Source organism: Capricornis sumatraensis, chromosome 14 (assembly GCF_032405125.1).
Source record: "Capricornis sumatraensis isolate serow.1 chromosome 14, serow.2, whole genome shotgun sequence".
In the NCBI taxonomy this organism is placed as follows: Eukaryota; Metazoa; Chordata; class Mammalia; order Artiodactyla; family Bovidae; genus Capricornis; species Capricornis sumatraensis.
This window is the reverse complement of record NC_091082.1, coordinates 45,457,871-45,529,959: the sequence shown is the minus strand read 5'-3', so window position 1 is coordinate 45,529,959 and position 72,089 is coordinate 45,457,871. Positions and strand designations below refer to the sequence as shown.

At 39.1% G+C, this 72,089-nt stretch overlaps 1 protein-coding gene across 1 annotated transcript; it reads right to left on the bottom strand.

Annotated features, from left to right (window-relative positions):
• Nucleotides 1-22,159: 22,159 nt before the first annotated feature.
• On the bottom strand, nucleotides 22,160-45,023 carry GORAB (golgin, RAB6 interacting). Its single transcript, XM_068986302.1, has 5 exons — nucleotides 44,888-45,023; nucleotides 36,606-36,954; nucleotides 34,324-34,425; nucleotides 31,624-31,764; nucleotides 22,160-24,029 (listed from the first exon to the last, which is right to left on the bottom strand). Exons 1-5 carry the CDS (start codon nucleotides 45,021-45,023, stop codon nucleotides 23,570-23,572), a joined length of 1,188 nt encoding a protein of 395 aa, XP_068842403.1. The 3' UTR covers nucleotides 22,160-23,569.
• Nucleotides 45,024-72,089: the final 27,066 nt, after the last annotated feature.

Below are 72,089 nucleotides of genomic sequence, written 5' to 3'. Positions count from 1 at the left end.
ATAATAGGTACTATAAAAACATTTTAATTTAGTCAGATTAAAAATTTAATATTACCTTGGCTTCATGTTTTGTAGTGACATCTTACATTCAGCATTAGGCCCTCATCTGCCAAAGAGCTGGGTGACCATAACCAAGCCAGTTACTTTTTCAAAGCCTCATTTATCAATACTTTTTAAAATCGTAAAATCAAAGTGGTTGGGAGTAGGATAGGGGAGGACATCTCTTTGACATTCATTTGGTTTCTGAAAAGAGTAAGATCCTATGATTTATAACATTTTTCTTGGAATAAGAGTGTTATTTCCAGAAATCCATGTATAGAATCCTAGGGCCACTCTACTGAAACAATGAGGCGGGGTATGATTTGTTTCTCTTTCTGGTTTTTTCTATGTTCCGGCATTTAAAAAGTTTATATTTTTGTTTTTTCATTTTTAACATGCATTCCAGAAGGCTGTCACAGATCAGCCTTACCAGAAAATAGAATCTGGGATGGAGATGTGTGTGCCAGAGTTTATTGGCGAGTGTGTGATGAGGACTGTAAGTGGTCAAGGGAGCAGGACTGGGCAGGGAGAAAGGCCGGGTATGGTACACGCACAACAAAGACTAGAGCTGATCCTGTGGAGAGTTCTGGCCCCACTTCTTCCCAGCTGAGGCATAGGGACCAGTTGTACCCCCATAACTCCTGGTCTTTGCTTGCAGGCTGTCTCCCAGAAAGGGGGCACAAATACAGGCGAGGCCACTCTCTTTCACCTCTGGCAACCCCTGGAGAGAGATTCTCCAGTGAGGTGAGCCATTAGCAACTAATGCTCCCACAGCTTGGGGGAGGGCTGCCTCAGTCCTGAAGGGGTCATCTGGGCAGTGCACCACCATGACCATTACAAAGACAAATAGAGGATCTCTTCTCTTGCTTCTTACCGTAGTTCCTCTCCGACTAGATATATGACCTTAGACAAGATGCTTAATTTTTGTGCTGCTTAACCCGTACTTTGCATGCACTCTCAGTCAACTCAGTCGCGTCTGACTCTTTGCGACCGCGTGGACTGTAGCCTGCCAGGCTTCTCTGTCCGTGAGATTATCCAGGCAAGAATACTGGAGTGGGTTGCCAATTCCTCCTCCAGGGGATCTTTCCCATCCAGGGATCAAACCCACATCTCCTGGGGCTCCTGCATTGGCAGATGGGTTCTTTACCGTTGAGCCAGCCGGGAAGCCCAACCTATACTTCGCTTACTCCCAAACTGTGGATAATAACAGAAATGGATAAAGTTATTATGAAGACTAAAAGAAATAAACATTTCAAGCATCTAGCCAAGTGAAAGTGAGTTTCACCTTCCTCTTTTATCAAATGATAATCCTTCATTTCTAAGGATAATTTCACAAAACAAGGAGGGTCTAACAAACAGCAGCTTGTTCTCGAGGTTAATCAAGGGACGAAAATGTCATCCTCATAACCTGCCTTGTTTCATGAGGAGTGCTGATATTTGGTTGTGCTCTCTGCCCCTGGAGGATGTCACTCTTATCAGAAAAAGGCAATAAAATGATGCAATCCCCTTACCCCACCACCACCTCCTCCCATCTCAACATCATCATAACCTGAGATTAGCACTCAGTTCAGTTCAGTTCAGTTCAGTCGCTCAGTCGTGTCTGACTCTTTGCGACCCCATGAATCGCAGCACGCCAGGCCTCCCTGTCCATCACCAACTCCCAGAGTTCACTCAGACTCACGTCCATCGAGTGGGTGATGCCATCCAGCCATCTCATCCTCGGTCGTCCCCTTCTCCTCCTGCCCCCAATCCCTCCCAGCATCAGAGCCTTTTCCAATGAGTCAGCTCTTCGCATGAGGTGGCCAAAGTATTAGAGTTTCAGCTTCAGCATCATTCCCTCCAAAGAAATCCCAGGGCTGATCTCCTTCAGAATGGACTGGTTGGATCTCCCTGCAGTCCAAGGGACTCTCAAGAGTCTTCTCCAACACTACAGTTCAAAAGCATCAATTCTTCAGCACTCAGCTATCTTCACAGTCCAACTCTCATATCCATACATGACCACTGGAAAAACCATAGCCTTGACTAGATGGACCTTTGTTGGCAAAGTAATGTCTCTGCTTTTGGATATACTATCTAGGTTGGTCATAACTTTTCTTCCAAGGAGTAAGCATCTTTTAATTTCATGGCTGCAGTCACCATCTGCAGTGATTTTGGAGATTAGCATTACTCAGCATTAACTGTTAATACATTTGTTGTTTTTGTTGTTTAGTCACTAAGTCATGTCTGACTCTTTTGTGACCCTGTGCCAGTCTCCTTTGTCCATGGGATTCTCCAAGCAAGCATACTGGAGTGGGTTGCCATTTCCTTCTCCAGGGGAACTTCCCAACCCAGGAATTGAACCTGTGTCTTCTGCGTTGCAGGCGAATTCTTTACCGCTGAGCCACCAGTTAATACATTAGGGATTGAGATAAGAAGTGTCCTCCAGAACGACTATTTATGCCCTACTTATACTTTCATTTGAGGGGCTATCACGAAGGACCCTGCCAAATTCCTCCGACATCAGTTTATCAAGCTCCATAGGGTTTGGGTAGGATAGAAGGGAGGTAGACAGAAGCACTTGGTTATTTTGCCAAATCCCCTTTAAAATATGAAACCAAGCCAAGAGCAGATAGCATGCACAGTTCCCAACACTGTTTTCCTATTGGGAAATGTTAACATTCTTGTTATTGTTTTATCCTTATTGATTGGCAAGGACAAGTTCCTTTCTGTAATGAGAGTAGAGGAGAAAGCATTTTTGCCAAAAAGAGCTACATTCTAAGAAAGATCAAAGTGTGGGTGTTTCATCTGATAGACGTTTCCTCTCTGTTTGGATGCTTGGCCTTGTGGCCTGTGTTGAAATTCCTGTGTGCGTGTCAAATAGTCAGAACATGTTTCTCTTTCTTGTTCACTCTCTCCTTCCCTTCTTCTCTGACCACAGGTTTCCTCCTGGTTTTTCCACTGCTCCTCACCACCACCCAGTCTGATGTAGCTACCCTAGCAGGCCAAAGAAGGAGATGCAATGCCATAAAATCAACCCCCCGTTGGTAAACATTTTCATTTCGGAAAAGCCAAAACGCAATTATTAATTCGGAAGTTGAAGTGCCAAGTCCAGCAAGGAAATTCCTGAAAAGGGACCTGGCCCTGGCATTGACAATCTCTTTAGCTGGGAGATATTTTTACCTTTGAATATGGAACAGGAAGATCATTTTCTCTAAACATTAGAATGAGACCAAATCGTGACCAGCTTGCCAGCGACTTATAATAAAAAAGAAGAAAATTACTTGAGTCCTAACCATGGGGAAGTTAAAACCATAACAATAAAACAAACTAAACAGACCCAAACAAACAAAAACCACTTTTCATTCCACTGTGTGAGCTAAACAATCCCATCCCTCAGGGTGTATTGGTTTTTATTTTAGTTTATTTACATTTGGGCATCCATTTTGCCGCTCTTCAAAGGAAGCTGAAGTGTCTTAGGAATGGAAATTAGGTTTCCTAGGTTATTTATATTAGCAGTTTTTGTTGCGCTATGTTGATGATTGTATAAGACATCATATACTTCTTTTCTTCATCTTTAAAGAAAGTATGTAACAAGTCCCAGAGAAATAGTATTCAATTAAAACTCTATTCATATTAGCCCTTAGAAGTGACCAGACAACACCATAACATCAAGCTTTCTTGTCTCACTCTTTAAAATTATATACTCAAAGCTAAATGCTCCTCAGAATATATCTCTGGGCAAAACGAGATAGAGAACTTGGCCCTTGGAAACATACTAGGTTCTAAGTGTAGAGCTCCTTATTATTAGTCCTCTACTTATAATGAAAGGCAGCTTCCAGATACTCTCAAATTATCCTTGGAAAATTATTAGTAATTATTAAGCTTAAGAAAAAAGTGACTACAGGAAAGAAAAAAATCAATAAGTGAGACATAGGGCAGAACCAATGACTATTTTCCTTAAAACTTTAATTATCTACATCACAATTTCTACGTCTGGGAACAACTGAAGGGCCTGCCCAGTTGATTAGCATAAATGACACCAGAAAGGGCACTATAACTATAATTGTCATTATAAACATATTCCCTATAACTTAGTTAAAAGAGCTCAAAAGTCCATACCAGCTATACTCATCCAATTTCTGTTTTGGGATATTATGATTTTTTTCCCCTTTAATTCTTTCTTTGAGTAGATAGAGTAAGGATGATTATTTTAAGATAAAAATAATGAATAATAACACAATTTCAGAATATCCACATTACACGAGGTTTACGGTTCAACATGTATGTTGTCAGTAGAGCAATTACTACTTCTTTATTCTAGTTGATAATCAACTGTGAAAGGTATTTGTATATATATTATTATGGATATGCAAAAGTAAAAGTTGGATATTGTGCATTTATTGTCCCTTCTTTCACCCATCACTTCCCCACCTATGAGTACCCTTTTATTCAATCTGGAGATCAAATTTTGTTGATTTTCACTGATATATCTCCAGTATCACAGCCCTTGTTATATGATAGGTATTCATGAATTATATTTTCAAAGAATGAAATCTCTCAAAGGAGATCACTCTAGTGGATTAAATCTCTTAATTTAAATCTTGACTAAACCTCTTGAAATCATCTCCTCTTCTGAGAAAGAAGGCTTTAGTCTTCCACCACACCTTAAACTATATGAAGCACATGATTTTGAGACCTAGCATTTATTCATCTTTGTTCATTTACCCTGAAGAGTACATCTGTTAATCAGGCAAAAATAGAAACCAGATATAATCATAAGGTGGGGGCAATTATATAACTTTCCATAGGAAAAAAAAAAAAAACATGCACAGCTTCTGTGAGTGTGTAGCAGGGCATTATCCCCATCTTCATCATCCACTGTGGGCTCACAAACACTGCACAGAGAAGTAGGGACAGAGGCAAAGGGAACGCCCAGAAGAAAACTTCAGGAGACAGTAGCATGTCCTTAAAAAAGCCCCAGAGTTGGAATTAGGAGACTGGGGTCTTTGATAAATTCCATAACCTCTTGATCCTCCATTTCCTCAGCTATAAAACAGAAATCACATTTGATTTGTCAGTCTTAACTGATTGTTAGGATTATCCAAGGAAATCAGTATCTGAGACCTCTGAAATTCTATATGGCTATCAGTTCAGTTCAGTTCAGTCACTCAATCGTGTCCGACTCTTTGCGACCCCATGAATCGCAGCACGCCAGGCCTCCCTGTCCATCACCAACTCCCGGAGTTCACTCAAAGAGCTATAATTTTTCATGTAACAATCTATTTAAGAGATAGCAGGGCATTAGAATTAGACAGACATAAGTTTAAATCCTGAGTCCTTTATACCAGAATGATATGATTTTGTATGGGTTACTTCATTTTTCTGAACTTCTTTTCATTTTTTTCTATGTGGATATTAGAATGGACATAACAATAAATTAACTGCCATGTTGCTAGACATAGCACTTGGGTACCTTGTTCATATAAGCTTGATTTTTAAATGTGATCATTTTAAATGAACATATATATGTGGAGAATTTCACGAGTTTGACAAATTAGATCTTGTCATTTATTTAGTAAATAAATGGAAACTTGGTGCACTATATAAAATATATCATGCAAAATGCTGAGCAGGATGAAGCACAAGCTGGAATCAAGATTGCCAGGAGAAATATCAATAACCTCAGATACACAGATAACGCCACCCTTATGGTAGAAAGTGAAGAGGAACTGAAGAACCTCTTGATGAAAGTAAAAGAGGAGAGTGAAAAAGTTGGCTTAAAGCTCAACATTCAGAAAACTAAGATCATGGCATCCAATTCCATCACTTCATGGCAAATAGATGGGGAAACAACAGAAATAGTGACAGACTTCGTTTTCTTGGGCTCCAAAATCACTGCAGATGATGACTGCAGCCATGAAATTAAAAGACACTTGCTCCTTGGAAGAAAAGCTATGATCAAATTGGACAGCATATTAAAAAGCAAAGACATTACTTTGCCAACAAAGATCCATCTAGTCAAAGCTGTGGTTTTTCCAGTAGTCATGTATGGATGTGAGAGTTGGACCTTAAAGAAAGCTGAGCTCTGAAGAATCAATGCTTTTGAACTGTGGTGTTGGTGAAGACTCTTGAGAGTTCTTGGACTGCAAGGAGATGAAACCAGTCAATCATAAAGGAAATCAGTCCTGAATATTCACTGGAATCTGAAACTCCAATACTTTGGCCACCAGATGTGAAGAACTGACTTACTAGAAAAGACCCTGTTGCTGGGAAGGATTGAAGGTGGGAGAAGGGGACGACAGAGGATGAGATGGTTGGATGGCATCACTGACTCAATAGACATGAGTTTGAGTAAGCTCCGGGAGTTGGTGCTGGACAGGGAAGCCTGGTGTGCTGCAGTCCAAGAGGTTGCAGAGTGGAACATGACTGAGCAACTGAACTGAACTGAACTGAACTGATGCTGAAGCTCCAATACTTTGGCCACCTGATGCAAAGAACTGACTCATTGGAAAAGACCCTGATTCTGGGAAAGATTGAAGGCAGGAGGAGAAGGGGACGACAGAGAATGAGATGGTTGAATGGCATCACGGACTCGATGGACATGAGTTTGAGCAAGCTCCAGGAGCTGGTGATGGACAGGGAAGCCTAGTGTACTGCAGTCCATGGGGTCGCAAAGAGTCGGACATGATTGAGCGACTGAACTGACTGATATAAAATATATAGTGTAGACTAAATAAATTTCCTGAAGATGAAGCCATAATCTGTTTTCCTACTGGTGATGTGACTCAGGAGAACTCAAGAAATTTCAACCAATTAACTACCTTGATCATATGATGCTCACAAACAAAATAATTGTTTTCCATCATATCTCAGAACTCAGTCACTAACTTGAGCAGGAGTTGCTATGGAATACTAAAATAACATCAGTCAATTGGAAAAATGAATTACCTGTGATGATTTACAAACAATACAAGTAAGAAGATTTTACTTATAAAAATGTTTATGAATGGCATATAACATATGGGGAGATAATTTAAATCAAATTTTAAAAATAGATGAAAGACTGGAAGTAGACACACATACTCCCAAGATCACTGGATTTGGTGAACAAAAACTTTCAAACCTATTTCACCAGTTTACCATGTAGGAAAGAGGACAAAATAACCCTGTTGTCTTTCTTTCAGTGTTATTGTTCTGTTCCTGATGCAGCTTGAAGAAGAAAGTCATTCGCTAATGGAAATAAAGCATTCATTCAATGATGAGACCATTGTTAATCAGATAGCAATAAAAAATATCATGGGAAAATATACTAAGGTCAAAACTCATGATTTAATAGGAAAACAAATATAAGGATCCATGGATAAACAAAAGTCACATGAAAGGATGGGCAGCTAGAATCTCCTGGACCAAAAGACTAGCGGTGAGAAGAAGAGAAAGATGAGGCTTGTGTGTCCCATCTTGGAAGCCCCCCCAGAACAGCAATGTGGGGCACCAGCTGCCAGGTGACAGCTGATGTCAGCTCTTGGACACGATGCTGAAATATAGGACTTCCATGTCCCGCTGTCTGAAGAAAACCCTTCCTGTATCCTGTTCTTGCCTGGTCCTGGCCCCCTTGTTAAGACACGTGCAGTCACCTGTGACCCGTACTCTGGACTTGAGTCATTCTAGACTCTTCTATTCTCTTTTGAGGCTGAGTACAGCCTGTTTTTTTTCTTTCTTTCCACTTTCCTGATTTGGAAAAAAAAAAAAAAAAGTGAATTGAAGAGAAATAAGAATGGGTGGGTAATGTGGAAGGGCATTAGACCTACTTGTAATCACAGGTGCCTTGTTAGGACTGATTTATGTTTAGGCAACTTAGAAAATGTTTTTACCAACACAATTCAGTCCTAATTCATAGGGCTATGTAGTCCTTCACCCTCAATTGGACTTAAACTACTAACATGATTTAAACTCTGAAATGCACACATTGCCTGAGGCAAGGATTTAAAGTGAAAGTCAAGTTTGCAGTCTTCTATAAAGTATACTTTCTCACCCCCTGTCACTTCTCTAGTTACCAGATCTTTTCCAACCTGTCTGGACCTTCTGGGGCTCAGGCATAAATCAGGAGAAATGTAGTTGGAAATGGCTTCCTTTTCTTCAAAGCAATGTGTACCCACCTCAATGGCGCATTAGAAATCCATAATAGCGCATGTGGTTTCCATTATGCCAAGGGGAAGCCTGTCTTAACTGCTCTAAACTGTCTCTCCAGTGTATGACTTCAGAGCCCAGGATGATTTAAAAAACTGTGGAGAAGTCCTTGGGTTAAAATCAGGAAGGGATCTTCTAGGATCATAGATCGAGATTCTTATTCTGAGAGACGCAGGGAGTGTCTCTGATGTATGTATGGTGGCTTGGCATGCTCTCTGAAGAAGAGAGTGTACTATGAGATTTCTGGACTCTAAATACACTAGCCTTTTGGGACTTTAAAACTCTTCTGAGGCTGTTCCCAGCCTGAGCCAGAATGATCACGAGAGGTCTGGGAACAAACTTAAGACACGCAGCCTTGAGACAACAGCAAAATGCTCATGGCATTTCCCCCAACACACACACTTTTTTTTCTCTCTTTCTTTATCTTCCTCCCTCTCTACCTTCCTCTTTCCTTCTCTCCTTCCCTTCCTTCCTTCCTCCTACAATACTTTCATTATTGTTTGTTTGACTTCCATGGTATATTTCTTGGCATGCTGGGCAGGTGGAAAAGGTTAATACATGGTACATATTTGTCAAATGTCTTCTTCTGGCTCTCATGATTTTTTCCAAGATGGTTATTATTTTTAATCTGTTACTGCTTCCTTCAGTGGGGAGTAGCACTGAAGTCCATATACAAATGGGTTAACCACAATTACAAATGGATCACTATGGGCCATTGAGAGTCATCTAATAAATAGGGAGACCAAGGACTGAGAAGCAAGCACTCAGTAGAGCTCCTTCAGTGAGTATACCAACAGATACATTCACAAGCCTTGTCCTCTAGGCTAGTGGAATAGAGAACCAATTCCACTTTTTCCAATTCTCAAAAATAGTTGAGAACCAAGGCTTATTGCACACTGATTATTCATCACATTATTTGAGCACTGTCTCTGTGCTTGGAAGTCTTCTGGGTGCTAAAGACAAAGCAAGGAACAAAAGAGACAATGTTCTGACTTACTTTGTAGTATAAGGGACCAGTTGGGCTTCCCTGGTGGCTCAGACGGTAAAGAATATATCTGTTCAATGCAAGAAACCCAGGTTTGATCCCTGGGTCAGGGAAGGGATCGGCTGGAGAAGGGAATGGCTACCCATTCAGTATTCTTGCCTGGAGAATTCCATGGACAGAGGAGTCTGGCAGGCTACAGTCCATGGCATTGCAAAAAGTCAGACATGTCTGAGTGACTTTCACTTTCACTCCGTATATGTGACTCTATAGGATGTTCCTAAGAACTCTATAAGACAGATTATTTCCAGATTACACATGAGTACACAAAACTTCAGAGAGGTCAGATTACCGGTTTATTAGGGAAAGATCCCAAATCTCCAACTAAGACTATTTGATTCCAAAGCCTGTGCACTTTGTTTGTTCCCTCCTGGCCTTCAGAGGCTAATGAAATCATATGAGACATAACAGGGTTAGTACCAACTAGGCTAAGCACCAACTGAGAATAATCTAGATGAGAGAGACCTGGGAAAGCCTGGAGCAGCCCATGAGTGTTTCATAGAAGCATCCAGTCTGAAGGATGGGAAGACAGAGCTTAGATGAGAGAAAAAAGGGGAAACAGAGGACGTGAAGGTCCAGAGGCACATGTGTGCATGACCTGGTTTTAGAAGAGGAGAAACGGCCTAAATGAAATGAAAGAGTCTCACAGGAAAAAGTTTGGAAACAAAGCTAAAGAGACAGAGCCACAGTATATGTCCTCTAGCTCCATTATTGCTAAAAGATTTTTTTACCTTTTCAAAGTTATCATTTCCTTGTCAGTGAGATAGGGGGAAATCATAAACAGTTTTTTTAGGTGACTTCAACAATGACCAACTAATAGGAACATTGGTTAATTGCTGGAGAAAGGGTAAGCCCATGATTAGACTCTTATCCAGGACATATTTTTTAATACCCACTCAGATTCTTCCTTGAGAGGGCTTGGTGTTCATATAACTGGATACACGAGTATTTAGCCAATAAAACTGGTTGAAGAATGTGAGAAATTTATCTACTACATGAAGTCATTGTTTCATATTTGTCTGAAGCTCCCAGCGGACTCTGAACACCAGATTTTTGTTCCCCTCTGCTTTCCACATTGCTCTTTCCCATGAGGAGATTCTTTTGATATCAGCATGGGGTATATGGAATTCTTTGGGGGTGAAAGGTGTTCTTTCTATTATAGTAACTTTTTATTTAACCAGTTCGTTTCCATGTAAAAGCTGCTATGGATACAATAAAATTAGAAGAGGCATATCAGATTTGTTTTTTAATTTTCTTCTGGTGGGGCAAAGTTGCTGAGCAAATTTGTTGAGCAGCTGGAATGGCTAAGGTCACACTAACTTTGAAAAAAGAAGGTCCTGACATCAACATACCCAAAGATCTGAATAATCCTGGGCTGCCTCCAATTCTGAAATCCTTTTCTTCAGGCTGTTCATTTCTCCCTTTTTTCTCCCACACTGGTTTCTGGCTTTTCCCCTTTTCCTAATGAACCCAATACCATGTGGATGTTTTAATTTTACCTGCTCTAATGCAAACAGTTCCTATGGTATAAACTTTAGGTCAATTTTATCAAGTTATTATGTGCTTGGTCAGCTCAGGGAAAAAAAAATCACTTTCCTCTGCCCAGATTTCACATAATTGCATGAATTCTCTGATTTAGTTATTTAGTTGGCTCTGCAAATCTATCCCAAGGTGCACTGACTGCAGAGATGGAAGGGAATTCATTATATACTCCCTGCTGAAATGGTGACCTGCAAATAATGATGCGGAAATCAACCTTGATCGCCGTGCTTTCCCTTTCGTCTAATTTCTTCTGAACTTTAGACTGTAACTTGTTTTTGGCTGGATAGCCCCAGGACATACTGGAGTCTGACCAAGGGGGTGCCGAGACCTGGATTTTCACACCATGAAGCTGGTAACAGTTTTGACTTCAATGCCTTGAAAAGTAGGTGATTTCAATTGCCCTGTTTCCTTTCAGGGGAAAATGCTTTCTTTGCACCTAAACAATCTTCCGGTGCTTTTGACTGACAGGCATATTGTTATGATTATGACTGGACTTCTTGACTCCTGCAGGGATAGCATTTAAAACTGCCTGAGACTGGCACAAATCAAAATATTCATCAACTTAAACTATGTCAGCTAAAATGGAAAAGCCAAAATTGTAGTGTTTTATATCATGTCAGAAGTCCATGAACACGGTGCAAAACCGCTTAACTCTTTCCCTGCCCGAAGAAAATTGTAGAAGGTATCTGGATTTTTTTAAAAAATTATGCCTATCGTGTAAATGCCTTATATTTCTCCTCCTGTAATATCCATTGATTTGGGAAGGAGGGGGCTTATTGATTCAATTAACTCTTTCCTTTGTTCCCATTCATTGATTCATTTGATTCTTCAGTGGATGCTTTGGAATCCTATATTCTATAGGACATGGTGTTTGCCTTTGTTGGGAAGAGAAACCAAATTCTTGCCCACAGATGCTGGTCCCAATAGAAGAGAGGAGATAGAGACCGTGTGTGTGTGTGTGTGTGTGTGTGTGTGTGTGTGTGTGTGTGTGTGTTCAGTTGTGTTCAACTCTTCAAGAGCTCATGGACTATAACCTGCCAGGCTCCTCTATCCATGGGATTTTCCAGACAAGAATACTAGAGTGGGTTGCTGTTTCCTACTGCAGCGGATCTTCCCAACCCAGACATCGAACCCAAATCTCTAACATCTCTTGCATTGGCAGGTGGATTCTTTACCACTGCATCGCCTGGGAAGCCCCCAAACAGAAGCTAGACATATCCCTAAATGACTATGAAATAAGCAGTCTGGTAGGTACTACATGATAGATACAGATAAGCTGCCAAGATAGAAGTGAAGTCACTTCCACCCAGGGAGCAGTAAACTAGACATCTGAAGAGTTACCTGTCCAACCTCCTCTTTTTCAAGAGTTTTCCTTTCTTCCATTGGAAGTGGGCACTTTGGCCGTCTTTTCGTAAAATGAGATTTTGTTCTTCCCTACAAGCACTCTCTCAGCTATTGTTGCTTGATCAGTGACCACACTGATCAGTCAGTTCCCTTAGAATTCATATACTAGAACAAGAAGATTTCAGTCTCAGCACAGTAGCAGGGAAGAATCCAGATTTGGGGCCAGAGAAAGCCATGGAGTAAACAGAGGCAATGTGAAAACAGAGAAAGATGGCTTATAACAGAAATCTAGGTCCTTGGTGCATTTGTAGAGCATGATTACATTTCTATCTCAGTCTTCAGCCCTTTTCCATTCCTCCCAGCACCTGCTTTTCATTTTCAGGGAGGCAAGAATGGGTTGATCTGTATTACTTACATCCCAAAGAATCCTCTCTAATGCAGAAGACTAAGAAAGGAGAAAGACGAAAGACGGGTTCGTCATTTAACAAAGAATGAGAGAGAGAATAGGAATCTTGGTGTAGTGGGATAATATTTTTATGTATTAACAAATGTGTTTTTCCCCATGATTTCCTGTTACCCTTGACCCTCCCCCACTGGGGCAGCTAGACTGTGAGTCATTCCTTGCCTCAAGGGAGGGTTGTCACAGCAGAACCAGAGAACAAAAGAGCCAAATGCTTGGCTTTTGAGTTTAAAAAGCTGAGCTTCAGGCTTCAGACAAAAAAGATTTGGAAGAATATTTGATCAACTTGAGCCAATTTTTTTCTGCCCACGTAAAATAAAAATTCCCCTGGCTGGGAGACAAGCTTTTCTAAAGCTTTTCTAAAGGGTGAGATGCTGGTGAGTCCCGGAAAGGGAATCTTGCACTCTATTCTTACATCCTCCACAGTCAGGCTGAACCCTGACTTGAGCATGACGTTCTGAGAACAAAGAGGCTTATGCCTTATCTCCATGTTGCAAGCCAACTGATGGCAAACTTCCAAGATACCCTCTACACAGCATTGTACTAGAGACACTACCTGGAACATCTACAGCAAAAGAGTATGGGTCGCCTCAGAATTTTCCATGGCCCTACAGTGGCAAAGACACTGTGAGCCTAACATTTTCTTAGGTCCTGAGAAAGGTATAGAAGCAGTCAAGAGGGAGCCAGACAGGGAAGAATTCCACAGTCTGGTCCAAGGGATATTGAAGATGTAATCCACATGGATAGAGTCTGAATGACAAGTCGTACCATATACAACTTAGAGGATGCCAACCTGGACATGTAAAAACCAGACCCTTAAACATGTAAAGTCAACTCTGGAAAAGTAGCTCAGCTTCCCTTCAGATAACAATCTGAACTTGACCCACAATTCTTTCTTTGCACTCTGCACTGCATGCTTTCCCAAACGAAGGAAATGATCAAGTGGTTTAGGCGTCATTTAGATATGGCATACTAATTGCCCTAAGGGATGCTGACCTTCCTCATAGCCAACTTGTATTTTGTTGCCTCATATAAAAGCAAGGCTTCCCTGGTGGCTCAGTGATAAAGAAGCTGCTTGCAATGCAGGAGACCTGGGTTGGTAAAGGTAATAATTGGGTTGGGAAGATCCCCTGGAGAAGGAAATGGCAACTCACTCCAGTATTCTTGCCTGGGAAATTGCACGGACATAAGATCCTGGTGGACTACAGTCCATGGGTTCACAAGAGCCAGACACAACCTAGCAACTAAGTCACCATATAAAAGCAAGAGTTTCTGATTCAATCCACTATTGCACCATATCAATTACTTATTTATTTATAAAAATATTTATTTATTTGGCTGTGCTGGGTCTTCATTGAGGCACATGGGATCTTTGATCTTCGTTCTGGCATATGGGATCTTTGTTTAGTTGCAGCATAAAAACTTAGTCGCAGCATGTAGGATCTAGTTCCCTAACCAGGGATCAAACCCAGGCCTCCTGCATTGGGAGCTCAGAATCTTAGCCTCTGGACCACTGGGGAGTTCCTAAATTGTTTACTGTTCCATAAAGAACCATCCCTAAAAGTTAATCCATTTTAAACAATAATAATTTTATTTGCTTCTGATTCTGTGTATAGAACATAAGGACTAGCCCTCTGATCCTCATCCAAATTGACGAACCACAGAATGGGGTCAAAACAAATAACACAATTGTTTTAAGTCACTATTTTTCCTCAAAGTCTTGTTTATTGAGTCATGTTTATATAGAATGAAATTCATCCTTTTTAAATGCTTAGTTTTAAAAGCCATACCTGATTTAGATGATATTTAGATAAAACTGGATTTAGACTTTAGATGCTGGAATGAGTTAAGAGTTTTGGAGCTATTGGAATGGAATTTGTTATAACGCATCCCACTTCTTGCTGTCAAAATGTGTATTAGTCAGCTTGGGTTGCCATAACAAAATACCACAGGCTAGATGGTTCAAACATTAAAAATGTATTTCTCATAGCCCTGGAGGCAGGAATACCAAGATCAAGGTACCAGCTGATATGATTTCTAGTGAGCATTCTCTTCCTGGCTTGCAGATGGCCATCTTCCTGCTGTGTCCTCATATGGAGGAGAGGACACAAGGGAGAGAGAAAGCGAGAATATGAGGGCTTTCTACTGTCTCTGATCAGATCAGGATCCCATCCTTATGACCTCATTTAACCTTAGCTACCACCTAATAAGCCCTGTCTCCAAATACAGTTACATTGGAGGTTAGAGTTTCAACATAACATTTCAGAAGGACACAGTTCAGTTCTCAGTGGAGGCACTGGGTCATATGAGGCATTGGGAGGCTTATATTGGCTCCCTAACATATATAAGAGGTTTTATAAACCTCAAAAGAGGTTTTCATAAAAAATAATTGTAAATGTGACTATGGAGTTATAAGTGATCACCACTAAGATTCGAAGAAACCTACAAAGGTTTAAGAGAATTGAATTGACAAAATCACCACCAGGTTGAACGAAAAGAGACTAAGACTTTCTGAAATGAAAAGAGACTAAGACTTTCTGAAATGAAAAGAGACCTCCGGACGCTTAAGTTTCTATGAACAGGAAGCAGGCTGAGAAAGCTACTCATCTGCAAATATGGGTCATTTCTTATGGAAAAGGTAAGAGATCTTAGAGTGTGGAGCTGAGAATGTGAACTAGGGAGCCACTCCCAGAGAGTAGAACTAGGCTCTCATTACATTCCCTGGTCCCAGAAGAGAGACCTGACAACATATCCTAGGCTTCTGTTTGCCTTCTGTTTCAGAATGCCTTCTATTTGCCTCATGTCCTTTTTTTTTTTTAATTTATGTATTTTAATTGGAGGCTAATTACTTTATAATATTGTAGTGGTTTTGCCATACATTGACATGAATCAGCCATGGGTGTACATGTGTTCCCCATCCTGAACCCCCCTCCCACCTCCCTCCCCATCACATCCCTCTGGGTCATCCCAGTGCATCAGCCCCAAGCACCCTATCTCATGTATCGAACCTGGACTGGAGATCTGTTTCACATATGATAATATACGTGTTGCAATGCTAGCCTCTCAAATCATCCCACCCTCACCTTCTCCTGAAGCTATCCTTCCTGTTTCCCCATTGTACGTTGATATGTAGTCAGGACAGGTAACTTTTCATTTTAGTTTATAGGTCTTTAGATTGTGAGGAGCCACGCTGGGGGGATACACCTGAGGAGCCTCACCTGCGTGGCTGAACCGCACTAACTCCATGTTGTCAGCTCCATCTTAGACCTGCAGTCCTGCCCTCTCCTCTTTCTGCATGACTGAGCTTTAGCCAACTCAAAAGGAATGCACCCAAGTTAGATAAGTTCTCTATCAACTTTTACTCTTGCCTTCATCTAATACAAAAACTGGAAGAATGCATTTTGTTAACACAGATGGTTAGTGGTCATGAGACCCCCCAGGGGTTGGGGAGAAGGAAAACCTCCTGGTTCCTGCCAACACAGACATACTTCTCCCTACTAATCAGATTCTATTTGGGGCTTTAACCCCTTTAAATAATTCCCCTGTATCCTTTTTGCTGGTGGGGAGGACAGCTGTGAATGTCTCTGGATCACCATCCTCCTGATTCTGCTTGTGTGGAGGATACCACAATAAACTTCATCCTTGCACTTAATGGAGTCACCTGCTTCATGTCTCGATCTCACAGTTTCTTAGTTTGGAGGATATTCAATGTATCAGCTTTCCCATATTCATTCATATCTGCATTTGATCAAATGATAAGATCCTGAACTCCATGCCTGAAACCAGAATGGAAAAGGATGTCTGGGGGAGGAGGTGAGTACATTTTGCATGTGGAATGATTGAAAATTATAGTAATGGGGGGTGAGGGGAGACTGTGTTACATTGTTTGCAAAGATGGTCACAACAGTTCCTCCCATTCCTATCTGGTTGACCCTGTGCAACATGCCTTTTCTGTTCCTCTCTTCAAGATGTAGAGTCAGTTTTGCCACCACTTGAATCTGGGCTAATTTAGTGACTTTGATCAGTGGAATGCCGCAGGTACGATGAATGTGACTACTAAGTGTAGGTCTCAAGAAGTATCGCAGCTTCCGCTCTTGCTATCATGGAACCCTGGGACCTTCATGAACATAATTTCAAGCTATCCCTCTTGAGGGCAGGAGGCTAAATGGAGACAAAAAAGCCCAGGTTTTAGGCATCACCAATAGCTGGAATGTGAGTGAGGCATTCTTAGACTATCTAGCCCCAGGAAAGCCATCAAAATGCTACAACCAGATGAGTGTTCCCCAGCAATAGCTGTAAACTTCTCCGCACAGCCTAAACCAAAGTACTGACACACAGAATTCCATGAGCAAAGAGAAGCAACTGCTGTTTTAATACACTAAGTTTTGGCTGATATATGTAGATAACTGATATATGTGGCCTGAATGACAGCCTTGGTTTCTCTTGAATAGAATGTTGCATTAGCAACAGGAAGTTGGGGGAGGACAGGTTGGGGTAATTTTCCTCATCTAAGGATTATTCCAGCATGGGCAATAAAGGCTTTGGGGACTCATTCCTCAGCTCATACAGTAGGGTTTGATTTCAGAATTTCCTCAAGTCCTCTCCAGGCAGCAGCACTATTCTCACACCTGTTCTTTGCTGCTTGACATTCCTTTAGCTGGGGGTTAAGACTTCCACTACACAAATTAAAGTACATTATTTTAAAATATTCCATTCATTAAAATCCAGACACCCTGGGGAAAACTAACCTACCAACTTAAAGTTTTCCCAAGATGTAAGTAATTTTGTCCTAATCTGTTAGGGCTTCTATAACAGAAAATTACAGGACATTTGGTCCTGTCCAGAATGCCCATAAGATACTTGGTTCATAAGACATTTGGTTCATGCCAAAAGGTCCTTGATATTTGGTTCCATCCAAAACCATTTGGCATGGACCAAATAATGCTCATAGAAGCTTTGGACAGGACCAAATGTCTGAAAACCTAATAGAATAGTATATAGATGGGGTAACTTATAAACAATAGAAATTTACTTTTCAAATTCCAAAGGCTGGGGAGTCCAAGATCAAGGTGTTGGCAGATTTGCGGTCTAGTGAGGACCTGCTTCCTGGTTCAAAGATGATTTCCTGTGTCCACACAGTGCAAGCAATTAGAGACGTTTCTGCTGTCTCTTTAGTTCAGTTCAGTTGCTTAGTTGTGTCCAACTCTTTGCGACCGCACAGACTACAGCACACCAGGCTTCCCTGTCTATCACCAACTCCCAGAGCTTGCGCAAACTCATGTCTGTCGAGTTGGTGATGCCATCCAACCCTCTCATCCTCTGTGGTCCCCTTCTCCCCTTTCTCTGCCATCTTTTACAAGGGCTCAAATACCATTCATGAGGACTCTACCCTCATCACCTAACACCTCCCGAAGGCCTTACCTCCTAATACTATCACACTGGGGTTTAGATTTCAACATAAGAATCTTGGAGGAACTGTATTCAGATTTTTCCTCAAGAATAGATTTTGAGAGAAAGAGTGAGAGTACTGGTCACCAGAAAGAGGGCCTAAGATATCTAAGATAAATGATTGCTTGGCTAGAATTTTGTCCAGGGTGTAGCCTGAGACAAAATTTACTGGTATTGGGAGATGCTGAGGTTCATACATACAAAAACTCTTAATCCTCTGACTTTGGTTCAGATTTGTAGCTATCTTCTGAAGTGATAAAGAATCACAGAAACATGGAGAGACATCTGGCAATAAGATACCTACCTTTGTCTGCTGGGCTTTTCAGGACATGCCAGCTTAGAAACTGTTTACCCTACCTTATGGCTACTGAAGATGGAATACTTCTCATCCTGGGGAGAGGCCTGCCTCCATCATATTGTGAGGTCCAGTTGGTCACTAGCTCTCCCTCTCTCCCATTAGCACAGCAGTAGGGAAGGGAAAGCTCAGATTAGAAGGCTGGACATATTTCTGGATCTATGTGACACCTGGGGCCATGGCTATTGGTAGTTTCTGAGGGAAATGTACATGAGATAAATGAGCCAAGATAATAAAAATAACTTGTGGTTGCTTCAATTTGTTTCAGTTATAAAAGCCAGGTCTAAGCAACTGTAAGTCCTACCAGATTGGGATTCCTTACATATGGCTATGAACTTTCAAGTCTGTGACTTAACTGCTTGTTTCTACTTGGCCAAGAATATGAGAAATGGACAATTCTGCAGGGTTTTAAATTAGATGAGGGCTCTGGTGTAAATACAGTTTCAGGATGGTGGGTACAGCTAATGGCTACATGTAACGTATACATGGCAGTATTACCCAACAACTGAAATCACAGCTCATGAAATGACTCCTCTAACGCCCCTTATTCATTTCCTTCTCCTTTTCCCTCTATGAGCTTGATACTATACATTGCAAGGTTATTATTTCACTCCTCATACAAACCTTTGGCCTAGTGACTTATCCCTTGAGGCATGCTATAATCACTGAGAAATGTGCTCCCTGTCACGTCTTATTGCTTAATTATGGCTCTATTTTAGACGCCCAGGGTCATTTGGCTTGAAAAGACTTCTCGTATGTGTAATCTTTGAAGGTACATCCATGCTGTTATCCTTGAGTTTATACGATCATTCCATTTTCATCTTGTTCTGGCTTGGGCAATAATTATTGCCCCCTGGTTCAGCAACACCTTGAATTATTGTAATGAGCTATTATAATTATGCTCTTCTCCATATAAGATACTACCAACTCTTTGTCAGAAAGATACACGTGTAAATTTCATTTTTCCAATTTTTTTTCTTAACTGATAAATCTCAGTGGGCCCCTGTTTTAAATCATGTCATGCAAAAACTTCCCCTTTTTCCAATTTACTTTTGCTCTAGTGACTACAATTTTTTAACTCAAAATCTGGACATGTTGTCTAGCAGAGGGTTTTTGTTGTTTTTTCTGTTGTATATATGTTGTTCCTCGGTGCTAAAGACAAACTAAGATATGATAGGTTCTAAATATATTCAGAGATTGCAGAACTGGATATATTTAAAATTAGTCGTACTCAAAAAACTGGGGACTTCTGGAGGATGCATCACTGGTCATTTATTTTGCTTCCCCCAAATTATACATTATGTTTTGCTACCAGTGTTTGTTTTATGCAAGTATATCTTAGTCCTTCAGACTATAAGCTTCTTAAGGACAAAAGGCACAGAATGTATACCATACCATTTATATAGTTCTACATATATCTTGGAGAAGGCAATGGCACCCCACTCCAGTACTCTTGCCTGGAAAATCCCATGGACGGAGGAGCCTGGTAGGGTGCAGTCCATGGGATCGCGAGGAGTCGCACACGACTGAGCGACTTCACTTTGGCTTTTCACTTTCATGCATTGGAGAAGGAAATGGCAACCCACTCCATTGTTCTTGCCTGGAGAATCCCAGGGATGGGGGAGCCTGGTGGGCTGCCGTCTATGGGGTCGCACAGAGTCGGACACAATTGAAGTGACTTAGCAGCAGCAGCAACAGCACATATATCTTACACAGTTGTTTTTTGATCAGCTGCATGAAGAGATGATGTTTTATTTTCAAGAAAAACTGTTTGGGATTAGGAGCTTGAAAAAGTGGCCTCACATTAAGGTAAAGGCAGACTGGAAAATACTGTCCTGCTTCATCCCTCCAGAGAGTAGTTCAAGTCTGGCCTGGGATAGATCTATGTGGAGAAGGGGTATAATTACCCTGGTCCAGAGTGGCCCCAGGTCTTGTCTGGCAGACTGAGTTATATCTATCAAGGCCTTTGTAAATGCTGACTTAGCTCCTTAGAAATACAAAACCCATAACATCATTTATAAAGGTCACGGGGAATGGCCTGGGTCAGAATAACTTGAGTTCGTTTTGTGCCAGTGCCTCAAAAGAGGAAGTTGCTGAATACTTAAGCTCCTTGAGAGTGCTGTTGCCAAATCCAAACAAAGAATGAGAGAAGTTTACAGCTGAGTTTTTCACTCTGTAATTCAAATGGCAATCCAGCAATGAAATACGTTCTAGGAATTCCAATCAGAGATTTTTAACATCTGACTTGGAAACCAGCTGTGTTCTCAGTGAGTACAAAGATTTACCACCTGCAATTGCTATAATACAGGAGAATTATGCAGATGTGAAACACTTGAAAAAACTCTTCATTTTTAAATGCAATTTTAAAAACCATGCTTTAGGGAAGCTGGATTCTCAGAAACCTATAAAAATGGCTCATATATAAAGAAAGTAGGGCCTCAAGTTGCAAGAACCTTTAAATTCAGGAATTCAAGTTTACTACTCTTCAAAGTATGCTTTTTAAAGATAATGAGTGAAAATCACTACAATTTTCTAAACACTATCTTTTAAATAGAACAAGCGAGATAACAAAGCAGTTAACTCTGAAATTACATAGCACATTATTAAGAGCCTTGATAACAGCTGGAGCAGTGGAAGGAAAAGGAGTTCACCACCAGAGGAACAGTTCTATGAAGCACCCCAGTAAACTCATGGCAGGAATTCTGAGCCAATAGTTTCATTCGTAGAAATAACAATTATTGTGGATTTCTGAATTCATATATCAAAAGCCTTTCAAATGTATTTTATGATTTTAAAAGATACCAGGGCTATCCTGGAAAAGCCAATGCATGTGGTCCTCATACCAATAAGCCCCCATTCTCATTCATTTGCTCTGTTCCTCTCACACATGGGAGACAGCTGCCTTGTACTAAACTGAGGCAATATAACTTTGTCACTTATATCATCACCTGAGCACTTGGATACCACCCTGGGAAAGTCAAGCAAGGTAAAATAATGGTTTCAGGGACTTTTATAGACATATTTGAAAGCATTTCACATGTACAAACACAAATCCTGAATATGTTAGAGAGCAAAATTTTCAAGTGGAAGAATGCAGTGAGCTTCATGGCCTTACATATATCACGAGTTTAAAACTGCAACTTTACCAGCACATTAATATGAGCAAGTTGGCCAGCATGCTGTAAGCAAAATCTCTGACTCTCTAATTCCTCAACTGTAAAGTAAGACGATTAAACTGGGTCACCTCTGAGGTCCCATCCAATTCATTTACTTCACAGTTCTCCTTCCTCCTTGTACTTTTAAGTAAAAGTATAAACTGAGAACCAGACTGTGTGTGCTCAGCTGCTCAGTCGTGTCCAACTCTTTGCAATCCCATGGACTGTAGCCCGCCAGGCTCCTCTGTCCAAGGAATTCTCCAGGGAAGAATACTGGAGTGGGGTTGTCATCTCCTCCTCCAGGGGATCTTCCCAACCCAGGGTCTGAACCCACATCTCTTGCGTCCCTTGCCTGGGCAGGTGGATTCTTTACCACTGAGCCACCTGGGAAGTCCCTACCACATGAACAAACAGGATGCATTATTGCCACAAAGTGCTTAAGAATACACACTCAACTGTTTAAACTTGTCACATTATAAATGCATTAGAATCATTTATTCATTAGAAAAATAATTGTTTTGAAAAATGAACCTTTCAGTTTTTATGTACGTAATTCATAAATAAAAGAACAACTATCTAAGTGTTTCTGTTCAGAGAGGTCAGTAATGGAAAGCTATAAATTCAACTCAAATTATATAACATAAAAAGCTCACCTGCATTACTAGAAGATAATATCTTTAAACAAACTCATTTTAAAATAGGATGCCCCCAACTTTTTCAGAATTTATAATGGATACAATATTACATTTGTCCTTATCTTCTTTTTTAATAGTTCTTTAAGCCTTAAAATGTAACATTTGTACTTTCAGAATTTCTGATAAATAGATCATAATTTCATATGATAGTTACACATTCACATAGAGTACAATGTAGTGGTCAAGTATTAGTGATGGTAGTTAACAAATTTTAACAATTTTAATGTTCCATGACAGGATAATTTATATCCAACATATAAAACACATACACGTAACTTTAAGGAAAAAAATATATCACCTTTAAATAATCAAAAGTAGCAATCAGATTTTCTGTATTATTTTCAGCCTGTAGAAGGGTTTTCACTGCCTAAATTTAAGCAATGTGCTGATTAGAAAAGAGATAATATATTAATAGTACAATTATATATACTGTGGTATATTTATACATATCTATGTTTGTATGTGGGTGCATGTATATCAACAGCCAACTTAAGGTGTCTGGTTCTTTTTGTAAACTATAACTTCCAAGTTGTATTTTACACGAGTAAGATCTGAATAGATAATTCAACCTCGTACTTTTGTTAGTTTTGTCTCTCATTCTCTTTTCCACATGTTCGCTTTTGTGTCTCTTTATTGATTACATGTGGAGAAGGCGATGGCACCCCACTCCAGTACTCTTGCCTGGCAAATCCCATGGCAGAGGAGCCTGGTGGGCTGCAGTCCATGGGGTCGCGAAGAGTCAGAGACAACTGACCGACTTCACTTTTACTTTTCACTTTCATGCACTGGAGAGTGTTCTCCACTCCAGTGTTCTTGCCTGGAGAATCCCAGGGATGGGGGAGCCTGGTGGGCTGCCGGCTATGGGGTCATACAGAGTCAGACATGACTGAAGTGACTTAGCAGCAGCAGCAGCATTGATTACATGAAATAGAACTCTCATTTCCAACATTTCTCCTAGGAGAAGTTAAATAAGTTCCATTAAGTACTGATTATCATTTTTTACTTTACATTTCTATATTCACCTGGTCTGAAAAAAACAATTAACCATGTAGTTTTTCTTCTATCCTTCAAAATCACTTGTTTTCACCCAGTAATAAGGATACAACGGAAGACCTGGATTAAAATCAAGGTAAACTATGCCCACATATAAAAAACTATCATAATCTGAAATTTTTCTACAACCTCCAAACATGTTATACTAAAACTAATGGATTTAAAAAATAATATTGTTTTGAAGGGGCATCTATCAGAGGTCATGGCAGAATCTACAACAGAAAGTCTACTGAATACCCCATTTAATTGTAAAGAACAAACATGGACACGTCATGTGATGAGAGAAGCTGAAATGTCTTTTACGGCAGTTTCAACCTCTTGGTTTGGCCGTTCTGGATCAAGAAGGGCAATGCTATTGGAGTTTTCCCCCTGTTTGTCTACCTTTGGGGAAGCAGCCTGGTCTTGAGGCTGTTTGTTCTCTTTAGCCAACTCTAAGGTCGCGCTCTCCCCAGAAGGCTGACAGGACCTCTCTAAATGAACCACTTGTTTCCTTGCTTCTGCTTCTTGCTCACACAGCAGTCTCTCCACCTCCACCTCGAGCTCCAAAGTCTCCTCGTCGGCGTGCACATCCAGCTGTTGCATCAACTCCTCCAGCTTCTTGGCCTTGCGGAGCTCGTTCTGCTGGATGATCGTACAGAGGTGTTCAGTGAGCTGCTCTTTAAGCTCAGTCTTGCGCTGCAGCTCTAGCTTTGCTGTCACGTACTCCGCTTCAGCCCTGTCAAACCGCTTCCTGCAGGAGCAGATAGAAACACTGGTCTATTAGCTAGCTATTGAAGGAGACAGTCAGAGGGCTAGACACAGTAACTCCAACACCAGAAAAAATGATGTATGCAGAAAATATGGCTATTAATACTTTACAAACACCTGTCTACATGTTAGACCAAGTAGGGTACTGCTGCAGAAACTTCCACGACATGCACGTCTGGACTCTCTAAACCTAACCACATTTTCCTGTACCCATTTTCTCTTTCCAAGGCTATGCGTGAATGAAACCAGGCTGAAAAGTTAATTCAGTGGCGTGCTAGCTCCAGTGGGGGAAAGCCCTAATATGCAGTGTTTGTCAATTTCTGTAGTAAAACTATGATTACCATGGCCAATTTCAAGCTACTGATGTGATATCCCTGAATGCAGAATTGGGAAGAGATACACAAACTCTCTCATGAACCAGGGCAAGCCAGGTCTAGCATGCTGCTGCTACTGCTAAATGGCGTCAGTTATGTCCGACTTTGTGCGACCCCATAGACGGAAGCCCACCAGGCTCCTCTGTCCCTGGGATTCTCCAGGCAAGAACACTGGAGAGGGCTGCCATTTCCTTCTCCAATGTATGAAAGTGAAAAATGAAAGTGAAGTTGCTCAGTTGTGTCCGGCCCCTAGCAACCCCATGGACTGTAGCCCACCAGGCCCCTTCATCCATGGGATTTCCCAGGCAAGAGTACTGGAGTGGGGTGCCATTGCCCTCTCCAGCTCTAGCATATATAGTCAGTTAAATTTATGAGAGGTATAACAATGGATGGAGAAAGCAGAAATATCTGTATCTCTTGACTAAATGGATTAGAAAAGGGAGAAAACTTTTGGTGGAGAAAGACATGGACAGTAGCACCTATTGCTTGTGAGAACCAAAAATGTCTCCAGATATTACCAAATGTCTCCTATGGGGCAAAACTGCCCCCAGTTGAGAAGCCCCAGGTTGTTTTCACCCTGTCCACTCTGCAACAGACTACTGTGAGACTTTTACTAAGAAAAGTCAATTATTTTTACATATATAGAAACTCCATAGGTAGATAATGCCAGTCTTATTTGATGCAGGGTAATTCTACTGAGGATGTCAATTTATGATCTCCCTTTTGTTTTTTTCATTTGCCTTTCCATATAATGTGTCGCTTTTCTTTTTGTCTAGAAGAGGTTGATTCCTACCTACCAACTAATTATTCTATTTAGTTACTACTAACAGTTGTGAAGGCTATGCTGCCTCACCCGTTATGATTGCCTTACCTTGAGTGCGTGCATGCTCAGTCGCTTCAGTTGTGTCCACCTCTTTGCGATCCTATGGACCGTAGCCTGCCAGGCTCCTCAGTCCATGAGATTCTCCAGGCAAGAGTACTGAAGTGGATTGCCATGCCCTCTTCCAGGGGATCTTTCTGACTCAGGGATCGAACCTGAGTCCCCTGCATTACAGGCGGATTCTTTACTGCAGAGCCACCAGGGAAGCCCTGCCTTACCTTACTCAATGTAATAGTAATTTCCAGTAATAGAGTTATGGCAAAAAGAGAAATAGGTATGATCTCTTTATGCAAGTCTCAGAAGGAAATACAGTGAAAAATAAATAAATAAAAGGCCTTGCTTTTAGAGACCCAGGGTTCAAAACCTACCTTTGCCATTTACAATGTGTGTATGTCTTTTGGCAAAAGCCTTTTCTGGATGTGATGAACAGATATTGAGTCATACTAGCTCAAGTACAGAGGGGGTTTTATTGCAGGATATAAGAGGCAATCTCACAGGCATGTCATCAGAATAAAGGGCTCTTCTCTTCAATGGTCAAAAACCAGAGTTTCTTTCTTTTAGGCTTTCCTATCATATTCACAGCCCAATATGGCCACCAGCTGTGTGATATCAAATTCTCTTCAATCAAACCCTCCATGTTCCAAAATTCCTTCTGGCTGGGTTGGCTTGGCTTGACTTACATCAATTTAAACAGAACCCTTAGTGCCAGGTCATGCCAGGCCCCTCAGTTCAGTTTATGGATTAAATGTTCTGGGGTTTCCATTTTTGTTATCAAGTGTGCCCCAGGCACATGCTGACACCATGAAAACAAAACACAGCCACGTTCCGGTGGAAGAGGCTGAAAAAAAGGCAGGCTGTGACTAAATATTCCAGTATGGTGAGCAGGGGTAGTTTCGTGAACTAAGTCTTGGTTTGTCTATAAAATGGTGATGATAATAATACCTCATAGGAGTGTTAACTAAGCATTAAATAGAAAAAACAGGGCAAGTGTCTAGCCCAGTGCCTGGTAGGCATTCAAGAAATAGAACTTCCTCTTCAGAGCACCAGAATTGAAAAGTACTGTTAGTATATCACTAAACATGTATCTGGGCTTTCCTGGTGGCTCAGATGGTAAAGGATTTGCCTACAATACAGGAAACCTGGGTTTGATCCATGGGTGGGGAAGATTCCCTAGAGAAGGGCATGGCAACCCACTCCAGTATTCTTGCTTGGAGAATCCCATGGACAAAGGAGCCTGGTGGGCTATAGTCCATGGGATCATGACTGAGCAACTAAGCACACAAATATTTACAATTAAACTTATTAAACAATTTAAGGACTTAGGGTTTATATTTGAAAACTTTTACATAATGTTTACTTCTCATATCTAATTATTTTACTGTCATCTAGTAAATATCAGAATAAGAACAAGCTGTTTTTCAACTACCCCTATGTTAAAAGAATTGTTACAAAGGAGGGTATGTGGGGTATATGGATCCCTTATTCCCATATTTTATAATATCCTACCTATGAATGTTCTTCCATCAAGCTTGAGAGCTCTGACAACATTCTCTAGAGGTATATGTATCTTGTCCCTCCCCTTGACTCAAGCCCCACTTCTCTGCAAGTCTGTGGTCAGCCTCAGTCAGTCAAAGTCAGTTAGTAAAGATTTATCGACTAGGCTCATGAATGCTGAATTGAAATAAAATTTGCAAATCGGTCCCTAGGTTTCCACTGATCTTTCACTCTGAATAAATCATTGAAGATTCTGCATTTTGTTTATTTATTTAAAGTCCTCTGGCCAGAAACATGCATATATATATATATATTACAGTGATTTATGTTAAAAAAATATTGATTAGTTTCACAAACTGCACTACAAGTCTGGGGGTCAGGTGGATAATGCCAAATCAGACTATGAAGACATACTTTGGAACAGAATAATAAGAGCATTATACATAATACAGTAAGACAAATTGAACTGGAAATGTAATTATAGAATCATTTTGTTATTTTAAAGGAATCTTGAATGATTTAATGAATGTTATTTAAAGGATTCTAGAAACTATCTCTTGGTTTCGGTATCCCTGAAAATTTTTTAAAACACCATTAACCCTTGGCATGCATTAGGTCCCACTGAAATTAAAAGTTTTCTTAGACTTTTTAGTTCTTTAGTTTCTTTTTTGAACAGTTCTAACTATTTGTAAGTATCAATATATCATAATTTTTATTCTTTCTTAGAAGTTTTCCAGAGAACAAAGAGAAAATTTACTTATAATATTTTGAAAAAACAGACTAATTATATTTTACAGTTACTTTATCAGTCCACTGGGCCCTTTTAGAATCTAAGCTATATTATGGGATTGTTGAAATACACTTTTTCCTATTTATTGAAACATTTGTCATTTCCTCACCCTAGGAAATTACTTCCTCATTACTCATCTATTATTCCCATGTATGCTGAAAAATTAAAATAATAAGATAACAGAGAATGATGGAATGACCTAAAAGGATGATACAATAATGAACTGCTTAGTTTCCTTACTGTTTTGCCAAAGTATTGCATCACCTTTTAATAAAGTATAAAATTAGACTGGAAACATCATACTTATAATCTGCTCTTAGCTTTCACTAAACACAAGTGAGGATTATTTTTCATTTTCTACCCAGAAGAGCAAAGAAAATTTACAGAGGAAGACATCTGCAGTTATTGAACGTGAAAGTGTTAGTCACTTGGCTATATCCCAGTTTGCAACCCCATGGGCTGTAACCCTCTAGGCTCCTCCTCTGTCCATGGACTTCTCCAGGCAGGAATACTGGAGTGGGTAGCCATTCCCTTCTCCAGGGGATCGTCCTAATCCAGGGTTTGAACCCGGGTCTCCTGGATTAGAGGCAGATTCTTAACCATCTGAGCCACCAGGGAGGCCAATTTTGCAGTTATTAGACAAATCAAAAGATGCATGTTGTGGCAGGCTAAAAAATGACCCCCCAAAGATATTCGCTTCCTATTCCCAAGAATCTGTGAACATTACCTCAAATGGCAAAAGATGTGACAGAGTTTAAGATTTTAAGAGGAATTTATTTTGGATTATCCAGCTGGGCTCTAAATGCAACCGCATGTTTCCTTTTGAGAAAGAGGCAGAGAAAGTTTTGAGAGAAAACAGGAGGGAGCAGTGTGACCTTGGAGGCACAGAACTGAGCAGCGCCGCCACAAGCCAAGGTATGCCTTCAGCCACCAGACACCGGAAGAGACAAGGAATATACTCTTCCCCAGAGTCTCTGACAGAATGGCAACCCTGCTAACATCTGATTTCAGACTTCTGGTTTCTAGAAGCACAAGAGAATACATTTCTATTGTTTTAAGCCACTGACTTTTCCATATTTGTTATGGCAGTCCTGCCAAATCAACATGGATTCCCTGGTAGCTCAGAATTCACCTGCAGTGTGGGATACCTGGGTTTGATCCCTGGGTCAGGAAGATCCCCTGGAGAAGGGAATGGCAACCCACTCCAGTATTCTTGCCTGGAGAATTCCATAGACAGAGGAACCTGGTGGGCTGCAGTCCCTGGGGTTGCCGAACAGTCAGACACCACTGAGCAAGGCAAATAGCGAATATGGTTTTTCCTGGTATTCTGTTGTTCAGTTGCTCAGTCGTGTCCAACTCTGCGATCCCATGTACTGCAGTGCACTAGGCTTCCCTGTCTTTCACCATCTCCCGCAATTTGCTCAAATTCAAGTCCACTGAGTCGGTAATGCCATCCAACCATCTCATCTTCTGATGTCACCTTCTCCTCCTGCCTTCGATCTTTCCCAGTCTACTAAGGGTTAAAGAAAAGTTCTACAGGGAGTTTTACAAGCTGGTCTGCGCAGCACAGGGCAGCAATGTAATTACAGCTGTGAACAGCAGCAGCCGTGACAACTCTCCAGCTGGCTCATTCCAAGTGTCATCTTCTCAGAGGTGTCTACCCTGACACTGCTCAACAGAAACCAGTTTTAAGATGAATTCTGGCCTATTTGTATAGAAGAACCTTTTGTGGGCAGAACAACATTTTTATTTAAACAAAGTCAAGGAAATCTCCCACAGAACCAATGAAACTGACTACCCTGGGGATTACCTTCAGCAGAAGTCTAGACCATAATACTATTATCAGCGGTAAAGAATTCACCTGCAGTGTGGGATACCTGGGTTTGATCCCTGGGTCAGGAAGATCCCCTGGAGAAGGGAATGGCAACCCATTCCAGTATAATAATTGCCTAACAACCACAGCTGTAAATTTAGAAAATGTTGTCTTAATCTTCTGCATGACCCTAGTTCTAGGCGAAATACAACCCTGGTTCTAGGCTAAATTGTCTATGGCTCTCTCTTTGACTTAATTCAAGAGCTTATGTTATAATGTTACACATACAATAAGGATATTCACAAACATCTATTTCAGTGTTAGTACCATGATAAACTGTCATCTTTAGCTTGTTAAGAGATGCAATAATTTATCATGTAAAATCTTTTTACTATATGAAGTGTACAAAAATGTCATGAAAAAATACTCATATACTGTGGGATATTATTTCCTTTAACCAGCAATCCCACTTTCTTTGTGGTTCTCTGTAGGCTAAAACAATGGCATTTCTTATACAATGTTCAATGTACAAAGGCATCCTTCTCCAGCCCTTCCCTAGGACAGAATTAAAACACGATCAAATGATTTTTCTGTTAAGACATCCAGAATAATCAGAATTATTCATTTAAAGAGCTAAAAAGGCATAAAAACATTCCTCTGGCAAACTTGTTACAGAGGAAAAATGTGTTAAAAATCTAGTCTTAGTCTAATCTTAATAAAATCTTGGTTACCTCCTTAATGACCTTATTAATAGAAATGGAACCACCAGTTATCAGCTACTGATGGCATTAATTTATGCAGTTAATTAATAAAAGCAACCCATTAGGTCTAATAGCATACGGTCAAACAACAATTACAAAAATCACAAGGACACCACAAACCTCTTTCTTAAACAATAAACAGTGAATTAAAAACCACAATCAAGCATTTCCGCTTTATTAAATTGTTATATAAACATTCTGATGCTGTGGTTTACTCTGGACTAATGAGGCATTCTGATTGATTTCTACTGTTACAGAGAAAGATGCAAAACTGAGTCATTAACACAGCATTCCCTTGTGAAAAAAGACAAACCAGGATGATTAAAGCAATGTTGAAAAGACTGAAAACCCTGAAATTGGACTTAATTTTTTTGCTCTTTTATCTGTTTAAAGTTCATGTAATTCTTTACATGTGTTTGTTTTGAGAACATGCAATGATGATTTTTTCTCTTAAAAAAAAAAAGCCAGTCATTGAAACCAAGGAAACATGTGATAGCAAACCATTTTACACAGAGCATAATTGAAAAAGAAAAAAGAAAAAAAACTTCAAGCTTTCAATACAGAGTGGTATTTTCCTTAAAATACTCAAAGGCTTTTAAAAAACAACCTAGATCTTTCTTTGATGAAAACTGAAATGAGTACTAGGCTAATCCTTAGACCATCTCAGATAATCAAAATTTCTTAAAGAAAGAGCACAGACTTGGTGTTAGAATAATATAGCATTCTGGAGGAAGTCATTCAGACTTTTAAAGAGTCTCAAATATTAAACAGCTGATGGCTTAGCAGGAAAGACTAAAATATAAATAAATAAAGCAAGAAATCTTCTAACAGGGATATAACAAGGTTAATGAGTAGGGCAGATTCAAGAGTTAATGAAGACTTCAAGAAGGAGATAATTTGATTAGACAGCACATTAAAAAGTGAGATATTACTTTGCCAACAAAGGTCCATATAGTCAAAGCTATGGTTTTCCAGTAGTCATGTATGGATGTGAGAGTTGGACCAAAAAGAAAGCTGAGCACTGAAGAATTGATGCTTTTGAACTGTGATGTTGGAGAAGACTCTTCAGAGTCCCTTGGACTGCAAGGAGAAAAAACCAGTCAGTCGTAAAGGAAGTTAGTCCTGAATATTCATTAGGAGGACTGATGCTGAAGCTGATGCTCCAATACTTTGGCCACCTGATACAAAGAGTTGACTCACTGGAAAAGACCCTGATGCTGGGAAAGACTGAAAGCAGGAGGAGAAGGGGATGACAGGGGATGAAATGGTTGGATGGCATCACCAACCTGATGGACATGAGTTTGAGCAAGCTCCAGGAGTTGGACACAACTGAGCGACTGAACTGGCTAAAAACTGGAATAGGTACAGCACCTAATACTATTGTTATGAGGCTTAACAATGATATACATAAATGCCTCTGGCCCAGCTAACAATATACATTAACTAAATCAGACTCCTAACTCACCGAGCATACGAATAGTCGAGGCTGGCCTGATCAATCCGGTTCCTGAGGATTCCAATGTCAGCTGACACCATGTCATCTAAAGCCTGTAACTCCTTCTGGATCCTCTTCAGTTTCATGGTTTCTGCCTGAGTTCTTTTAGATCTATGAGATGAGGAACATGAGTGGAAAAATAAGAACATTTTAAAATCACATGTCCACATACAACTGAAAAAAAAAATCTGTATATATAATATGATTATAGTATATAATTTTAAAAACTAGAAAAAAAAACAGAAAAACTGAAATAAAACTAATGCTAGTAATATTTTAGTATATCTCCAAAACAGCATTTGCACTTTTTCCTCTTATGATTCCAAATTTTATTACTAGTATATATTGTTTTTCGACATAAGAGAAAAAGTAATATTAAAAAAATAACAATAAATCAGTCACTCATATGATTTATATATTAATTCCCTAAGCACTAAAAGGATGTACCTGTATAGAGAACTGGATATATTAGAGTATTGAACACAGCTTTTCAAATTCCTTAAACTCTTCTTGCAAAGCCCATTTTCATTTGTCTGATATTCAATGGACACCAAGAACAGATGCCAGCATCTGTTAAACATCATTTCTTTGTATATCTGAGAACGTCTACGTGGTTTTAATTTTTAGGACTCATTTCTTCAAACTTCTACTGTTTTGACTCCTCTTCTGTAGGCAAAACTACAGGTCCTCAAAATTTTTTCCAGGGCTCAAAACCAAACACTCTATTTGGCCCCTTGTTTAAGGGCAACCTCAGCCCTCTCATCACTCCCAAGTACATCATCTACCTCAGACACAATAAACAAATACAAAGCCAACCTTTAATCATGATTTCTCTTGTTTCAAAATGTCATACACATTCTCAAAGGAAAATAAAACTCTCAACAAAACCACCATACTGCGACTTGATTTCTATTCCATGATGCATTTACTCTTGTTTACTGTCTACAAAAGTTAACCAAGTGATTTTTTTTATTTCAAATATTAATGATTCAGGCTTCCCAGGTGGCTCAGTGGTAAAGAACCTATCTGCCAAACAGGAGAGGCAACAGACGCAGGTTTGATCCCTGGGTTGGGAAGATCCCCTGGAGAAAATGGCAATCCACTCCAGCATTCATGCCTGGGAAATCTCAGGAACATAGAAGCCTGGTGGGCTACAGTCCATGGGGTCACAGAATGGGACACAACTGAGCAAACATGCTTTAATAATCCACTGTCCATTTATTAATAATCTAATCAGGTTACATTTTCTTACATTTCTGTCTACAGCAGTGCTGTCTTAAATCAAAATCATATAAAGAAAAACAAGTACTGAGCCTGTAAATCTTTTCGTAAAATCTCCAGTCAACAGCCTCCCTAACCTCTTACAAATAGAAGACTACTAAAATACATTTCAATAATCACACTGTTTTCCTTCTTGAAATGTAAGTCAAGTTGAAATTTTCTATGCTTCATGAAAGATCAAGATGTACAGAAAGAGAAAAAAAAATCATTAGTTTTAAATACATATATCCCTTTGGCAGATAAAATCCTGAATTACTCTGATACCTACTTACCTTTCTCTCCAGCCCTATGCCTTCCTCTCCCCCTGACACATACCCTAGCTTTAATGAGAAATAATTCTGCTAGACTTTTCTGGAGATCTAAAAAAAAAAACAATGCCACTGAATAGTTGTTGGCATTTAGTTCTCACTATTCTCAAACACTACTTTATTGACTGAGCTTGGTTTCCTAAGGCCACAGCATACCAGAAACTATAAACTAAAAGGGAAGAGTGGGTAAGGGATGGGAAAGAGGCTCAAATAGGACTGTTGCTGTTCCAGGCCCGTGCAATGCAGCAAGGGAAAAGGGACTGCTGACAAACTGGTTCTGAAGGTGAGAGAAAAGCAGAATCATACGCAATATAAAACAGTGCTCTAAAGGGCAACCTAGAATCATGGATAAAGTTAAGTTATATCATGTATCTTTTATCAGTGGGGGCAGGATAAAATTTTAAAATGCCCATAAAAAATACAATTAAGATTTGTGGGAGTATAAGTCACTTACTCGGAATAATCTTATTCCTCTACATGTCAGATGATTAAGCTGAGGTCAAAATTAAAACCTACATTTGTTGCCAACTTACTTATGAAGAAAGAAAGTGAAAGTGTTAGTTGCTCAGTCATGTCTGACTCTTTGCGACCCAACTGACTGTAGCCCACCAGACTCCTCTGTCCATGGGAATTCTCCAGACAAGAATACTGGAGTGGGTTGTCATTCCCTTCTCCAGGGGATCTTCCCAACCCAGGAATCAAACCCGGGTCTCCTACACTGAAAGCAGCTTCTTCACCATCTGAGCCACCAGGGAAGCCCAATTTACTTATATTGACAGCTATTTACTGCTCCCTTATGAGTATGTAGTTGGTTAAAACTAAAAAACACTGATGATGATCTTAAGTTTTAACTGCATCTATATTCATACATACATTATAATCTATGCTTTAAAAGCCTTCCTTAATAAATTAAGACTGGAATCTCTGTATCACTTGTAAAGCATAATTTGCTAAATAGGTCTTAAAAGTAATGACTGTAGAGAAAATGTCATTTATTAGAAGAGACATAGGAAAATAAATACAGAACATGACAAAACTGATTACAGGTTACAAACAACCTCTCCTGGTTCAGGTGCCTCACCTTTCTGCAATAGCTTTAGCCAAAAGAGCTTTCTTACGTTTATTTTTCTCTTCCATTAGCCGCTGTTCTTGCTGGAGGACTTCCCAACGAGATTTTTCTTGCCTTGGGAGCAAATGTATACAAATGAGCTTTTGGTACTTTTCCACACCTTGCCAGTCTCAGTTCCTAAGTATAAAATTCAATCAACCAGATTATATACATATATATATATATATTTTTTTTTTTCTCTCCCAAAAAAGTTCTCTTAAAAGGAACCCATCTGCAGTTCATTATTTTGTTCTAATAGGAACAAAGACTGTAATTTAATGTAAAGGCTTAGATAATTGGCCCTTTGAAATCTATTATACATATATAAGCTAGAAATCCACAAACTTGAAGCCAGAGTACTATGGCATTTTTTAGGAGTACAAAGAAACTTGTTTAAGTTAATCATGTATTATATGCAAAATAGATAGCAAAATAAATTGTTCTATAGCTAATGTCAAATCTTTCAAGAGTTTTCTGTAACAAACAATAACCAATGTTTATTTCATATATTTTTCTTTCAATTTGTTCACTTCTTTCTAGCTCTCATTTTTAAAGAGTGAGACACTACGAAATAAATGCTGGGCTCAAAAAAACACTCCAAAGATCTACAAACATGAATTGTCTTCCAATCTATCCAATTCTAAAATACATTAAAATTTTCTGTAAATTCACAAACTTAATGTCAATGCAAATTAAACAAGGTAATGACAAAGCCGTCTGTCCCTATTTCTGTCATTTCTCACAGCCATTGTATCAAAAACCTCCCTTCTGAGACCTAGTAACCGCTTGCAAAATTATCCTTTTCTCTTTATTCCTATTATCTCCACCTTAGTGCGGCCACTGGTCCTTGCTCATTTTTACTGTTTGCAGGCTTCTCCTCCCCAGATACTTTAGTTGCAGCTCAAACCAGTACCCTCTGTCAAATGATCCGCAGCACTGATACGGGGATGTTCTCGGTTAGTTTTATCAGAGCATCATTTCCCCTGTGGGGTCAAGGAACTCACTAGATAGGCATCTTCAGCTTCCAAGCCCTTCTTCATACTTCTTTAATTCTCTACAATTTTCTGGGCTATCGTGTGCCTCTTTCAGAAAAGTGAGATGTCATCTCTGAACATTCTCTAATATATAGCTTTCCTTTTCCTCTCTTATAGCCTCAGAATTTCTCCTTTTCAACAACCATTCCCGAGATGACATTTCTTCTATGAAAATTTTCTCAAGTACCTAAAATGATAATAATAATTTTCCTAATGACATTCAATCTCAATTTTCCAATTTAAGCCCCCCTCCCCAACTTGTTTCAGGACTATGAGAGTAGATTACATTTAAAATATTAAATGTAGGCACATTTAATTTTGGTTCCGTAATTCAAATGGCTTTATATCTCTTATCAAAATGATTTCTTGGCTGTAAACCCTGGTGGGCAGGAAACACTTTAAACTTAGTAGAGAATCTGGATCAGCAGAGATTGGAAAAAGAGCTGAGATTAGATAAAACATACGACACTTTGAAAAAGAGTGACTCAGAAAATGGAAAACAGAAAGAGACTATTCTTTCTTCCCTGTGAGTGATAAATCAGGAGAAACAAAGAAAGGTTATTCTTACGTAAGTTATATAATAGAAAAAAACTGATTATAAGAATTCACAAGTCACAGAATGGCAACTGCCACAAGAATGTGGCTAAATTCAGGAGGTGGTTTCTGATACCAATACAACAAAGAAAGAAATCTAATGACTAATTATTTAATTTGTCCTCTCAATTCCCTATACTCTTTCCTTAGATCTTCATGTCTCTTCACAAGCACCCTTTTCTGGGTCATTGAAGATGCTATCTGAAAGTTGAAAGAATGGGTTCAATCTGGGGAGGAGTATCATACATATAAGAACTGGTTCTGGTGAGTGTAAAGGGCACAGACTTTGGATCCAGAGACTTGCATGTGAACCCCAACTCTATTACTTATTAGCAGGGTATTCACTTTGGGAACACAGTATCTTTTCTAAGATATCACATCTGTAAAATGAAAACAACGAACAAGCATCCTAAGACTGTCGTGAAGACTAAACAACATAAAACATATAAAATGCTTAACACTGCTACTTATATTAGGTCGTAGCTATTTTTCAATAGTTTATTCATCACATTTCTAGGTTAGACTATCAAACAAACAAAATATTAAAACTGTATTTCTTCAAAGTTCACGGGGGAAAAAAAAAGGTAAGATGGAAAGATAGTCTCATGGATATATAGACTTACTAACAATTCCACTTTCTTTCTTTCCAATTGGCAATCTGGCTTTGGAGGCAGAACCTCAGCATTTTTGTGAACTTCATGGGAGTTCTTAAGCCCCAGTTCCTTTTGTTGACTTTCAGTACCCTGTGGTTTTCCATCACCAACAGGAGAGGTGAGCGTAAGGGGAGTAGGAAGAGAAGAACTTGGTCTCTGAGTATTAAATCTTTGTTTTGGTGCAGAAAGCAGCTGCTCTGGAGGTAATGAGGTTGACCCATCTTGAAGTCCAAATTTTTGACTTTGCTCTTGAAGGGCTCTTTCTCGCTGAAGTTGTTGTCGACTTTTCTTCCCAGGGAGACGCCGCTGTGGTTCAAACGGATCTATATATAAAAAAAAGAATGGAGAAAAATTCCTTTGTGTGAGCAGCAAATAATTATAACTTCTCTAAGAAAATAAAGCATTAACATTCAACTCTAGTAATTCTGCAGGGTTTTTCTTCCCTTGTCTTCTTTAAAACCCCAGGGGAAAATCTGCCATCTTCCTGCAGAATCTGACAGTTCTCTGATCATACTGCTAACATTTAACAAAAACTATCCTACTTGTCAATTTATCTTTGAGGAAGTCCATTTCTTTGTGAGTTAGGCCTTAGAATACAAAGCAAGGTTTCATCCTGATTTGCTGTCAGAAGTATGACCAAAGTTGGCAGACAAATGAATTCACTGATATGTCTTAAGTTTGATTGATGGTTCTGTCTGTTCTTCTGAAATAAAATGGTGGCTTTTTTCAAATGGGCTTCACCTTTCTTAAATCTTAACAGATCTTAGGGTAATTTGATACATAGGTAGACACAATACACAAAGTATTACCGAATGAAGTCTTTTAATTTTAGGGATGCTAGTTAACCCTAAATTGCCTCCTTTCATCTTCCAAACAGCCTGGGCCTATGTTCCCCAAAGTTCAGTTAGCCTTTAATCAATGTATGCAAGCTAATTTTAACAGCAGCCTGAGCAAAGAAATAGAGGAAGACAAAATAATCAGGAGAAGTATTTTTTAAAAAGTATTATGAATTAAATGGTAAGAAAGTAATTAAATGTACTTTTCGGACTGTCCATACCAGTATTAACCTTGTAGGTCAGACAACTGGAGACTCTGACTCACATTCACACTATGCTTAAGATCAATAAGTGATATAGTTCATCAAGTGCCCAAGAAATGAAACTGATAAGTTTTTGTAAATGAACTAAATGGGGTTTGTAAAACTTAATAACAACCTCTGAAACGACATAAGCTTATTATTTAAATTTCCCAAAGGAGAGTTAAAGCTTGAGAGTCAAATTTCCATTGTTGCTTTTCTCCACCTCAGTAACCTTAGGCAAGTCAACTGATTATTAATATTCTACACCTCAGTTTCTTCATCTGTCAAACTGGCTGAAAATGTACTTGCTTTACTTAACTCAAGGAGTTGGTGTAAGAATTAAATGAAATATGGAAAGAAAGTATTTTCAAAAGACATATAATCAAAAGTAAAATTTTATTACTATTGACTTCAGCCAGAAACACAAAGTAGTGTACTATATCTTGCAACAGAAACCTATTCTAGACTACTGATCTTTATTCACACCATCAGAAAATGTCATTGAGCCTGCTTACCTTTCAGTTATACTTGTTAGTTGAATTACTAATATCTCTCTGAAAGTCAGTAATGCAGCTTCCATTTTATTTTGCATTTTCACAGAACCTACCTATGACATTAAAAATGCTAATTTTTAAACTCCCAAACAACAAATCAGGTCACTTAAGAATTAAACAAATGACAAAAAAATCTTTTGGAACTAGTAAGTCATTCTAGCAAGGTTGCAGAATATAAGATTAATATACAAAAACCAATCACTTTCCTAGCAGCAATGAACAAGTAGAATTTGATATAAAAAACTGGAGTTACATTTAAGTTAGCATTCAAAAAAAAAATTACTTAGATATAAATCTAGCAAAATATGTACAAGATCTAAGAGGAAAACTACAAAACTCAAATGAAATCAGGGAACTAAACAAATGGAGAGACAGTCCACATTCATGGATAAGAAGACTCAACATTGTCAAGATGTCAATGTCAGTTCATCCTGAACTCATCTATAGACTCAGAGCAACACCAATTAATATCCCAGCAAGTTATTTTGTGGATACTAACAAACTGATTCTCAAGTTTATATAGAGAGGCAAAAGATCCAGAATAATCAATAAAATATTGAAGAACAAAGTTGGACTGGCACTACTGGACTTTAACACTTACTATAAAACTATAGTAATGACAGTGGGAATTAGCATAAGAACAGAATAAAGATCAATGGAATAGAACAGAGAGCACAGCAATAGGCCCACTTCAATACAGTCAACTGATCTTTGACAAGGGTGCAAAGGCAATACAATAGAACAAAAATATTCAACAAATGGCACAAAAATAAATCTAGACACAGACCTTATACCTTTCACTCAAAATGAATCATAGATCTAATGCAAAACTCAACTATAAAACTCCTAAAAGACAACACAGGAGAAAATCTAGAAGATGTTAAGTATAGCAGTGAATTTCAGATATAATACCAAAAGAGATAACAGATAAACTACACTTGAGGAAACTTTAAAACTTCTGCTCTGTGGAAGACAATGTCAAAGGAAGAGAAGACAAGTCACAAACTGGAAGAAAACATTTGCAACTGACACATCTAACAAAAGACTGCTATCTAAAATATACACAGAATTCTTAAAGCTCAACAATAAGAAAACAACCTCATTAAAAAATGGGTCAGAAACCTTAATAGATATCTTGTCACCAAAGAAGATATACACATAACAACTATGCATATGAAAAGAATCTAAACCATATACCACAGGGAAATGCAAATTAAAATGAAATACCACTACACAAATAGCAAATGGCAAATAGATGGGAATCCAATGGAAAGAATGAGAGACTTTATTTTCTTGGGCTCCAAAATCACTGCAGGTGGTGACTGCAGCCATGAAATTAAAAGATGCTTGCTCCTGGGAAGAAAAGTTATGACCAACTTAGACAGCATATTAAAAAAGCAGAGACATTACTTTGCCAACAAAGGGCCACCTAGTCAAAGCTATGGTTTTTCCAGTAGTCATGTATGGATGTGAGAGTTGGACTATAAAGAAAGCTGAGTGCTGAAGAATTGATGCTTTTGAACTGTGGTGTTGGAGAAGACTCTTGAGAGTCCCTTGGACTGTAAGGAGACCCAACCAGTCCATTCTAAAGGAAATCATCCCTGAATATTTATTGGAAGGACTGATGCTGAAGCTGATACTCCAATACTTTGGCCACCTGATGTGAAGAACTGACTCATTGGAAAAGACCCTGATGCTGGGAAAGATTGAAGGTGGGAGGAGATGGGGATGACAGAGGGTGAGATGGTTGGATGGCACCACCGAATCAATGGACATGCGTTTGAGTAAACTCTGGGAGTTGGTGATGGACAGGGAAGCCTGGCATGCTGCAGTCCACAGGGTCACAAAGAATCGGACACGACTGACAGACTTAGCTGAACTGAACTGATCCACCACACAACCATTAGAATGGCCCCAAATCTGTAACACAGAGAACATCAAATGTGGGTGAGGATGTGGAGCAACCTGAACTCTTTCATTGTTGGTGAGAATGCAAAATGGTAGTCACTTTGGAAGACAGTTTGGTGGTTTCTCACAACTAAACATTTCTTAACATATGATTTAGCAATTGTGCTCTTTAGTATTTTTAATGAGATAAACACTCATATCCACAAAAAAACCTGAACATGGATGTTTATAGAAGCTTAATTCATAACTCCCCAAACCTGGAATCAACCGAGATGTCTTTCAGTAGGTGAATGGATAAACTGTAGTAGATACAGACCAATGGAATATTATTCAAAGCTAAAAACAAAAGATATCAGCTATCAAGCCACACAGAGCATGGGGGAACCTTAACTGCATACTACTAAGTGAGAGAAAACAATCTGAAAAGGCTTTACACTGTATGATTCCAACTATATGACATTTTGGAAAAGGTAAAACTATGCAGACAGTAAAAGCATCAGTAATTGCTAAGGTTTAAGGAGAGAAGAGAATGAACAGGCAGAGAAAAGAGGATGTTTAGGGCAGTGTAAATATACTGTATACTATAATGACAGATACATGACATCATGCATTTGTCCAAACTTGTAGAATGTATAACACCAAGAGTGAACCCTAATGTAAACTACAGACTCGGGTGACTATGTCGGGTCAATGAAAGTTATAACAAATGTGTCACTCTGGCGGAAGACGTTGATACTGGGGATAGCTATGAACCTGCTGGGGCAGGGACTATCTGGGAAACCTCTGTATCTACCTGTCAAGTTTTGCCATCAACCTAAAACTGCTCTTAAAAAATTCAGCCTTTAGGAATAATTAGCGGGGGAAAAAAGGAACATGCTCTTTTGCATACTTTTTGGGAGGCTGCAAGTATCAAGGAGGCTGTGGTCAACTGGGAGCACAAGTATAGTTTAAAGGGGACAATCCATTAGCCACCTCTAACCTACCCCATGGACTATACAGTCCACGGAATTCTCCAAGCCAGAATACTGGAGTGGGTAGCCTTTCCCTTCTCCAGCTCTTCCCAACCCAGGGATCAAACCCAGGTCTCCCGCATTGCACGCAGATTAATTACTAGCTGAGCCACCAGGGAAGCCCTTAAAGATGACAGCTGTCACTAAAAAATTTAGGTCCATGTTACTAGACATTCTGATTTTTCACTAGAAAAATTCAGATTTTTATGTAAAATAGAGAGTCCTGTATCAATCAAGAAAATCTAGGTTATGCTATAGGGCAAAGAACCCTGGAAACTTTATGGTTTTAAACAACAAGGTTTATTTCTTAAAGCTACGTGCCAACTGAAGGCCAGCAGGGGCTTCCTGCTGATCAGCCTCTCAGGGCTCCAGCCTGACTACCCAGTCAGTGTTTGCTAGCCCCCAGGGCAGGTAAGAAAAGAGCTTAGGAAGGTCTCGGTTTAGCAATTAATTGCTCTGACCCGGGAGTGACATAACACTTATGCTTACAATTCAATGCTGAACTAGCACTAGGTCTGATACAATAACAAGGGCAACAGGAATCTACTGGGAAGAGAAGTGAACCAGAAATAATTTCCTCAGTATTAATTTAAAAGAAGTTTTAAGATTAGACAATCCAAAAAGGGGGGGAGGGGATGAAAAAATGAATATTTTTGGCTTAAATCAAGCCAGTGGGCTGAGTTTGTGATCTTTGTTCTACATCTTTTAATTAAGCCTTGCTTTCCCCACCCAAGACAATCATCATTTGAATCATATGTTAATCATTCCCTTCCTTTGATTTTTATGTCATACTGTGTCTACAAATACTTCTTTTAAATGTTATATTATTTAGTTATTTTAACTTTATATAAAGGGTGTCATGCAGGATATAATCTTCTTTAACTTAATATGATATTGCCATTATTCATCCATGTTGTTCATGTCGCTGTAGCCATTTAATTTTAACGCTGTATAATACTCTATTGAGAATATTCTCTAAGAGTCTACTGACCTACTGATGGAAGCATTTATTGCCAATGCTCACTTCACAGTCTTCTCCCACTATAGTGAACTATGACAGCACCAAGTCATGGAGGGTAGTGCTATACGGAACAACCACCTGTCAGCCCATGTTAGACATGAAACTGGAGTGAAAAATAACCTTTTACAATTTCAAACAACTGATATTTGAGGGCTACACGTTACTGCAGCTTAACTTGGCTTAACCTGATTTCACTATTATCAATACTTTTGAAACTGCATTTGCCCCTTCTTGATCATATTCCCTTGCCTTGCCACCATCCTAAATTTTGTGTTTTATTCCTTTAATTTTTTTAATATATTCCCTATATTCCTAAATGAATATACCTGCTTTGTATGATTTTGGTAGCAGACTGTATATATTCTTCTGCAATTTGCTCTTTTCACATATTAAGTCTATGAAATTTATACATGCTAATACACACAGCTTGTAGTTCAATTCCCACTAGCTGTATAGTAGCCCAGTGGGTGATTATTCCACAATTTATTTATCCGTTCCCTTGTTAATGAACACTAGGTTGCTTCCAGCTTTTTAATATTATAAACAATATAAACAAGAGTATTAAGAACATTTTTGACTTTCCCAGATGCCCGTATGGGCTTCTCTAGACTATTGCTGTCTTTATTTTTGCTGGCAACGAACTCCATCTTCATAGATTATTTACATATATTTTTAAGGCTGGAGAACAGCTGGAAAGAGCATTAAAATAAAAGATTCAGCTCTTTTAGTTTTACAAATGAGAAATCCAAGACAAAAAGATTTAGAGGCAGAGCTGCGAGATCCACTATTTTCAATCACTGTGGTTGGCTGAGTACACAAAATGCTGAGATGTTTTCTTATGATAGTCAAAGACTAGCTGTTGTCTATGTTCTAACATCTCAGTGAAATGATAGGTCTTAAAGTTAAGGTCCTTCATCCCCTCTCTATACCAAATTATGGAGATATTTAGAAATGTACTTTCAAATAATGAATCCAATGTTCAATTCAGAGAAGGCAATGGCACCCCACTCCAGTACTCTTGCCTGGAAAATCCCATGGACAGAGGAGCCTGGAAGACTGCAGTCCATGGGGTCCCTAAGAGTTGGAGACAACTGAGCAACTTCACTTTCACTTTTCACTTTCATGCACTGGAGAAGGAAATGGCAACCCACTCCAGTACTCCTGCCTGGAGAATCCCAGGGACGGGGAAGCCTGGTGGGCTGCTGTCTATGGGGTAGCACAGAGCTGGACACAACTGAAGTGACTTTGCAACAGCAGTAGCAGCAGTGTTCAATTTAGCATTAAGTGTTCCTTCCCTGGGCAAACTCACCTCTACTAACAAACAATGTCCGTGACATACTGCCAAGCGCCATCCAACCACCAGCAGAGTAACATTTCTGTTAATTCTGTAGCAAGCTCTGGTACAACATCTACTATTATATTATATTATAGTTTGTCTCCTCAACAGACTATAAGCTCTTTGAAGGCAGGGATGAAATTTTGATTGTATCAGCATCCCTAATGCAGAAGCTGCCCCCCTTAACTTTGGGTCAGATCAGAATCAGGGTACTGGTACCAGGAATGTCAGTTAATTACAAACTTTAGTGTAACTTTTATGATTCAGCTTTTAAAGGTCTCTGGGTCAGTCAAAATTTTCCTGATCCATATAATGTACACTGCTATCACATTACAAATTTACTTCCTTTTCCACTCCTCAGGCCTAGATTATCTTCACCGCCATGCTAAAAAAAAGAAAAAAAACAAGCTGATCTGAGCAACATCCAACTTTTTCTCAAACTCTAATAAAAGGAATAGAAAGGATTATTAATTTTCCCCCAGAATGTGTAAGTTATGGTACCAAGAGTGGTATAAACTCACAGAAGTAGTGTGTACTAGCAAGATCACTATACACGACTTTATGAAATTTCAATCATAAAGCACCGTTTATATTACGAGTTTCTCACCAAATATCAGCAAATTTAATTTCCTCATTAAAAAATAACAAACAGTAAAAGTCCATTTAGTGATTACACTATAAAGATGGAGAAGCAAGCACAAACTTTTAGCTTACACTGAAGTCAGTAGATATGCATGTCTATAGATTGATAGATAGCTGTACATTTCACACCTAATCTCTCAAAGACCCTTTTGGTTTGCTGACTCTCAAGAGTTGGAAGGAACTGCAAAAATCATCTGGCAACCAGAAGTGAATGCAAGACTCCAGATGTATCATGACAAACTGCAACTTTCTGCATTTATTCAGATCCTTGTGCTTCCTTTTCCCGATCACTGCTTCTATAAATACACCACAATTTAACTCTAATACGATGTGTGCCCCTCCTTCCTTTACTCTGACCCCAACCCTCCAACCAGTGATCTGTGCAGCAAGCCTCCTACAGGTCACTTCCTTTCCCAAGTCCCATTTCTTTCCCAGGAAAAAGTCAAATCCCTGAAATAGATGCCTTAACTCTCTTTTTAAAAAGTAGATCTCGGTCTCGTGGGTCTGCCACACACCTCCTCCGCCACCTCAGCCGTGGCTCCAAGTGCATCCAGCTCCCGAGGCCCCTCAATCCTGTCCTCCGACTTACAGCTCCTGTCCCTGAAACAGGTAACCCTTTTCCCCGCCCCCTTTCGCTCAAACACTGCAGCCCCGCCCCTTCCCTTAACGGATCGAAGAATTAAAGCTCTGCAGACCCGTCCCTTTACCTTTAGTCTGCTTTAGTCGCCTCAGCTCCTCCTCAGAGAAGCCAGCCCAACCCTGCGCCATCCACCTTGGCTTGCCAGCACGCTTAGTACCCCAAACCTCTGAGCCCCGACTGCCAACACGACTACCCAGGCACATCCGGGTTCTTCCCCTGCCGCGGCGGACCAACCAATCAGCGCATCGAACTCTGGACGCAAGGCCCCCTTCTCCCTTGCAGCAGGACCCGGATCTCTTTCAGGCTGTCTCCGGCAGTGCCTGATAAAGTGCATAAGGAAATCTTGGCTTCTTCGTTCCGTTTGACCTGGCTTTTCTCTTTATCCCTGTCTCCTGTGCTTGTTGGATTATCGCTTCAAGAGGAAAAAGAGGAAATACCGATGCGAGTAGGCTGGAGATAAACAGGCAGTGAGAAAGTGGCTACGAGTCGGTGGCGGAGAAGGGAGGACAGACCCTGCCTCTAGGGGCTCTTTGTAAATTTACTGGAGCGGAGCCCTCTGAGTGGCGGTCATGCGAGGTTTCACTGCGTGATCTGTAGAGGGTACCTATAAAACTGCACTGACTTTATCCTGCAGGTTGACTCAAGAATGTCCCGGTTTACGCTTTTAATTGTAAAGAATCATTTCAGAAGACTGGGGTATAATAGTGGGAAAGGAACGGACACGTGTAACAGCATGGTTAGGTCTCCCAGAGGCCGTTGCGTCTGCCAGATTTCTGTTGGTTGCGGCTCGGTTTTTTGATGTGTGAATGATTCTCGCTAATCTGTCACCTTTCTCTTAAGGGATGTCTAAGTCCCGCCTCAAAAACGATCTTTCCTCTCTGTTTATGTTCAGTGAAGGCAGTGTAAAACGTGGACTAGGGGGGATGGGAAAATGTTTCCTAGGCGTCGCCTGCCTGGAGTCCCGATCTCAATGTCCTAGTATTACCTTAAACAGGTAACCACTCTGGGCTACCGTTTCTCGTTTTAAGGAAGATTTCAGAGATTAAAAGATGCAAACGTCTAAGTACATGTAGATCAGAATGATTTAAATGATATCACATTTAATTTTTCCTATTTCTCTTTTCATTGTTTTGCCTTTTAAAAACCAGTTATTTTAGCTTACATTTAAGAATTACATGTATGGCTTTTGGGTTTAATGTGTCACTATTTTTAAACAAATTGAAATTAAGGAGTAGACTAAAAATACTCCCCCAGGAAAAGAGTTGGAATGAGTATTTCAAGCTTAAGCAGGTGATTAGAAGGTGAAGGGTGTTTGGAATTCTTGTAACCTCTAAGCTTTTAAACTTTAAAAACGATTTCTTAAATTTAGGTGTGTACAAACGGTTCTTTTTAAATATGGACAGATTTTCTAACATTTAGAAATTAAAAGGACATCCAAAAGGATTGGAGGAGTCAGATTCATACAGTTTTTGAAGATAGCCACTTCCCTGGTGGCTCAAACGGTAAAGAATCTGCCTGCCATGCAACAGACTTGGGTTCGATCCCTGGGAGGGGAAGATCCCCTGGAGAAGGGAATGGCTACCCACTCTGGTTTTCTTGCCTGGAGAATTCCATGGACAGAGGTGGGCTACAGTCCTTGGGGTCACAAAGAGCCAGACACAACTGAGCGACTTTCACTTTTCTTGGTGCCTCGTTCCTCCATATAATGTAAACTAATGAATATTTTCCTGGGAGTTTATCTTCAAAGTTCTTTCTGTTGAGAGCCCTTTATATCTTGGATTGAGAGACTACAAATTGGTTTTACTGGTTCCTAGAAGTTTCATTTTATACCAGATTTTAAGATAATTTTAAAATCAGATTTGAAGTAATTTTTTCAGCTTATAACATAAATTAGGCTTTTACCCCAGGTATGATACAGGCCTCAGATATCTTTGAAAGTGAAGTCGCTCAGTCGTGTCCAGCTTTTTGCGACCTCTTGGACTGTAGCCTAGGCTCCTCCCTCCATGGGATTTTCCAGGCAAGAATACTGGAGTGGGTTGCCATTTCCTTCTCCAGGGGATCTTCCTGACACAGGAATCAAACCCAGGTCTCCCACATTGCAGGCAGACTCTTTACTGTCTGAGCCAACAGGGGCTCCAGATATCTTTAGGTGCCCTTAAAAAAATACACAACCACATTCCTTGCTGCTTTTACAAAGCAGTAGGCTGAGTTTTGTTTTTTCCTTAATCCTCTGTTACCATATGGACCATCCTTTCCACGCTCTGAACTTTATTTCGTTGATTTTGCCTTCAAAAGTGTTTAGAAATCCGAGTCACCAGCCCATATACAGGTAGAGTGCCTTTTGGATTTGCTTTCTACATTGCTTTAAGTTCTGTGTTAAATAAAAACATGTATCATATACAGCATTTTTGTGTTTATGGCTAAAGGAGACCATCTGTGACAACTTAGACTGTTATATTGGCTTCAGTTGATTCTCTGCCATAGCAACTAGAATAATTTTCTAAAAAAGAAAATCTAATGTCTGCATTCTGGTTAAAACTGTAAAACAGCTTCCTGTTGCACTTTGAATAAAATCGCTGTTTCTACATGAGCCTACATGGATCTGAACCCTGCTTACCTCTTACCTGACCATTAAGATACTTTTCCTATTATTCCACATTCCCTACACTCCAGCCAGATTGGCTTTTTGGAGTTTTAGAAAATCCCAGTCTCTCCTCCCATTCCCATACTGCCCTACCCAAGGCTTTCCCAAATGCTGTTCCATTTGGCTATAACGATCTTTTCCTTGTCTGACTGGCTCTTTCTGCTTCAGGTTTTGTCCTGAATGTCCCCTTAGGTGATCACCCTATCCTATACAAATAGCACCCCAGATTTCTTCCTACCTTTTTGTGTTCTTTATTACTTTCACAGCACCATTATAACTCCTAAATTATCTGCATTTATTTTCTATTTCGCTTTACTCAACAGTATCTCCACAATTTCAGGGGATTCATCTTTTATTTACTCAGTCAGTGTAGAACAGTGTTTGATGCCTGCTGAGTACTCACATAAATATTGAAAGAAGAAACCTTTCAAAGTTAAGTATTGAGTTGAAACATTTCCACATCTTATATATTCTGAGATTCCTTTCTAGTATGAATTTCTGTGAACCTCGTTTGTTTCTTATTGCTAGTTGCAGCCATTGACTTGTGGGTTAGTAAATAAAAGTCATTAAAAATAAGCTGAAAAGAATCAAGATGTCATTTTGTTTTTTTATAAAGCCTTAAAATAGCATTTCAGCAATACTGCATAATTTTCAGTATATGTCTTGGACATCTATTAGATTTATCTTTAAGTGATTAATAACATGATGCTATTGTATTAATAAATAACATTTTTTTTTCAATTTTTTGTGTCTACTACACAGAAATGTTTGTTGATCAGCCATGATTAACACACTTAATAGTAGTTGTTCAGTTGCCCAGTCATGTCCGACTCTTTGTGACCACATGGATTTCAGCACACCAGGCCTCCCTGTGCTTCATCATATCCCAAAGTTTGCCCAAGTTCATGTCCTTTGCATTGGTGATGTCATCCAGCCATCTCATCCTCTGACACCCTCTTCTCTCTAGGCATGCAGACTAGAAAGAAGTAAAACTTTCAGACAACATGATCATCCAGGTAGAAAATCCAATGGATTCTACTTTAAAAAATGTTGCTATAACTATTAATTTTATATGCTAACTTAATAGTTATAGCAGATTTTAAAAAGTAGATTCCATTGGATTTTCTGCCTGGATGATCATGTTGTCTGAAATTTAACTTCTTGATAGTCTGCATGCCTTTTTTTCTTTTCTTGCCTTATTGCACTGGCTAGACCCAACAATATAATGTTGAATAAAAGAATGAGATTGGGTATCCTGTTTTTTCTGATCTTAGGGAAAAAGTGTAAAGTCTCTCCCCATTTAGAATGATGCTAACTTTAGGATTTTTTGTAGATGCCCATTAGCAGGTTGATGAGATTCCTTTCTGTTCCTAGTTTTCCAGGAGCTTTTATCAGAAATGGATAATGGATTTTCTTGCATGCATTTTCTGGGCCTATTGACATGATAATATGAATTTTCTTTATTAGATTTTTAATATGGTGTATTGCCTTGAGCAGTTAACCAATGTTACACCAGTCTTGCATCCTGTTATAAATTCTACTTCAGTTCAGTTCAGTTCAGTCCAGTCTCTCAGTCATGTCTGACTCTTTGCGACCCCATGAATTGCAGCACGCCAGTCCTCCCTGTCCATCACCAACTCCCAGAGTTCACTCAAACTCATGTCCATTGAGTCGGTGATGCCATCCAGCTGTCTCATCATCTGTTGTCCCCTTCTCCTCCTGCCCCCAATCCCTCCCAACATCAGAGTCTTTTCCAATGAATCAACTGTTCACATGAGGTGGTCAAAGTATTGGAGCTTCAACTTTAGCATCAGTCCTTCCAATGAACACCCAGGGCTGATCTCCTTTAGAATGGACTGGTTGGATCTCCCTGCAGTCCAATGGACTCTCAAGAGTCTTCTCCAATACCACAGTTCAAAAGCATCAATTCTTCGGTGCTCAGCTTTCTTCACAGTCCAACTCACATCCATACATGACCACTGGAAAAACCATAGCCTTGACTAGATGGACCTTTATTGGCAAAGTAATGTCTCTGCTTTTGAATAGGCTATCTAGGTTGGTCATAACTTTCCTTCCAAGGAGTAAGCGTCTTTTAATTTCATTGCTGCAATCACCATCTGCAGTAACTTTGGAGCCCCCCCAAATGAGTCTGACACTGTTTCCACTGCTTCCCCATCTATTTCCCATGAAGTGACAGGACCAGATGCCATGATCTTCGTTTTCTGAATGTTGAGCTTTAAGCCAACTTTTTCACTCTACTCTTTCACTTTCATCAAGAGGCTCTTTAGTTCCTCTTCACTTTCTGCCATAAGGGTGGTGTCATCTGCATATCTGAGATATTACTTTGCCAACAAAGGTCTGTCTAGTCAAGGCTATGGTTTTTCCAGTGGTCATGTACGGATGTGAGAGTTACTAGCTATAATTCTTTATTTTTTCAGTCATTGCTTTAAAATCAGAGTATATATCTTTAACTCATCACAGTCGACATTCATGTGGTATTATACCACTTTACATAAAAGAAACTTCCAAATATTTATTCTCCTTCTGGCCTTTGCTGTTATTTTCAAGCATTTAATACATGTTATAAACCTCACAATGTATTATTGTTATTTTTGTTTAAAAATTATTTCTTTAGAAGATTTAAATAAGAAAGTCTTATGTTTATTCATATAGATACAACTTTCTGTACTCTTCATTCCTGTGTGCAGATCCATAATTGCATCAGACATAATTTTCCTTCTGCTTACTATAACAGTATAGGACTACTCTTGATGAATTCTTTCAGCTTTTGCATATGTAAATAAGTCTTTAATGTTACCTTTTTTTTGTACTTGAATATACAGAAAAGGTTCATTCACATTAGGCCAAATACTGGGAACAATCCCAATGTCTATTGCTTGATGACTGGGTAAACAAGTTGTTTTATATCTATGTGGTGGAATACTACTTGGTAATAAAAAAGAATAGACTACTATTATTTTTTCAAATATATTTTCTGTTCTCCCAGCTCTCTTCTTTTGGGGCTTCTATTACACATTTGTTAGCCAGTTGAAATCTTCCTATAGTTCACCTGATACTCTTTTTATTTTTTAACATGGGTTTCTCCCCATTTTTGCTTTGTTTTGTATAGTTTTTATTGTTCTGCTTCAAATTCACTAGTATTTGCTTCTCCAATATCTAACCTTCTACTAATCCCATCAAGAATATTTTTTCTAACACAGACATTGTAGTTTTATTCTATGGATGTTCTGTGTGGAGCTTTTTATATCTTTGGTGTTTCTCCTTAACTTTTTGGACATAAGAAATACAGCAATGGCAACCCACTCCAGTACTCTTGCCTGGAGAATCCCATGGACAAAGGAGCCTGGTAGGCTGCAGTCCATGGGGTTGTGAAGAGTTGGACACGACTGAGCGACTTCACTTTCACTTTTCACTTTCCTGCATTGGAGAAGGAAATGGCAACCCACTCCAGTGTTCTTGCCTGGAGAATCCCAGGGATGGCGGAGCCTTGTGGGCTGCCATCTATGGGGTCGCACAGAGTCGGACACGACTGACGCGACTTAGCAGCCGTGATAAATGTTAATGTCATTGTCTGCTGATTTTAACATCTGTATTAGTTTTGGATCAGTTGCAATTGATTAATTCTTTTCTCAAATATGATTCATATTTTCTGTCTTCTCTATATGCCTGGTAATCTTCAACCTGATTCAAGATGTGAATTTTATCATGTTGGGTGTTATCTGTTTTTGTTTTCCTGTAAATATTTTCGAACTTTGTTCTGAGATGAAGTTAAGTTACTTGGAGACAGTTTTATTTTTTTGAGGCTTATAACTTTTAAAATTTGTTAGACATGACCAGAGAAATGTTTACTAAAGACTAATTTCCTACTAGTGAGGCAAGAATCTTTTGAATACCAAGTACTCTGTGAATTACAAAGGTTTTCCAGTCTGACTGGGGGCAATAGTCCCTATTCCTTGTCCTTTGGGGGTACTGTATACTGTATTCTCTGATGCTTTTGGACAGTTCTTTCCCTGGCCTCACGTAGCTTCCTCACATGCATATGCTGCTCACTGCTCTCCTGCATTTTTCAGGGGATCCTTTGCTGATCTCCATCATTCCCTTCCTGTTCAGCTCTTTCCCTTCTGGTATCCTGAACTTCATCTTCTCAACCCAGGGAGTCCAGCTGGCTTTGCTTGGATTCTCCTCTCTCCCCTACCCCATGTGGTAGCCTGGGAACTCTCTTATGGAATTAAATTGGGGCAGTCATAGGGCTTGCTTCATTTGTTTCCCATGTCTCAGGGATAACTTGTCTGGAAAATCATTGTTTCATATATTCTGTTTGTTTGTGGCTGTTTTAGGAAAGAACATAAATTCAATCCCTCTTACTCCATTTTGGTCAACAGTGCAAGTCTCAGCACTGTTTTAAATGCTTTATGTATATTAACTAATTTAAATCTTTGTAGATTTAAATGTAGAGTGCATTCAACTGTTATTCCTGTTTTGTAGACGAGAACACTGAGGCACGAAGAGACTGTGAGTTACCCAAACTTGCATAGCTTCTTATGTGTATGTGCTAAGTTGCTTCAGTCATGTTCAACTCTTTGTGACTCTATGGACCACAGCTCACCAGGCTTCTCTTGTCCATGGGATCCTCCTGGCGAGAATACTGGCATGGGTTGCCATACCCTGCCCCAGGGTATCTTTCTGCCTCAAGGATGGAACCAGCATCTCTTATGTCTCCTGCAATGGTAGGCAGGTTCTAAACCACTAGGGCCACCTGGGAAGCCCTGCATAGTTTGTTGATGACAGAGGTAAGACTTAAACTCAGACAATATGTCTCTAGAATCTATTTTCTTACCTACCTTGTCATTCTGATTTTATAGTATTCCTCAGTTTATAAAGAACTGTGGCATACATCTCATTAAATTGTTATGTAGCTTATATGAGAGAATGTGAATGACTGGGAGTTCTTAATCCCATGTTATTTGCATTTTCAAGAGTATGCTTATTCATCCAGAGGAATCTTTAGTAAAGCAAATATCATGTATACTGACAAACAGAAATGAGAAATGTTTCTGAAGTGCAACAGAAGCACTTTTTAGTCATTAATGCTCCCAATTTCACTCAGTCTTGGAATTTTCTGTCTTCCTTTCCCTTAACCAGTCTTGATTTTTGCCAACTTCTCCCACTTCATTCTTTCAATTGTTACAGATGACTTAACAGCTTCTCTCTCTCTCTTTTTTAAACCTTTGTATTCATGGCATCAGGTACTAGGAAAGATGGTAGTTACCTGTATGCAAAAGACTTAAAAATGAAGTGCTACAAGTAATTTAATGGGTTGCGTTTTCCTTTAGGAAGCATTCAGAGTTCTTTCCATTGGTTTTGGGTTCTTATTATTACTTTGTATTAGAACTGCTGTCTCTCTCCAAGTGTATAACCTAGACAGCTAGGAGAGCTAATGTGGGAAAGTATGCTGTTCATGGCTACACTGTTGTTGTTGTTCAGTTGCTAAGTCCAACTCTTTGCGACCCCATGGACTGGTAGCCTGCCTGGCTTTTCTGTCCATGGGATTCCTCAGGCAAGAATACTGGAGTAGGTAGCCATTTCCTTCTCCAGGAGATCTTCCTGGACTAGGGATCGAACCCACGTCTCCTGTATTACAGTCAGATTCTTTACCGCTGACCCACCAGGGAAGCCCCAAATCAAAGCATGCAGGTGGCCAATTGGAGGAGCCAAAGAAGCGCCAGAGGGCAAAAAATAAGTTGAAGACAACATATTCACTATGAAGTGAATACCTAGCACAAAGGCAGTTGAGTCTTGACCACCTGATGTCCTGACTTTGGAATGTCTTTTCTATTTGCATTTGAATACAGCTGTTTTTTGATCAGAATTCCTTACCTTAAAATAAGAAATCAGTATTGAATCTAATAAGATACTGGAAAACTGAATTTCTCTTTCCTTTTCCATATGTTCCCTTCACTGGAATATTTTAAATATGTTTCTCAATGAAAAAGCTGTTCTTTTTCATTACACTACCACTGCAAGCATTTTTGAGAAAGGAAAATGCATTGAAAGCATTAACTAGAACTTCTGAGCAAAATAGCTCTCCTGTTTAGTCTTCAGTTTAATTACTACATTATTCTGCCAGCTTTCCCTAGAAATAATTGACTGAATGAAGTAATTTCCTTGGATATTTACAAACACTACAACTTATAAAGGTCTGTCAAGTCCCATTTGGCTTGGAAATGACTGAGACTGAGCTGGCAGCACCCAACAGTTATTTCGGGCTTAGTGTATTTTCATAGTCACCAGCTCAGGAAGATAATGGGAAGAAAACAGGAAGGTGAAATGTTTGGCCTTTGTGCTCAGGCTTAGTTTTGTAATTTTGGCTGTATCTTAAAAAATGAGAGAGTAAAGCATGGACTTGGTCTAAGACAAAAGTGGTTGGAGAGTGATTTGTGTGCATGTGGTTGTTAGAGTATCTTGCTAAATTATGAATAGTCTGGAAGAAATTTGCAAAGCTTTGACTATCAATAGTCAAAGCTCAAACCCTGGCTTATCAATCATGGTAAAAATGAATCACCAAAGTCAGTTTGTTAACGTTACTGATTTAATATTCTGTAATAAGGTGTTTTTGTTTTATGTTAAATAATAAGATTTGATTTTGAAGGCATAATGTCAAACCAGAGAACACACAAGAGGAAGATTGGGCTGGAAATTATTTTATCTGAGGCAGCCTGCAGGAAATTCCAAAAGACAAGATCAATATAAATGAAGCTTTTCAAGAATTGAAGTGGAATGCCAAATTGCAGTACCGCAGATTCAGGTTTAAAGATGTCAGTCCCTACTCATGGAAAAAAAATGATGCAGAAACTTCAGATGGTCTTCAGAAGGAATTCCAACCATGGTGATATTTACAATGTGATGATTTCAAAGTGGCTGTGCATGTCTTAAAATATTGAGAGGTGGGGAGAGCAGAAGTAAGACTATTGGGTAAGGTGCTTAAAAAAAATAAAAGGAATAGTAGAGATTTGATGACTGTCCTAAGAGGAATTCTAAAAAGCAAGATGGTTTAAACTAATGTATTTGCGAAGCATTTAGAGGTAATGAATCTACATTTAGTTATTATCTGAGTCTACATTTTACCCACACAGAAGGATGAATACTTCTCTCTCAAAGGTGACCTGAGAGTAAGCTAAAGTGAATTTTCGTCTGTCATATCATCAGTAATTCAAGTTCAGCTGTCTAAATCACAGTGAAAACCTATTGAACTATTTTCATCTTACATGGAACAGCAGGTTTTGCAAGACATGAAGCTTATTTAGTTTTGTGGGACCTCCTTAAATAAAAAGAATACAATACTGTAAGTACACACTTACTTTCAAGGACATGGAAGCCTCAAGCAAGTGGAAGGCCCTTCAGCTTGAGCTTTAATAGCCTCAGGTGGTCAATCTACTTCTAGTAATCAAATTTCATTTTGTCAATATAAGATAAAAAGATTCATGTAAGCTAAGTGTAGCTAGAATATCTGTGTAGTGGAAAGAGGAATGGGCTGGGATTTAAGATTTGTGTTCTAGCCTAGGCTGATTCATTTAATTGTTTATTTACTGAGCGAGTGTGTGTGCCCAGTCGTGTCTGACTCTTTGTGACCCCATGGACTGTAGCCAACCAGGCTCCTCTGTCCATGGAATTTTCCAGGCAAGAATACTGAAGTGGATTGCCATTTCCTCCTCCTTCCCAACCCAAGGATTGAACCCATGTCTCCTGTGTTTCTTGCACTGGCAGGTGGATTCTTTACCACTAAGCCTACTGGGTGCTACATTTTACATGGCATTATGGAAGTGGCTGTGAATACAGAGAATCTACTTAAGGAGTGAAACACTGCATGCTCAATTTGTATTTGGGAACTAGTATAAACACTGCCCCTCTTAGTGAGACACAATAGACTCTGACATATTAAAGGCTTTGAGAGGTGTTACTATTAACAAACACATCAAGTACATAGACACAAGGTTTAACTTTGTTTATCCCGGTTTTAAGCTCTTTCCTTTTTTATTATTAATATATGTAACCCACAGTAACATCACCTGGAAGACATTTTGGGAAATGCTGCTATGAGGAATTATCTTTCAGCCTCCTTAACTGTTACAGGTGTTCTTAGATTTTTCCTCTTTGGCTAAGTGGAAACTGTCATCCCTAAAGGAGTCAACGTACCCAGCACTGTATTTTAGGCAGACTTGCACACTTGGAGTCAGTCAGCAGCTCTTATTAAATAGTACCACCCATCAAGCAGAGATTGGCTGTGGGGTGTGCATAGGTGCTTAACAGGGATGGAAGAACTGGCCCTTCACAGCCCAGGCTTGTTCTTCATGATCTTCATGATTCCCAAGAAGACTTTCCTTTAAGCATCCTTCAGCCTTTTTAAGTGGGCTGTCTGCTTTGGTAGCATTTCCTTCTGTGTTTGTAGAATTCATTACCCTTGAATGGGAATACCACCCAAGCTGTGGTCAGAGGGCCAAACAAGAGGGAGATTCTGCCCCCTCTTCAGAGCATTTCCGAATGTAGAGGCCTGAAAGGAGGTCTTTTTGCCAAGTATGGTTTGGAATTCAAACTTAATGCCAGATCCACCACACCTTTTTTTAGGGTAATTACCACTTAACCAAACATTTCTGAGTTTCTTATAAATTGGTCCCCTCGGTCACTTAATCATTTTAGTAGCTCTTCTCTGAACTTAGTCCAAGTTTTCCATAATTTTGGTAACAAGGTGCTCTGTAGGGAATACAGAGTCCAGGTGCAGCAACCTTGCCAGAGCATTTAGTGTGGTGGGAGTGAGCAAGGGAAAGATGACAATATCCCTTGGGCTCTCATAAATGTATGGCAGCTTTCCAACAAATAGAGTTGAGCTCATAGTAAATGTGTAGGAAAGTAGGCTAGAAATTGCCCTTTCCTTGATTCTTGTGGAAGAAAAGCCAGTGGCCTACCAGCAAGGTGTGTGTGAAATCTAAGGAGTCCTACATTTGAAATTGCATTATAGCCACACTTTACCTTAAGAAATCATTCTAACACAGAGGCTGAGAAGCTCCGTATAGAAATATCTTGAGGAAAGGCAGTGGCCTAACCTGAAAGTTGTCATTGGTCTATTGTTTTTCAGAATTTGTACCGTTTTTGTATAAATAAAATCATTAAAATATCATTATTCATTATTTTTGTTTTCTCATTTTTTGATAGACCTGAAAGGAAGTCTAATGAAATCTAGAAATAACTTGAAGTTGAGTGATTTCCTCAGGGTTAGGCAAATGAGTAAATGGAAAAGTCAGAATGGTACCCCAAATATACATGTGTTCAGCCCTGAACTTTCACTTCAATCTAAACAATCAAACAAATCAAAAAACTCTCATCTGGATATCTTCTTTCTAACACTGGAAATCAAGACTTATTGGCAAATCTTTTGGCTTCTTAATTTAGTTACTGTATCTTTTGTGTCCATGTTTTCTAATCGTATGTCATTAGTCCCCACCTCCACCCTTTCCCCAGCTTTTTAAAAATATAGCTCTTTTTTTTACCAAAAATGAAAATCCAAAGATATCAGCATCTGGTACTAAAGTAAGTTTTTCAAAGTTTGTTGGGGTTCTGGGAGACCTAACAAGGACTGTTAAGGTTTAAATACAAAAGTCAATAATAAATTCCTGAAAATATATGGTATTTCTTGATATTTAGGACATTGAAACAAGTATTTAACAATCTGATTCTAGGGCTAATTAAGTATACACATAATGGGCCACCCTACAAACTACATTAATGAGTTATTCATGCAGGAAACTATGTATCTCTGTGGCAACTAATGTTTTGAACCATATTTAAAATGCAGAAGTATTGCTATAAAACAAAACTAGACAAGGAGAACCATACCAGAAAGAGTATAATATTTAAAGACAAGTACGCATGTTATTGTAGCATTTAAAAAATACTTTAGATAATCATGAAAGCATAAAATTTCAACTAAAATGTTACTATTTTCCACCACTTTGAAGTACTGTTTGCTGTTAAGATTCTAAATTCACCACTGCCGACATGTGGTCACATGCTATCAATATTGGAATTGGGCTTTTGTTCCAAGCTCCCTGCTCTGTTGTGTATTTCTCCCTGATCACTGCAGGATGATTATTTCATTAAGAAGCCTATAATGAAGTGAGACATTAGAGGGAATAAGTTACTAATATTGCACCTGAAATTCTTCTTCCCTTCTCTGGTCTAACAACCCTTTGTATCAGCCATATCCAACTCTGAAGTCTAGGTTCTAGAGATCTTTGAACACAGCTGGACTCTCAGGTAGTTTGGTCTTTGGGGACTGATATACCGAAAATAACTTTGAATAGTTAAATCTGACCACGTGTGAAATGGCAGTTGCCTTTTAATTTTAATGGAATATTTTAGAGCATTTTTATGGAAAAGCTCTTAAAGTTCTTTTTTTCACTACCTTAATGAAAGGGGAAAATGTGTTGCTGTTGCTGTTATTTTTTATAATAAATTTAAAGCAGTTCCTGCAAATCTTAACAAGTAGAATCAAGTATTTAATGCTTTTGGCAAAACACCTTTATAAAATTTCCAGAGCAGAATAAAATATTCTGCATTTAAACTTTTTTGAATAAAACAGACTGAATTTCTAAGAGGACTTACATCACGTATCAATATTTCCAAGTTAACTGAGTATGTGGAATCATCAAACCACAAAACTGCAGAAGTTACTGTTTCATCTGAACAGATTTAAGCTCAAAATTTTAAACCAGAATAGAAAGCTTATAAGTAGGAATATTACAGATAGGTACACACTTTCTTTTTTGCACTGTATTTCTTTTGTATATTCAAATCAGGGAGTCCTCTGATAACCTGCTTTTAAAATAAGTTGCATTGCAAAAGATCATGTGGACACTGTTAACTGGGATTTCACAAAGACTGGTTCTTTGAAACTAGAGGTTATGATTTGCTGGTAATGCTTAACAAAAGTCTCTCCAGGAAAAAAAGAAAAAAAAAAAAAAACACCACCATGCTTTCTTGAATCCCATAGGGTAAATATGAGATGTAGAATTAAGAAGAGTTGCATACAGTCACCTCTTACCAGTTGATATGAGACTGCTTCAGCAAACCACCGAACAGGAATTAGATAGTGGAGAACAGAGAAGCCTGATGTGTTGTAATCCACAGGGCTGCAGACACGACTTAGCAACTGAATGATAGCAACAAAACATACAGATTGGAAGCCATCAATTGTAAAAACCTAAATTTAAAGGGAAACTTTGATTTAACTGGATAAGATGTACTAGTACTGTTTCTTTAGGCATATAATGCCTGGGAAAATTTTGACAAAATTTAGTCACCTTATCAGATGGAGAGTTTTGACCAAATGCTTATTTGTAACCTTTAGGTAGCTGTTGAATAAGCAGCTTAGAAAATGAATGGCAATAGAAAAAGTTGAAGTGGTCATTTTTTGTTTTTGTTACTTGTTATTCCTGAAGAATCTTCCTTCTGTTCTGACTGAACTTTGTTCTGGATCGCTCAAAACTTATCATCATTTGTGTGATAGAATGCTAAAATGTTTCTGGGAAAGATGTTTTCCATGAAGATGTTTTATTAAAATAATTGTAGCTAACATTTATTTTGGCATTCTCTAAGAGTTTCTCATGATTATCTTATTGAATCCTTACAACAGCATTCTTATCAGCACACCCCACCCCATTTTGCAGATAAGGAAACTGAGGAACAAAGAATTTAAGTAACTTCCAAGTTGCCACATCTAGTAATTGAGGTTAACCCACGCAGTCTGACTCAAGAGTTTGTGCTATTAATGCATTCTTTTGCTTCAAGCATTGTTTTGGTTTGATTTTTTGTTTTCTTAAAAGATTACTACAGTTAGCCAATATATTTGAATATTAAAAATTTTTCTTTTAGATAATTGAATTTACATAAGATTGAATATATGTGGATGAGAGAGATTGTGAAACTGCTATTGATATTCAGAAGAATAGACTTTGCAAACCGTTTTAAAGTTAAGACATTTCTGGGCCAGATAATCTTTGGATTATATTAATAAGATGGAGATTAAATAGTCATGTGGCTAAACTGTACCCTTGCCTTTAGTCAATGGAAATCATATATCAAAAAATGATAAATTTGTACTTTTTATATCCCTACCTAGGCAAGAAAGAATTTAAGGTGATATACACACACATACAAACACATGTACATAGTGAATAGGTGCATAAATACACACATTCGCCAATGTATTTTTTCTGATTTTCTTTATTTGGAAATTCAAATTAAGGAAAAAGGGCAGAAAAAGTAAAATAGAGTCAGGAATGAGAGTAGTTTACAAAAGCCACATTTCAAGATCTCATATACTTTCTTGAGCTACATCACAATTATGACTCTGAACATTTTTAGGCCCAAAGCAGAGGGGAGAAATAATATGCAGTGTCCATGTTATGCTAATTTGAAAATAAATACTTTCATTAATGCATTTAATAACAGCATACTGATGTTGACTTTTATCAGCATCTAGAATTAATCAGACTTTGAGTCTCCTCTATCTCCCAGAGCAGACAAATCCTTTAGCATACTTTCTCTTTTAACAACAGGCTGCAGTCATCATTAATTAACATTTGAAGATTTTTTGGAATCCTTTCGATTGATTTGGGTGTATTTGCATCCTTTTCCATCATTGTGTTTCTGATTGCTGATGAATAATTTCTTGGCAGTTGAACTAACGTTAGAGTCAGTTGTCAATTGCTATAAGAACTTAACTACAAGCTTTATCTTTTAGTTGCTCTCAGTTTTTCCTTATATTCATTTCTTCCTTAAATTCTGTTTTTGGTTATATTACATTATTTGTTTTTTTTTTCAGGAAGATTATTGGTAGTCAGCTCTTAGATTTTTCATATTATGTGCCTTGGGTTTTAAATGATAGTATACTTCATATGTAAATTCTAATTGTTCCTAACGGAGAAGGCAATGGCACCCCACTCCAGTATTCTTGCCTGGAAAATCCCACAGATGGAGGAGCCTGGTAGGCTGCAGTCCATGGGCTCGCGAAGAGTCGGACACGACTGAGCGACTTCACTTTCACTTTTCACTTTCATGCATTGGAGAAGGAAATGGCAACCAACTCCAGTGTTCTTGCCTGGAGAACCCCAGTAATGGGGGAGCCTGGTGGGCTGCCGTCTATGGGGTCGCACAGAGTTGGACATGACTGAAGCAACTTAGCAGTAAAGTATTGTACTGTTATCTTCTAGCATACTTTGCTGCAGATAAGAGGGCTGATGCTGTTTCAATTTTCCTTTTTATTTAGTTATACTCTTGGTTTCTTTCATTACTTATTGTTGAAGTACATATAGTTTAATAAAATGTGCCTAAGTGTTTCTCTTTCCCTGTTATCAATGGATTCTTTCACTATGAAAAATCTTTCTTCATCTAAGGGAAATCTCCTTGCTGTACTCTGGTGTTTTCATTATTTTTTAGATTTTTGTTCCTTCTATTTTTTTAACTTCTCTTTCTTCAACACCTACTGAATGCATGGGAGAACTTTTAGATATATTCTACATGTTTCACATTTTCTCTCATCCATTTAATCTCCTTGTCATTTTCAACTGAATTCTGATAGAATCTTTCGGTTTACCCTTCCTCCCACTGATCTTGAGGCTCACTCATTCTACAGTTCAGCCCATATTTTATTAATCATGACGATCTCTGAAAACTCTGCTGCTTTTTCATGGCATCCTGTTCTGGTGGGTGCAATTTTTTTAGTTAACACCTTTTAAAATTTTTATTTATTTATGCTTTCTCTGATTTTTAGGAGGTGAAACAGATGAGCAATTATGTTTAGCTTAAACTAGAAGTCTTAGCTCCTTTATATTGGTTTAAGTAAGGATTTAGAATGTTAAAACAGTGGTCCTCAAACTTGCAGATCTCTTTTAAAGAAAAGCCAAAATTTTTGCAGGTTCCTAGAGTGTACTAACTCGAGAAACACTGTTATGTGTAAAACCTTTATTGGATTTCTTCTTCTCTTCTTCTGTTGCTACTTCTGCTTGTTTAACTAAGGCCTTTGTAAATAGAGCAGTGATTATCTTACAGTTCTTTCCTTGGATTCAGCACACCTCTCCAGAGTTTTTAGTGGTCTATTAATTATCATCATATTGTCTGATGAGACACCTATCTTGTGTCTGACATTTATTATTATGCTTTGGTTGCTGATTAAAGTAAAAAATTAGTGAAATTCCTTGTGTGCTTTATCTGTCTGGTTACACTCTTTTGCCTGATATCAAGACAGTGCCCATGTTGGAGCCTTATCAAAATGAACCCTGGCTGAGTCACACTTGCAGAGACTACTAACAGTAGTATTCTGTATGTTCAGTTTTCCCACATCTAAAAAGTCCCAGTGATTTGACACTGATGTAAATATTTAGAGATATTTTGGTTTGTACCAAATTAATTAATTTGTGATCACCTAAAATTGGAGATTAAAGACATGGCCCCTGCTTATATTTTTAGCTTATTAAGGTTTTGCTTCTTAACATTATTTAAATTTCATTTTCAAATTAACTCATTGGAAATTCTTCTTAATTCCAATCTTTCAATCATCTCAGAGCTTTTGAAGTGATAGAGAAGAATTTTGAGAGAAAGAACATAGAGAATTTTAAAAAGAAGCAAAAATGCCCCCTCCCCAATTTTAAGCATAAAATTCAAAATCTAAAAAATGTAATCCCATCTCAGGTTATAAACAAAAGGGTATCAACAGTTGGCTCCCTAAATATCAACACAATCTGTGAGTAAGACAGAGCTAAATTTATTGCTTACTGCGGTAAAGTAGTAAGTACCACCTCGCAAAGTTTTGGCAGTATACGGTAGGGGGAGGAGGGAAATGGAAGGTCAGAATTTATTGAGGATTGGCTTAAATCTGCTCTCTTCATGTGGAGACTAGATTAGGATTGGGTAAGAATTTCAGGATTGGTAGAAAGTGCAAGGGAAAGGTCTTGATGCAATGGATTACAAAGAATCTGGGCATTTGTCTATTGATGTTTTCCGCTGAAGAGTTGTTGAGTTTTGGGGGAAATTTCTGTAGTGAACAATCGAAGCATTTGCTTGGGTAGAACAGCCCAGAAGTGTTAATAATAGATAGGTGCTTGTGCTTAGTCACTCAGTCATGTCTGACTTTGCCACCCCATGGACTGTAACCTGCCAGGCTCCTCTGTCCATGGGGATTCTTCAGGCAAGAACACTGGAGTGGGTTGCCGTGCCCTTCTCCAGGGGATCTTCCCAACCCAGGGATCAAACCCAGGTCTTTCACATTGTAGATGGATTCTTTACTGTCTGAGCCACCGGGGAAGCCCAGATAGATAGGCAGATATTTTAAATGCTGATGAAGACACTGGAATAGCAAATTCACATGAATCTAAGCTGTCAAGTATGATTTTCTTTTTCTGTGCCCAAGGCTGAGAGTGTGGGTAGATGGTTTTTCTTCTCAAGATTCTCCTGAATCCAGATTGGCTGCCCTTTTATTTGAGATTTGCAGTCAAATCTCACTGAGGTTTTCCTAATTATTCAACTACTTCTCACTAAAAAGTTGTTGTTCAGTCACTCAGTTGTGTTCAACTCTTTGCAACCCCATGGACTGCTGCATGCCAGGCTTCCCTGTCCTTTACCATCTCCCACAGCTTGCTCAAACTCATGTCCATTGAGTCAGTGATGCCATTCAACCATCTCGTCCTCTGTCATCCCCTTCTCCTCCTGCCTTCAATCTCTCCCAGCATCAGGGTCTTTTCTAATGAGTTAGTTCTTCACATCAGTTGGCCAAAGTATTGGAGCTTTAGCTTCAGTCCTTCTAATGAATATTCAGGGTTGATTTCCTTTAGGATTGACTGGTTTGATCTTGCAGTCCAGTGTACTCTCAAGAGTCTTCTCCAGCACTACAGCTCAAAGGCATCAATTCTTTGGCATTGGGAGAATAAAATTTCACCTGGAAGCCAGAATACTGATGGTATAACTGGCATGTTCTGAAGTCTTTGGATCATGGTGTGATTATCTGAAGCATGAATGTAGGAAGCCTAAAATCTGAGAGCCATGTCCTCCACTCCCTAGTGTGGGCAGAAGCACAGCATATGGGCCACCTGCCTCAAGCATTGTGACTTCAAGAGCATCAAGGGAGCCTTAGCCATAGAAAACAAGGGTCTAGAGGTGATGACATGAAGCATTTTTTTTTTTCCAGAGTGACTGGTGAGAGTCTCAGGACAGGATTAGAAACAAAGAATCTTCAAAGGTGGCTTTCAGTTAGCTTTTGAAACTGGGCTTTTTAGAGGCCTCTAGCTGGGCCTTAAAACAGCTGTCATACTGTCTTAGTGCAAGGAAGATGAATAAGTCTCTCCTGTGCATCCACCCTTCTCCCTCCAAATACATGTCACTTTCCTGCCTACATATGAATGATCCATATAAAGCTTCCATTTTGTTAAAATTTGCACCACAGCTTCTGTTAATATGCCATTTTCTATGTTTAAAGTGCTTCAAATTGGACATGATCCCCAGAGTCCCAGAGCTCATATCACATTGTTCTATGCCTGTGAATTGAACTGGGGGAAAAAAAAGAAAAATTAACAAAAAAGAAAGAAAAGAGACAGGATGGGTAAGAGGCAAAATAAACATTTCAGAATCGTATTTCTGTGATGCTCAAAGGAGCTCTCTTTCTCTTGGAAACTTCAGAGCAAGATAGGGCCCTTTCTGTTTTGTAGCTTGGAGCAACTTTCCTGTCAACCATCCATCTAACCTCTGTCACTAGAAAGCTATGCGCTGGCAAACTGGCCTCAACAATTCAAGGTTGGAGAACCCCAGCCAACGCCTGAGGGTGGGACAGAACCCAGGCGCCAAGCAGTATCCTCCGGCTGCTAATTTGCTGGACACACAGAGCCCTGTTCTGTAACCTCCCCCTAGGTTGTGGGTGAGTGGAACCCATTAACATTTAAAAATATTTGCAGAAATCAGAGGGGGAGGGGGAAGGTATTTCTGGAGGGCTAGTACTCAGTGCACTTTCATGCGTGCCAAAGTTGGCTGCCATGGCTCAGGCTTTGATAGAGAACATCTGGGCGACTGCTGTTGCATATATAGATGGGGTGGAGGGCAGGGAACAAAGGGGGCTTGTGAGAGAACGCGCAAGCGGGGAAAAGGCTCTCCAAGAAGGAGGCTTTACTTAATGCCTATCCCATGCTCGGCTGGGGGAGGGGATTGAGGACAGGAGCGGAAGGTTTTGCCTTCATGTTGTCTCAATAGTAAGTGCTGAAGATACAAGCAGCAGGGCACCAGCTAGTGGGGCTGCAGAGACCTTTGTTTCCACTGCTAGACAGGCATGTGCCTCAGTTCGAAGATGCAGTCAACAGCAATCACTGCCAGTAACATAAGGATCCTCCTCTCTTGGAGCCACTTTTTTTTGAGGGGTGGGTCGTGGTGGACAAGGAACTGGAGATGGGTTGGAGAGGAGGGAAGATTGGTGGAACACTTTCAGTTGAGACAGATTTGTTATTGTTTCCCCCATTGCCAGTACCATCCATATGGAAACAAGATAAAATGAGGTATATGTTGTGAATGGGTATATTTCAAACACAAAAGTGCTTTATATTAACTGAAGGTTGAGGTCAGATGTGAAAAATCTGTCATAGATGAGTAGAATTTTGTATTCTGATTTATGTATGCTGCACCTTAACCAGTATGCACATATATGCAAGAAAAACTTGCGTTTAGGCATTTATTAAGTCAGCAAGCATGGCTTGCTGATCTGTGATAGGAACCACTATGGTTCTTTAAAAGAAAGAATACACTACTACCCCCCTTTACCAATCAAATAGTTGTCATAGTTATAAGCTGGTCTAGGTATTACAATAAATGTGATGTATATGCTTTATGTACAAAGTCCTTGCTCTCCTCTTCCCTTTGCTCCCCAGGTCACTGACACCCTCTGACTCAGCTCTGAAAAACTAGTTCCATCTTGTTAATCTTACTCAGCGCTCTCTTGCTGGTGGATTCATTTCAGAGCACAGACATTAGCACTTGAAAGTGCTACAGATTCTGTGACGGTAGGGGAGTTTCTGAAACCTCAGACCCCACTCAATTAACAGATATTTATCAAATGTCTGTTGTGTAACAGGGTTACACTATTCAACAAGATAGTCCCTTTATTCACAAACTGAGAAGTCCCACTGATAATATTTCAAATAATGGATTCTGGTTTGCTTGGAAATAGACAGGCAAACTTTACTTCACTTAATTTCCTTTTTTGTTTTGATAACTTCTATTCTATATTGGCTCTAGCTATTTCAGATCATTCACAGTATTTTAACATTACTAAGATTACCTGTTCTGCTGTTCAAAAACTGCTAATAAAATAAGGCTATGTCATGGCTTTGAATTTTAGGTGATCTGGTATCCATGATTAATCTATTTGCATCTATCTGTCTATCTCTATTATCCATCTATCTATATCTATCCTTAGCCTAAAAATAGGCCAGTCAGTTTCAGAAGAAGTTTGGCTTTGGCAAAAAGTAACTTTAAAACAACTGTTATTCCTAAATTTGCTTAAACTTTGAGTTTACTTCAGTTGCTTGTTAGGGATTATATTTGGCTGCTCATGTTCTCACATTTTTAATTGATTTTTTTTAATATCTTAAGACTTTGTTTTTTCTTTTTTACTTTTGTTTCTAAGGCTTTTACCTTTTCTTCCTCTCCCTTTCCAAAGCGATAACCAGGTCCATCTGAATGCAGGCTCATGGCCAGTTACACCAAGAAAAACAGTTTTAAAACTAAAATCACTAGAGATTACTTCAGATTTTATCTGATGTTCTCTCTTTCTAAAGTATAATTATAATAAGCTGTCAGCACCGTTATCTTGGAAATAACAGACTGGTGCTATGTGGAAACAAAATCTACAATTCAAACTACAAAACGACGATCTTGATCAATTTTTAATCTGATGAAAACTATGGTTCCCTCATACAGAAAAAACATGTATATTAACCACAAATTTTGCCTCTATCCTTTCACAGCTGTGTATCTGTTAGTAAGAAACTGTACCCCAACTTCATTTCCTTTTGAGGTTAACTTACATTTTTATGTAATTCCTGCCTCTTAGACAGAAAACATTTCAGATTTATCTGAGTATCAGTGCTTTAGGTATAGTAGATACTCAAATATTAAGTAGAACTTAGAGTCTCAAAATTAAAGCATCATAAGGATTGAGAACATGGAATTTTAGTCCTAGTTATATCTGTGATTTAGAAATTGACATCAAAGTTGTGAAAATACCCTCAAATTTATCCAGCCCATACTGACTGAGAGCTAATCAATGTGTAGAATGCTTTTGTCATCTCCAAATTGTTGGGTCGGTCCCTGTCAGGTTATGTGGAGGTTCAAATGCCAGAAGTGATTCATTACGTTTGAAAGAAAATCTAGAACTTATCAGTAAGTGTGAGAGTAATTCTCTGAATTCACTATCCTGAGTGAATAAGTCTGGGCTTCCCAGGTGGCGCTAGTGGTAAAGAACCTGCCAGCCAATACAGGAGACGTAAAAGACATAATTTCGATCCCTGGGTCAGGAAGATCCCTGGAGGAGGGCGTGGCAACCCACTCCAGTATTCTTGCCTACAGAATCCCATGGACAGAGAAGCCCGGCAGACTACAGTCCATAGGGTCACAACGAGTCAGACACGACTGAAGCAACTTTTAGCACACAAAGCCTTAGGAGATTCTACTCTTACTTTCTTCACCAAGCTATATATAGTGAGTCCTTTGAAATTAATCCTCCATTTAAGAGTACTCCTAGTGGTAGTTTATGTCATAACTTTTTCCTTAATCTGTATCCACTCACCAATGCCATCTTATATTTGATGTCTGTTTTCTTTATCAACTAAAAAATTGGCTCATATGAACCTACCTTATGCAAGGCAATGAAATCACAAAAATATCCAGCAGTCTTGCAAATGCAATGACTGATGGAAATTATCCACAGACAGTTTTCAAAGAAGTCTTCTGAATTTGATGTCAGGGGCCCACTGCCACTGAAGCATCTCAGGAGTATCCACCTCCTGCAATTGTTATCTAGTCAAGATATTCCAGCTTCCTAGTTGGTTCAGTGGTTAAAACCTGCTTGCCCATGCAGGAGACACAAGTTGGATCCCTGGGTTGGGAAGATACCCTGAAAGAGGTAATGGCAACCCACTCCTGTATTTTTACCTGAAAAATTCCATGGACAGAGGAGCCTGATGGGTTACAGTCCATGGAGTAACAAAAGAGTCAAACGCAACTGAGCAAACACGCCCAAAGTGTCCACTAGAATAAACCATCTGCATAGAGCAAAAAATTTTGGAGTTACCCATCTGAACATGAAGGGAAGATTGACTCAGCTGTAACATAGGATCCCAAAGCTCTCTGTTTCCAATGACTGATTTTATTGCCTACTTGAGTCCATCTCTGGGTGAGCTCAACTCTCTTGTCCAGCACTTTGCATAGCAGTTCTGCTCTACGGTTTTAGCCAGTCCCAGCCTTGCCACATATACAATGAGGCTTTATCAATGGAAGTAAGCGGTGGTTTCTATATATATGCATATATATATATATATATATATATAATTTTATTCACTTTATTTATTTTTGGCTGTGCTGGATCTTTGTTGCTGCTCGGGCTTTTCTCTAGTTGTGGCAAGCTGGGGCTACTCTCCAGTTGCAGAGTGCAGGCTCTAGAGCACATGGTCTCAGTAGTTGTGGCACACAGGCCTAGTTGCTCCAAGGCATGTGGGACCTTCCAGGATCAGGGATAGAACTTGCGTCTCCTGCATTGGCAGGCAGATTCTTTGCCACTGAACCACCAGGGAATCCCCAAACAGTGTTTTAAAGTATCCTTCATGGAAGGAGATATAACATGTTCCCTGAGCAGTGTAGGCAGCTCTAGAAACAACTCTAGAAACAACCTCTACTGTTGTCTGCTATTCTGAGCTCTTAACATCCTCTTGGCCTTGAGCCCATTCCTTTTCTAACTGCATTATCAACCAAGCCGTGAGCAAGACTTGAAGTTGTCACAACCCACTTAACCATCATGCACAGCCCAGCACTGATGCAATTCAATTGTTTCTAGCATGTCTATTCCCTTTATAAGGTAAACATTGCAGTGATTCTATCAATGTAAGCTTGAGTGTCAGCTGATGATTCTGGCATATAAATATGTGCTTACAACCATGAACTGCCATCCATAACACAAGCTTTCCCGAAACATTCAGAAATTCAGCAGCAGGTGAAAGCTCAGAATTTGTCATATCCATAGATCTTAAGCGTTGTACAGATCATCTTAAATTGGTCACTATTGCCCAAAGAGACCAATTTTTTTTGTGTGTGTGAAATATTATTTCAACTCAAAAATCTAATCTTTGTGAGAAAACACATTAAAAAAGGGGGGTTGAAAACACATTGAGCAGAAATCTCAGTGAGGCAAAGAAATAAAAATCTAATGGAAGGTACTAAAGTCATATATCAACACTTCATAGCAGAAGGCAGACTCTCAGGAGAAGCAAAAAATTCATAGCTCTTATAGAAAACTTGTGTATATCAGTGCAAACCTCATTTAAGTGAAAGGTCATTTTTAAAAGAGTAATTTGCATTAAATGGTGACATTTATAAGATTAATATTTACTTTTTCATTTTTCTTCTAAGATGAGTATAGGATTAGCATTGTGTAAAGAAGGGAATCCTTACTCAGGGATCTTGTTCCTTTGACTATTCCTAAGAGAACTGATAACAGCAAACGTCTGACACAGTCACTGCAATAAAAGCTTTGGTGGGATCACTCGAGCTAGTATTCCAATGTTTATAATCTGATTTGGGGAAACTCCATTTACTGCAGAAGAGATTAAAGCCTCCAGTTCCTCTCTTTCCTGCAGCATGCCTCATGGGGGGAATATGTTGTCCCTAGTGATGTTTAAATAGTTCTCCAGCTGGTGGGTTTCTGAAGGTGTTTCTCAACCTTTATGTAACCTCTGCCCCTCTTTGATAAAGAAAAATCTCATGTTTCTCTGCAAATTATGTTACCCCCCACCTGCAAAAGGGGGAAGACCAAGTTGAGTGAGGAAAAGGGGAGGGACAATTGCTCCATTTCTTTTCTTTTTTTTTCTTGAGTTGCTTCATGAGTCAAGAAGATTATATCAAACTTTTTTTTTCTGTAGTTTTTGAAAAATCTTTTATTGCTTACTTGTTTTTATGTTAAAAATATTATATTGAACATGCTTGATTCAAGCTATGTACCTTCCACTATTTGGTTCTTTTACCCCCTTCTTGATATGGAAGACAAGAGCAACTTGTTCTGACAAATGGAAACAACACTGTTTCTCAAATGTTAAAAATAAACTAAATTTCAGAGCAAAAGTTATGTTTTTAACCTCTTTAGGGATAAAAAATATGAATTTGGCTTATGTATACCCCAAAATTAAAACTAGCTTTTAAACAGTGAAACAAATGATTTGAAGTCAAGATGGGCAACAATTCCTATTTCATTTAGAGTAAATGAAAACACTGCTGTATCATTTTCCACTTATCCAACCAAATGAAGGAATTCCTAGGGGGTATCTTGAAACTATGAGTGATCACCAGCAAGTAATATTCTGAAGACCATTGTGTTTTCAGTTCTATTTGTTTTCTTTAGTTGGTGTAATTTTCTATTGTCTGATGATATTATATCTAGAATATCCTTTACCCTTATCAGTTCAGTTCAGTTGCTTAGTTGTGCCTGACTCTTTGCGACCCCATGGACTACAGCACGCCAGGCCTCCCTGGCTATCACCAATTCCCGAAGTTTACCCAAACTCATATCCATTGAGTTGGTGATGTCATCCAACCATCTCATCCTCTGTCATCCCCTTCTCCTCCTGCCTTCAATCTTTCCCAGCATCAGGGTCTTTTCAAATGAGTCAGTTCTTTGCATCAGGTGGTCAAAGTATTGGAGTTTCAGCTTTAACATAAGTCCTTCCAATGAATATTTAGGGCTTATTTCCTTTAGGATGGACTGATTGGATCTCCTTGCTGTCCAAGGGACTCTCAAGAGTCTTCTCCAACACCAGTTCAAAAGCATCAGTTCTTCAGTGCTCAACTTTCTTTCTAGTCCAACTTTCACATCCATACATGACTACTGGAAAAACCATAGCCTTGACTAGACATTACTTTTGTTGGCAAAGTAATGTCTCTGCTTTTTAATATGCTATCTAGGTTGGTCATAACTTTTCTTCCAAGGAGCAATCGTCTTTTAACTTCATGGCTGCAGTCACCATCTGCAGTGATTTTGGAGCCCAAAAATATAAAGTCTGTCACTGTTTCCACTCTTTCCTCATCTATTTGCCATTAAGTGATGGGACCAGATGCCATGATCTTCGTTTTCTGAATGTTGAGTTTTAAGCCTACTTTTTCACTCTCCTCTTTCACTTTTATCAAGAGGCTCTTTAGTTCCTCTTCACTTTCTGCCATAAGGGTGGTGTCATCTGCATATCTGAGGTTAATGATATTTCTCCCAGCAATCTTGATTGCAGCTTGTGCTTCATCCAGCCCAGCGTTTCTCATGATGTGCTCTGCATGTAAGTTAAATAAGCAGAATGACAATATATAGCCTTGATGTACTACTTTCCCTATTTGGAACCAGTCTGTTGTTCCATATCCAGTTCTAACTGTTGCTTCCTGACCTGCATATAGGTTGCTCAAGAGGCAAGTCAGGTGGCCTGGTACTCCTATCTCTTGAAGAATTTTCCACAGTTTATTGTGATCCACACAGTCAAAGTCTTTGGCGTAGTCAATAAAGCAGAAATAGATGTTTTTCTGGAACTCTCTTGCTTTTTCGATGATCCAGCAGATGTTGGCAATTTGATCTCTGGTTTCTTTGTCTTTCCTAAAATCAGCTTGAACATCTGTAAGTTCATGGTTCAGGTACTGTTGAACCTTTATAGTCCTTCAAATTATCTCTAATTATTAGTGAAATCTTTTCATTTTCATTGCGCATGTGTTTTATATCAGTTCAGTTCAGTCAATAAGTTGTGTCCGATTCTTTGTGACCCCATGGACTGTAGCACACCAGGCTTCTCTGTCCTTCACTATCTCCCAGAGCTTGCTCAAACTCATGTCCATTGAGTTAATGATGCCATCCAACCGTCTCATCCTCTGTTATCCCCTTCTCCTCTTGCCTTCGATCTTTTCCAGCATAAGGGTCTTTTCCAGTGAGTCGGCTCTTTGCATCAGGTGGCCAAAGTATTGGAGTTTTAGCTTCAGCATCAGTTCTTCCAATGAATATTCAGGGTTGATTTCCTTTAGGATTGACTGGTTTGATCTTGCAGTCCAAGGGACTCTTAATCATCTTCTCCAACACCACATTTCAAGAGCATCAATTCTTTGGTGCTCAGCTTTCTTTTTCTTTTTTAATTAATTAATTTATTTTAATTGGAAGCTAGTTACAATATTGTGGTGGCTTTTGCCATACATCAACATAAATAAGCTGCAGGTGTACAGGTGTCCCCCCATCCTGAAACTCTCACCCACCTCCCTCCCCACCCCATCCCTCTGGGTTGTCTCAGAG

What these genes read in the sequence shown, in the direction of transcription:
- GORAB (XM_068986302.1), bottom strand. Translation starts at nt 45,023, where the DNA reads ATGTGCCTGGGTAGTCGTGTTGGCAGTCGGGGCTCAGAGGTTTGGGGT. An exon ending in GAAAGAAAGAAAGTGGAATT is followed by an intron (nt 34,426 to 36,605) that starts GTTAGTAAGTCT and finishes TTTGCTCCCAAG; the next exon opens with GCAAGAAAAATCTCGTTGGG. An exon ending in GCTAAAGCTATTGCAGAAAG is followed by an intron (nt 31,765 to 34,323) that starts GTGAGGCACCTG and finishes CTCATCTCATAG; the next exon opens with ATCTAAAAGAACTCAGGCAG.